Below are 72,089 nucleotides of genomic sequence, written 5' to 3' on the forward strand. Positions count from 1 at the left end.
AACGTGTACTGGTGTGAGATCTTGATGGTCTTCACCCCTCTCTTGTTCTTTTGGACGTACTGTCACAGATGTTCTGCAACCTGGCTCAAAGAACACTACTTCTTCATGTGGACACCTTACTCTCTGAGTATGTGACACATGCACCCATGTAGGTATCCTAGCACATTTGACAACAGTGCTTTTGTGATCAGAATGACTTGGTAGGGGCCTTTCCACTGTGGCTCCAAGCAGGACTATCGCACATGCTTCTTCACCAAAACCCAGTAACCGGGACTAAAGTCAATGCACTGCTCCTGATGCAGGTTGGCAGTGCTAGCTCCAACCTGGTGAGAAACAGAACGCACCACGTCAGCCAGTCCTTTGCAGTATTCAAGTATCATGTCATCTGTGATGTTCACAAGTGCATTTGCAAGCACAGCAGGCAGTCTCATTGCACGGTCCATGAGGATTTCATCAGGTGATAATCCTATTATCATGTCAGGAGTACATTGAAGACTCATCAGAACTAATGGTAAAGCATGTGGACATTTCAGAGAAGTGGAAGCACAAACTTTGGCCAATTGTGACCTCAAGTTCTATTTAATTGTTCCACTATCCCTACAACCTCAGGGCGATAGCTACAATGTAATCTCTGTTCCACTTGATGAGCCACACACAGCATTCTAAGGAACTCATTATTAAAATGAGTCCCTCGGGCTGACTCTAGAGAAACCAAAAATCTGTACCTTGGTATTAGTTCACTCAACGGCAGTTTAGCTACAGTGAGACTTTCATTTCTTCCTGTTGGGTATGCTTTCACCCATTAAACAAATTTTACACTATAACTAGGATGTATCTCAGCCTGTTTCATACAGGCATCACAATAAAGTCCAACTGCATCCTACTAAGTGGTCCACCTGATCTTCCTACATGACTCATGGTTACTTGTGTTCTCCTTCCTACATTCATCTGTAGATATGTTACATATCTGTGGCACAATTCTTCTGCTAGAACTCTGAACTGGGGATTAAATCAATTTTGCCTGAACATCTTAACCATTGCATCCCTTCCAATGTGTGCAGGGCCATGGATATGCCATGTGATGGGAAACAACAAACGGTCTGGCAACATTGGACATCCATCAGCTGAAACCCAAATGTCATTATCATCCCTAACACAACTAGCTCTGACCCAACCTGGTTGTTCTGCTTGTGAAACCACTTCTTGCAATCTTTTAATTTCATCCCAAGTGTCAGTTACTGACAATAACAAAGAAAGCAATGTCCTCTGCATATTCTCAGTTAAATGTATAAGCCACAAGCACACAATACCGGGCAACTTCATCTGCAAATCAATTTCCAATTGTGGCATAATCGTTGTCGGCTGCACATTTAGCCACTCCAATGTTCCTTGGGCAACTTCAAAGCCTCAAACAATTCTTTCACATATTCCCCATTCTTAAAGGGTGATCCTGATGATGTAATGAACCCCATTTGTGACCATATCTGTCTAAAATCATGGACCCCACCATAGCCATATCTGTAAGTATAGTTACTCTCATTCGTGGTGAAAGGCAACATGCTCTTGTAATACATAATCAGGCTCATCAAGAGGCACATGTCTTATGTTTGGTCTCTGCTTCGTTCATAAGTCCGTAACATCTAGATAATTATGGTTGACCTCATCCTATCAATTTCTTTTGCAGGCAATAGCAACATGGTTCTGAATTCATCATGTGACTTCTGCTCAATACCACATTTTCAGTGGTATGTGTCTGTTGTTCATACTTTGGAACTCTGCTGTTCATCAAACAAGCCCAAAGCCCAATCGCCTATGTACAGCTCTCTCCACCTCTTGCCCTTGTCGTAATAGTATTTCTGTTTAACCTGGTCCCTCTCTAGGGGCTCATGGGCCAGAGTTCTCAATTTATGAAGACAGACCTTCACCTGACTGGCATAGTCTAATAAGGACTGTGCTTTGTTAGCTCCGTCCTTTTCACAGCTTTCTTTGGTTATTTTCAGAAGTGTACGGGGTTTTCTCCAAAAGAGGAGCTCAAAAGGAGAAACACCAAGGCTGCTTTGTACTTGGCTTCTAATTACAAACAGTGCCGAATGGAGGAGTTGGTCCCAGTTTTTTCCATCACCTGTTAAAAACTTTTTGAGGGTGAGTTTGAGGTTGCCGTTATAGCGCTCTACTAGGCCATCGGTCTGAGGGTGGTACACAGATGTTTTTATATGATGGATGTTTAGTTGTTTACAGACCTGTTTTATCAGTCTAGAGATGAAGGGGGTCCCCTGATCCTTGAGGATTTCATGGGGAAATCCCATCCTCAAGAAAACCTCGATCAAGTGTTGTACTATTGTGGTGGATGTTGCGGCCTCGTAAGGGAAGGGCTTTTGGATACCTGGTAGAGTAGTCCACCAGGATGAGAATGTACTGGTAACCTCTAGATGACTTGGGTAGAGGACCTATTAGGTCTATTCCCACCCAATCAAAAGGCTTGCCAATGATGGGTAGGAGTTTTAGGGGGACTTTTGGTGGGGTGTATGGGTTCTTTTTCTGGCAAACGACACACTCTTTACAATATTTCATTATCTGTGCATGGACCCCTGGCCAAAAGAAATTCTAAAGAATGGCTTGAGACATTTTCGCGGCCCCACAATGACCAGCAAGGAGATGGGAATGGGCAAAGAAAAGAATCTGATCCCTGAACCCCATTGGGACCAATAATTGAGGTTCCTCCCCCTCCTTGGATACTCGATTCAGAAGGCCATTCTGCTTTACAAAACATGGGTATGTCTTTTGTGGGGAAGTATGTGTTTCTCGGGTGCTCTGCCAGGCATTTGCAAGGATGTTGTCATTTAATTGTGCTGTTTTGAAGTGTGTATCATTGTCCCAGGGCTTTGAAGCCAGGAGGGTTTTTCTTTCCTGAACAATTCTTCAACTTCCCCACCAAGAGACCAGAGAAACAGTGATTATCTATACCTATAATGAGGGGTTCAGGAAGGGAAGGCTAGACCCCGACGTCGACCACTATTTCCACACCTTTCTCTGTTCATAGTCGTACCCTAGCTATCGAATAGTCTTTTGTATCACTATGCACACATCTAATGCTAACAGACCTCTGGGGAACCAGACGGGACTGGGGAACAAGCTCCTGCCTTACTACGGAGTGCCTACAACCTGAGCCTAGGAGGACTATTACCATTTTGATATCCATGCACACACTTACGTAATAGACCGGTCCCATCTCCTGAGCATAAAGAATGGATTGGGGTGCATAATTAACATCCATTGGCTCTTCTTCTGATTTTTCTTTTCCCTTTTTGTGCAGAATTTAGCAATGTGCCCCCACTCGCCGCATTCAAAACATTGGGGACCAGAGGACGGAAAGGCATCCAACCTCCCAAATCCATGTTTAGGGGGCTCAAATGGTGGCCTGTTTAGTTTCCTTTCGATTTTCCCCGGTTGGTGTGTCTTTAGGGGTCTTTCAGGGTCTTTCACCATGGTACGGTTTTGTGCCGTGGTGTAGGATGCAGCCATTTCAAAGGTAAGTTCGAGAGTTAGACCGGCATGCTGCCAAAGCCATCTTTGTGTCCCCTAAGGCAGCATCTCAAGATACTGTTCCAGGTATATTTTGTCCATGATTTCTTCATGGGTGGACTCTAAAGGTTTGAGCCAACGATCAGTGGCGTCCTTCATTTTATAGAATTAAGTCTTAGGGGTGTCTCCTGGTGCACCCCATTCTTGCAGGAATTTAAGGCGATGAGACTCATCGTTGACCCCAAAACGATTCATTATGAATTATTTGATATGTCCATAAGCTGCGGTACCATCCCAGTTAGCTATTTGATAGGCTGCTTGGGCTTCTCCCGTGAGTAGAGGAGCCAGGTATAATGGCCAGCGGACCGTAGGTCACATGCTGGCCCTGGCAGCCCGTTCAAAGTTTAGGAAGAATGAAACAGGAGCATCCCCCGGGATGTACTTTTGCAGGGGAATTACAGTTCCTGGCAAGGCAGGGCCTCTCCCCTGGCCTAAAGCCACCAATAGCTGTGATTGTCCTTCAGCCAGTTTGGTTAGATTCTCTGCTTGCCTTTGTATTGCAAAGGTAAATACAGCACGGTCCATTTCAACCTGGTTGGCATTTTTTCCATGGCCCATTCTAACTTACTTTGTCCTTGCTTCATCTGATATATGACGTTCTCCATCTTGTATCAGACAGTATTATGCCCACATTCTCCACGAAGATTTGTCAGGTGACCCAGGGGTTAGGAGTTCTCTATGGTACCATTAACCCTGAATAGGAGTATGGGACGCTTGTGATTCTTTATTATCTCTTCCCTTCTTTAGTTAGCATAAAAAAAACAAAGACAAAGAGTGTGCAGGGTGAAAGGAGTCGTCTTCTGCTTTTCTCTGGGTTGGGAAAGAAGTAACAGGAAGCCGCAGTTCTCTTTTGTCCTCCGGCACCCGTGGGAAGCAAACACAAAACAAGACAAACTGCCCCAGCCACGCTCTTCCTGGTGAGTGGTGGGGCGAAGTGCTGTTCTGTTGGCCTACCGGCGTTTCTCTCTCCTCTGGAACCTTTGTTGGGATTTCCTGGCTGTCTGTACTCCAACGACTCGTCTGCTCCTCTTGCGTGTTCTCCTCGGTCCCGCGGTTTCCCACTGGCTCTCTGACGCTGCTCCTTCCACGGGCGTCTGTTTCTGCTTTCTTTTCGGCGTCCTCCTCCGATTGGGTGGCAGAGGATGACGTCACTCCGCCGTACTCCTCCTCCAGGACTCACCACGGTGTTTTAAAGTGCCCGTCTGCAGCCTGCACACGGAGCATCAGAACATCAGTTTCAGGGCATATCGGGGAGCACAAAGTCATTGATTAACTTACTGATCCCCCTGGGTCTCCCGACAAGCTCGTTTCAGTTTTGCATGTTCATAAATGGTCTTTGTTAAATGTAGTATATTTTGTTCAAAGCATCTCTGGATGACAATGACACGGAACATCAGAATGCTTTCTTGGAAAATGGTATATAATAGGATTGAGAGGGACCCCTTAATAATCAAGGGAAGTAGGGTACTTAAACCAGAGAAAAGAGAATGTTCCCTTGATTCAACAATTGAGAGAGCATAAAGTATTATGTCAGAAAGGGGGTTCTATATAGAATTTTTTTTCTTTATTTTAAAAAAACGTATTTATCATTGTAGATCATACAAATTCACATAACATTTCATAGTACATCAAAATATTAAAAACCTCATAAAATACATGACAATTCGATTTCAATCACATAAAACAATGTAACACAATTATGACCAGCATAATATGGAGACAGACAAAATTGTAAGATTCAAATACTCTTCTTTACGAGTGCACATCAGGTTGAGTTTCTAAAATACAGCACATTATACATTGATAAATCTGTATATAGGTAATCTGTATTTGTTCTTTGATTGTGCTTATCCACAGCATCGACGCGTTTTGATGGCTTCAAAATGATATTACCATCTTTATCAAGACCACATGATTCTGTCTCCCACCACAGTTAATCTTATTCCTAAAACAGATAAATATAATTACTGATCCAAGTTATACATATGGTTACTATTCATGACAAACTTGGGTTCATATGCCCAAAAAACAAGTCAAGTTTCTCATTTATTCTACTGAAATTGTCCTATGTCATGCTTGTATTTATTGTCTGTGTAAGTACCAGATAATCCATTTTATAACCTATTTTGTAAGATTGATTTAATCTAATGGGCTTCTCTACTAAAAAAATCATGACAGTTTTTACATAGCCATTATCCTACAGCGCCATATTTTTGCGTTCACTGTGTTATGGCGTTAGCCCCATTCTTTCATTCAAACTTTATTTCTATGGCTATTATGTTGTCCTAAATACACGGTTTTTGGTCATAGTTTTTCCTTTTTCCCACAAATTAATGTTTTTTACCCCACATTTTACTTGGGGGATGCTCCAATGTTAACCTTTTCCTTTAATGCTATTGATAAGGGCAACCGGCCTACACCTTAAAATTACGATTCTTGATGTTAGTTAATTAGATCTATCTACATAACCGGTTCATAGGCTCCTCCATAATTCCCTAAGTGAAGGCACATTCTCACCTTTGTATTGGGGGATATCTATCTATGCTCCTTGTTCTTTGAATAGTGAGATGAACTCAAACTCATCTTCTTCCGCCCTCGTAATGAATCGAGTAACGTATTGCACCTTCTCTAAGATCGAGGGGGGGAAGGATAAGAATGTTTATACGAAGGTATTTTTAACCCTTGTAAATTGCTTGATTGTAATAATAAATCCCTCCTCTCTACCATAACTTGCATAGTTACCTTTTCGTGATTAAGGGGGGCTCATTAGTTGTAAAGAACCTCTTTCTATGGTTATATTTCAGAGTTCCCGCACCACGAAATGTGCTAAAATCCTCTTCTTTGACCAGCGAGTCTAAAAGGAGGAAAAGGTAGAGGGGAGAGGTAGGAGAGAGGATGTATTCTACATATATCCAAGGGTCAAAACAAAATATTACCCTCCATCTACCATCTATCGGAATCCCTATTTCCTTACCTGATTTTCGCTGTATTCCCTCCGTCCTATCAGTTTCCGGATCGGAGCAAAATCGCTCATCTGATATCCTACTTCCTATTTATCTATTGTATCCCTCTTGCTCAGTGGTTCACCTCCCTCACGTGGTGCGTGTTCAGGTCCTGTCATAATAAGCCGCGCATGTATTGGTTAACGCGATCACATGGTCGAGTTTACTAGCTCCTTGGTGTTACCTTTTTTTTAAATAACTTTATTGGTACTGCCTTCGTTTCTGTGCAGGGTACCTATCGTGATTTATTTTGTATCGAATCTTATTTATTTATTTTGTATCGAATCTTATCTCGTGTATATACGCATAGTATGTTCTCATGCCATCTAGGTACAGATTGATTAAGCATGATTGCCCTAGTATGCCAACAACTACTGACACTACTAATATTTTTCATTTGGTCTTCCTTTTTTTAAAAATTATTCTGAGGTTGTTGGTGACATCGCATCTGTATGTTCGGTGCTTCCCCATAATGTCAGAGTCATCGAAATGTCACTGGTGACCAAGAATATTCGTTTACAAACTATCCTAACACGATTATATTCATTATCTTCCTATTTTTGTTATCTCCCCATTCATTATTAGTATTAGTATCCTCCACATTATGAGCGATATCTGAGACTTTCCAACAGTAATGTCCCGCACTCATTGTATATATTTTATCTCGCTTGGCATTCATCTGCTTACACTCATAATCCTATTTATTCCGAGTTTCCTACGTATTTTCCCAGGAAACTAATGCTGTATATTCTGATTAGAACGGATGGAGATATGCTCCACTATTTTGGGAACATGAACTTCATCCAATCCTCTCTGGAATTTAAACCTCTTTCTACGGTGTTCAGATAACAAATAAACCATTGTTCCCTTTTTTTTCTCATGAAATCTGGATTTCCTCCTCTTCTATTAATCATAATCTTTTCAAGTATGAACCACTTGAAATCATCACATTCGTGATTCATCTTGACAAAATGGTCCACTAATGGGGCATTCTCCTTTTTTATTCTTATCGCCGACTTGTGTTCCACAAGGCGAGTGCGGAGTTCTCTGCTTGTTTCCCCTACATAGCCTAGCCCACATGGGCAGGTTAGAAGGTAAACAATGTTCTTGCTACGGCAATTGTTTAATGTAGTTGTATTCAGGTTCTTACCGGCAAATGTAATGCTTTTCCCTTCTAGGCATTGTGTACATACCGAGCAGGCTCCGCATTTCTGGTTGCCCTTTGCTCTCTCGCCTCTTAATGTACTTTATTTTTCCAATTCTGTTGGATACATTCTCACTGGTGCATTTCTGATGGTCTTATTACGTCTGAATGAAAAAAGTGGTTTGTTTAACTTGACCTCTGTGCCGTGATTTAAAATCTTCCAATTTCTGTTGACTATATTTTTGATCTGGTTACTTATGCTTGAGAATTGTGTCACAAAAAACACTCTTTCTGCGGATCTATTTTCCTTCTTCTCTTTCTTTGAATCTAATAAGCTGTCTCTGTCATAGAACCTCGCTCTTTTTAACGAATTTTTAACCAACTTTTTCGGGTAGCCTCTGGCCTGTAGTTTTATTTTCATGATCTCCGCATGATGATAAAAGTCTGCAATACTTGTACAGTTTCTACGCAATCTTAAAAACTCCCCAAAGGGTATATTATCCTTCTGTGAATGGGGGTGATTGCTTGTATATTGAAGGAGTGTGTTCTTGTCCGTGGGTTTTGTGTAAAGTCTACCTGCAACTCACTATTGACTTCTTTGATTTTAATGTCCAGAAAGTCTACACTGACATCACTATAGTGAGCCGTGAATTTCAAGTTGGGGTCTCCCAGATTCAGCCACTCCAAAAATTCTGCCAAGTCCGAGCTGGCACCGTTCCATATAAAGATAACATCATCTATGAAACGGTGCCTGCACGTGATGTTTTCAAAAAAAGGGGCGACCTCATTAAAGATATTTTGACGTTCGAATTCTCCAACGTAAAGACAGGCCAGGCTGGGAGCACACGTGGCTCCCATGCTGGTCCCTTTCGTTTGTAAATATAGCTCGTCCTTGAATAGAAACTTATTATTTTTTAATACCATTCTGACACAGGCCATTATGAAGCCTTTGTTGCCTCCATTCAAATCCTCATTCTCTAAAATTGCGGATATGACCTCTATTGTGTCATCCTGGGGTATATTAGTGTATAGGGCTTCAATGTCTAGGGTGACCAAGATTTGGGTCACCCTGTTGAAGCCCTGACCCTCAAAGATGGAAATTGCATGGGCTGTATCTTTCAAGTATGACCTTTGTTTTTGTACTATTGGTCTTAAAAAAACATCTACATATCTACTTAATGGTTCTAAAACCGAACCTATGCTGCTAACTATTAGCCGCATGGGTGGATCTAAAACATTCTTATGGATTTTTGGTAATCCATAAATTGCTGGAATTACTGGATGTGAATTCATTAAAAACCTATATTCGTTGTCACAAATCCAACCTTCGTCTTTTCCTCTCTTGAGGAGAGATTCCACTTCTCTTTTCAAAGTTTCAATTTTCGTGAACTTTATCGGTTGGTAATGTTCTTTTACATTGAGTAATTTCCGCATTTTATCTTCATAATCAGATGAATTAAAAATTACAACTCCCCCCCCCTTATCAGCAGGTTTTATTACAATTTCCTTACAGTTCTGTAAATCTTTAAGGGCTTTTCTTTGATCTATGGGCATATTGTTGTGATATTTATTCTGTGCTGTTCTATTAATGTTTTTAATTTCCATCTCCACTACTTTTTCAAAGATCTCAACATTCTTATCAATCTGAACTAGATTGGGCATGAAGGTCGATTTCGGTTTTAAACCAGATACGTTTGGTGGGGGTACATATACTTTATTCTCAAAGAATTTGTTCAGTCTTATTTTTCGGAAAAAGTTCTTGAGATCACTTTCTAACTCAAACATATCTTGTTTTGTACTAGGTGAAAAACTAAAACCTCTCTGTAATACTTCCTGCTCTTCTTTGCTCAAAGATCTCTGGGACAAATTGATTATGGGAAGCTCCTCTACCTCCAATATTGCTTGTTTCTCGTGGTGAGGTAATCCTGTCCTCCATTCTGAGGTGGATGGTTCCTCTGGGGTTCCTGTCTATTGTATCCCCTGTAGCCCCTTCGACCCTGATTTTGGAGTCTCCCTAAAAAATGTTCGCGTTCAAACTGGGGTACTCCTCTGTTACCTTGTAATCCTACTTCTTCTTCCTCGCTGCTGGAACCTGATGTTTCTGAGAAAGTAATACGTTTGTTACCTCCTCTTGAGTACATTGGTCTCTGCACTTGTGGTCTATCACATTTTGAATCTCTATTGTTGTCAAAATAATCTTTGTTAATGTATGGATATACTCCTTCTATGCTGTACCTCTCTATATCCTTTCTTAATTTCTTAGTTTTCTTATTGGTTAAATATTCCCTATAACTTTGAGTTTCTATTTCCAATTCTTCCATTTTCTTTTTAGCTTCTTCTAGGGCTATACTTTGTTTAAGTTGTGTTTCTAACTCCTCTATTTCACGCTTCTCTATTTCTATCAATTCTTGTGCTGTTTCTATGATTAATATGAGCCAATCCCGACTGCACCGGTTGGCTATATGCGTCCAAGTTTCGATAAATTTGGGATTTTCTATAAAAATGCCAGGTTCATTTCTGACCTGAAGCCCTATCGGTATTACTCCATGTTTTTAGATATTCTATTAGGAATTCCGCATGAAGTTCTGTGCGGATTAATTTCAAAATCTTTACCAATTGTTCATGACTGGTATTGTTATAATTTTTTGAGTTACTGCTTCGGGGATTTTGATTTATTAATTTGTTAAATTGATCCTCCGAAAAACCAAATGTTTTCAATCTATCCATATTTGGTATCAAGTGCTACCTATAGTTTTTAAACCAGTGTAGCAACTGTGAACAGTCTTAGCCAGACGGCCTCTCCAATCAACAGGTTGTGCAAATAGTATATAATAGGATTGAGAGGGACCCCTTAATAATCAATGGAAGTAGGGTACTTGGGACAGTACTTAGATATAATGTAGATGACGTAAACTATTCTGATTTGCCAAATAATTGTTGCATGAGATCATACCATGATGAACCCTTGTCTTTAGAGGATTTTCTCAGCAACAATTGTGTATAAGAACCCCTTGATTCTGGTTGTGAGCCAAATTTTCCTTCCGATTCTTTTAGGGATACTGTCGAACCTATTCTTGATATTGTTGCTCATTTGAGACCTAAGAGGATTTCTGATTTTTGACTACTCTGTATTAAGTTTGCACTTTGGGTCTTCATGGCAATTATTTTATACTGCTAGATTTTTGAGATTGCTGTAATAAAACCTTTTACCTTTTTCTCTGATATAGAACTTTGGGGCATATTTACAATCCCCTTTTGCCGCTGGTGCGTCACTTTTAACATGGGAAGAAGTGGCCTACCGGAGGTGCAAGGGGCTTGTAAATAAACTCCTTAGTTTATTGAGGGGTCCAAGGTACTTATTTTTTATACTCTGCTAAACTAATGTTGGGTCGGTGCCTTGTTATGTGTTTTTTCCAGGGGGGAACCATATGATGTAACATTTTGGGGTTTCTAAATGTTGGGGTAACCTAAAATATTGGGGTATGGTTTTTGCTCCCAAACTACATGCTCTGTGTGCATAAATGTTGTATGGTTTCATTGTGAGTGTGCAGACACAGTGGTAGGGCCTCAGCTCCAAGATTGTAGCAGGACTTGCATGTCTCGAACCATTGTGCAATGGTAGTCACAATATTGTTGTCTAGTGTTTTTTTGTTGAACATCAGGTGAGTGGAGCCTTATTTCTTAACCCAATGCAGAGTCTGTAGGACTGCTCTCTGAGGTCTGTGTGAACATTGGAGAGTTTAATAGGTTGTTGAATGGGTAAACTAGACATGTTGGAGATTGATTGATTGTGTAATTTACAGGCAAGGGAATGGTTGTTCTTTGTTTTGTTGTTTGTAAAAAAATTGAAAGGAGTGCCCCCATTCCATGTACGTCTGAGGTGGTGTTTGGAATGTTGAGAGTAAATAATGTAATACAATGTTGGTTTGAGGTCTGCAGTGGATGCTGGAAGTATGACAGTTGCAGGTAGGCTGAAGCCCTGACAGAATTGACCTGCTTTTGCTGTTACCTTGGGTGTAACAGAAATAAACAATATAGGTCCTACTTGAATGGTTGCAGACTCTTGTATAGAGACCCTGCCCTCCAACTTCAAAACCATTCCTCCGTTGCTACTCGCATAATTCAACTTCCACACTGCACGCAACTTGCTAATCATGAACACCATTTCCTTCACATCACAGCAATCCAGGAAATTATTGAGAGGTATCCTAGAGAGGAAATCGGCAACACGATTCCTCTTCCTGGGTACAGACTCAAGCTTGTAATAAAATTCCTGCAGGTGGAACTGCAATTTGCCTATTGTAGGTGTGCCTTTCCACTGCCCCCCAATAGATTACTATAGACTATGTAATGTCGCAAATTCTCCCTTATTTAGTGAGTCTACAACTGTGTGTCTGGAAGTTTTAATTCAGGAAGATGTTTGGGTCTCACATTTTAGTAACATTTACTCTGATTCTAACTATGTGCATTGTCAGACTCCATCTGTGATATGGCTCATGATCACAATCAATAATGGTTATGATGACTTTCAAATAAGGTGATAAAGGTGATCCACACTGTTTAAGCTGGCTCTCCAACCCAAAATCACTCTTTCAGGTCTACTAGTTTATCGCCCTCCAGGTCTTGGCAACGCCTGGCAGTTACAGCTCACTGAACTCATAGCTTCGGCCTTATCTACATCTAGCAACTTCTTCGTCATTGGCGATCTGAACGTACATTTGGACGATCAAAACGACAACTTGGCCTGCAATCTTATTGCAGACCTTGCTTCCATGAACCTCAGCTGATCCAACAAGGGCTCCACCCATATAGGCGGTCACCTTTTAGACCCAATTTTTTCTAACAGTATCCATGTAAAGTGTTCCGCGGCGTTGCCCATCATCTGGTCTGATCATTTCCTAATTAAATTTACTGTCACAAACTATGTGAACACACCCACTTACAAACCTGATCCCTACTCACAGAAAAGAGAGTGGAAAAAATTCGACCCTGCTGCTTTCAATAAAATTCTATCTGATCTTAAGCCAGAAAATATATTTCCGTCCAATGATATGGATGGGTTAGCCAGTGCTGCTAATGACTGGCTCTCGGAAGCCTTAAATACCTGTCTTCCCACTACCCACAAGAAAGGTATTATTCACAAAGCCCCCGCGCCCTGGTACAATGAGACGCTCCGTCTGCACAAATCAAAGTGCAAGAAATTAGAACGCTTATGGAGGAAAGACTACTCATTTACATCGGGTACCGCTTATAAAACTGAGCTGAAATGCTATCATAAGGCATGTGCTACTACCAGAGCCATCCACGTCAACAAATCCATAAACGAAGCAATAAATAAATCAAAAACCCTATTTAACGTGGTGAAAGAGCTCGCTGGTTCACGGACCACGGCAACACCTCCCAAATTGTCCAACACGCAATGCGATGAGCTTGCCCAGTACTTTATTTCTAAAATTACAAACATACATCAGGACATTCTCGCTCAAAGCAAAACCCAAGTTCCCTCCATTTCCCCTCAGACCAGTAACGTGTCCATGAACTCTTCTGGGTCACCTCCACTGCTACTGTTAGCCTGGCCTGATCTCTGTCCGATAACTCTTTCAGAAACATTGAGCAAAATCAAGTCAGGATCCCCGCTGGACCCTTTGCCCGCCCCGATTTTACACTCTCTAAACTCCTCGCATTTAGCCACTATCTGCAAAATGCTAAACAACTCATTGGATACTGCTATTGTTCCTAGTTGTTGGAAACATCCCATGGTCACCCCGCTTTTGAAGAAGCCACTAGCCGATCCCAAAATATCCGCCAATTACCGTCCCATTTCTTTACTACCGGCATTTTCAAAAATCTTGGAACGTAACATCCATGCCCATCTTTCAAAATTTGTAATTGACAATAACCTGTTACATCCTTCCCAATCGGAATTTCGCCCCGGTTTCTCCACAGAGATGACCCTATTGGGCGTCACGGACAACCTGCGTCTGCTCTTGGATCGAGGAGAAACAGTTGCGCTGATCTTACTCGATCTCAGCGCAGCTTTTGATACTGTGTTACACAGTATCCTTCTCAAATCCCTCGCGGCCATTGGCATTGGAAACAAAGCATTGGACTGGCTCGCATCCTTTCTGTCTGATTGCACTTTTCAAATTTTCTCCAAGTCTTCGTCCTCTAAGAGTTATCCCTCCCCCCATGGGGTACCCCAAGGGTCTATCCTTAGCCCTCTCCTTTTTAATTTATATGTCACACCTTTGGCTTATGTTGCACAAAGTTCTGGATTAAATCTTTATTCTTATGCTGATGACTCACAAATTGTTTTTTCACTGTCTCAAATTCATCCCACAACCCCCTCCCCGTTGCAAACTGGACTCAGCAAAATATCTAGATGGATGAGCAATAACTTACTCAAGTTAAACAGTGGAAAGACGGAGGTCCTGATTTTTGGCAACAAACCTGATCTCTGGAACCTGAGTCACTGGCCCACTACCATGGGTCCTCTTCCAACTCCATCTGAACAAGTGCGCAACCTGGGTGTAATTATCGACAAGGGACTATCCATGAAAGATCAGGTCAACAGAGTCACAGCCACCTGTTTCACCATTCTACGATGGCTGCGTAAAATCCTCTGGATGCTCCCCAAAAACACCCAGAGATCTGTTGTGAATGCCTTGGTGACCTCCAGATTGGATTACGGCAACGTGCTCTATCTGGGGTCCTCAAAGACCGTCACACGGCGCCTTCAGCTGGTACAAAATGCTGCAGCTCGGCTTCTCTGTGGCTGTCATAAACGTGACCACATCACAGAACGCCTGAGAGAGCTGCATTGGCTCCGTGTTGAAAACCGGATAAAATTTAAAACTTTGAGCTTTATGCATAAGATCAAAACCCGATCAGCACCCCTCTACCTTCAGGCCCTTGTCAGCCCCTATCTTCCTACTCAGGCTCTCCGTTCTTCATCCCATCATCTTTTTAAGGTACCTAAGTTCAAACTTACCAGAATAGGCGGTAGTTGCTTTGCGAACTTAGCACCCAGACTGTGGAATTCACTTCCACTGGCACTACGGATGGAAAACTGTCACATGCGATTTCGCCGAGCAGTGAAGACCTGGCTCTTCGATCTCTGAATCTTCTGCCTGATGTTGTCAATCTGTCTTTTAGCGCCGGGAAACCCTCAGGGGTAGCTGTTCGCGCTCAACAAATTGAATTAATAAATAAAAAAATAAATAAATTTGCCTGATGTCTTTGCTAGATTCTACTGTTAACATAGCAGAATGATTTATTATGGAAATGCTTATAATACAGGCAGATAAAAATAATATCAGATCAGGTCAGGACAATGTTTAACTGTCTGTTAACCTGTACCATTTTCCGACAAGTATACCACTGTCAAGAAGGAAGTTGAAAAAGCTGATCCAAAAAGGTCACTGCCTTACATGCGCAGTGTGACACATGATGACAACCATTACATGCTGGCTTACTGGAACAAAGGCTTGATGGGCAAGCGAGTCCCAGGGTTGGGGTATGTACTACCGCATCATGCAAGGGCCATGGTGCATGACCAACAATCTTCCAAAGCCAACAGCGGCAAGCATATGATCACCACCTGTAAGGTGCTGATGCTCTGCCAATCTGATGTTGGCAGAGGTATCTTCTTACCTCCGGGTAGAATCTTGATGCCACTAATGCCACAATGGAGCAGTTTGTGTAAGCAGGTGAAGTTTTCATGAGCATGATAAAAGTACAGCTACCACCAGTACTTCACCAAGTGTAACTTCAGACAATTTTGCATGCCGGCAGTCAAACCGTAACGCTCCTGCAGAACACGCTGGTAAACATAAATGGAGCCAAAAGAAAGACTCCAAACAATGGTATCAAGCTTTAACTTCTTCTAATGTATCTTTAGTTGAAAATATTACATCCATGTGTGAAACTCTGTATCATTTCGTTATAGAAAACTCTGTACTGTTTTAAAATAAAAACTCATTTATAGTTTTATTTGAAGTAACAACCGGATATTCCTTGTAATGTTTTGACAACCATCGTCCTTCTGAGTTCAAAAGTGGATAGTTAATTTTCATGTTTGGATATCATAGACTGGTCTGGGGGTCAGTGTATCCAGTTCTGAATTTGTATGTACTCTCATCAAAAAGAACTGCTATACAAGTTCTGTTTTGGACTTTGGACCTTGACAACTTCTATTCCACCAGGAGTAACACACAAACTTAATCCCCGAAAGGCATGATCTCTGAGATCTCAACTATATAATTTGACAACACAGTCATGATGATGGCCATGGGCCCCGCGAGGCAACACAAGGCCAAAACATGTTGACCGGATCTTTAGATGTTTAGGACCCATTAAGTGTCCAATCAGCATTACTATGTTTTTAGTTTTACCACTATTCCTTCCTTTCCAATAAATAATATTTTTAGGTCTAGAAGGTAATTTTACTTATACCACCCAAATCCAACAATTGTGTTACACCCAGACAATCTCCCTCATGATGAAGGTTTGATTCACTTGGAGAACAGAACACTCAAGTGAGGAGACCCGATGATGGCACTATCCACTACATCACCTCAACGGAGATAACATACACTGTTGTAGGTGGCAATGTGTTTGAGGGTCTTAGAGACAATTCCTTCGAGACTTTGGTCTATAGACTGGTAAGGTTCACTCCCCCCTTGATTTACATTATGGCCATTTAGGTCCTGCCTTAGGGGTGAATATTATGTATAAAAACCAAGGTTAAGGCCTAGCAAAGGTATGTTTTGCAAGGTTGAAATGGCAGTTTTAGAACTGCACACCCAGGCTGCAATAGCAGGCATGGAGACTTGTTTTACAGGGCTATTTTAGTAGGATACACAGGAAGTGAAACAGCCCATTAGTATCATTTATTTACAAGCCCTGGATACATGCAGTACCATATACAAGGCATTTATCCATAAATTAAGCGTGCCATTTAGTTATATGTCAATTAGATCATGTCTAAAAGGGAGTCTACAGGTAGTTTACCACTGGTTATCAGGAGAAAAGAAGGCACACATCTGGAGCAATACCAAGCAAAAGATGATAATTTCCAAAATGTGTCCTCCCAATCAGAAAGCAGGGACAGCTACCCACCCTTATGGGAGTTCTTGTCGCAAAGGCACAAAATCCTTGAAAGACAAGCAGCACTTGCGTGATCAGTCCCAGGACAAAGTTCTATGGCAAAGTCCATTTCTTGTAAGAAGATGGACCACCTACACACTTTTGGAATCTCAATTTGCATTTGCATCAGCTATATCTGAGGGATCTTTGGTTTTCCTGAACCCGGAAGTGAGTCACAAACAAGTACGGCCTCAACTTCTTCATTGCCTAGACAACTGCAAATGCTTCCCTCTCAATTGCACTCCACCTCTGTTCCCTATGAAGTAGCTTCTGCTGATAAAGACTACAGGCTGATCCCAGTTATTACTATTTTTAAAGCTCAAGATTTGGGGACAAAATAGGATCCCTCAGATGCATGGACTGCCATATTGATGTCGCGCAAGATACTGCATCTCTTTGTGGGTTGGAAATATCACCACAAAAGAAGTAAGTGTCCATATTGCGTGTGGGAGTTGAGTACTAGAGAGTGGGCAGCCTGTTTCATCGTCTGCTAGCTAGTGGTTGTTCTTACTTTACAGAGGTCTTTATCAACAAGGACATAGCTATTTATTGAGTTTCCATAGATTCACAGTTTGGGGTTACATGTGGATACTGTAGTCACTCTTCCATCACCACTTGGATGCACCTTATAGACGTTTGCCTGACTTTCACTTGTCACAGTCACGGGATAGGCTTTGTGTGACTCACTATATTTTGATAATGACTTTTCACATGGAGGTAAAGCAGCGGTCTTGGAATGATACTTAGGTTCAATGTCACTTGCTTGTCACTCTTATTTTCCTCCATTACCGCATTAGGTATTTAGCATCTTTTGATATTATGATATTATTTGTTGTTCATGGTATTGGGCATTACTTTTTGCTCCTGCTCTACATTGTCCACCTTGTGCATGCTAATACTAGGCCTGGGTGAAAATTTTGTTCCGTTCGCAGAAATTGCGATAATTTGACAGTTTCGCGTTCCGCGGAAAGCGCAAAAATGTCAAAATTTCCACATTCCGCAGCTTAGCGATAATTTGGTTCTTGCTCGCGCTGTAAAATATTACATTCTCGCGCTCGCGCGATCGCCTTACCTGAATCCCTGAGTTCGCCAACAAGTTTTCTTGATCCGTTCGCGTTCTCCATGAGATGTTGTATTGTTTTTAGCCATTTGCGCTGTCTCGCGACAGTTCGCGCCCGCAGTGACGTCATGCGTCGCGCGATCACGTCTTTCTTCTCGCAATCATGCACCGCGAGACAACTGAAAACAAGATGGCCGCGCCCGCGAGCAACCACATGGATAAGTTGGTGAGCCGCAACCATGCAGAAAATCTCGGGAAAAAAATCTCCGCATCTTCGCGATATTTCCGCGTGTTTGCGATAATTTTTAACATTTTCGCGATAATTTGCAAAAGTGGATTTCGCAAATTCCGCCCACCCCTAGCTAATACATGTCTACTTGGAGTTGTTTTCCACTTCAGACACGGGGTTATTTCAGAATAATATAAATGACACCTTAAAACATTGTAATGTGTTACATTGGCCTATGTTTTGTTTGTGTTTATGCAGCCTTGAGAAAGTCACAGGACTATTTCCCTTTGTAAGCGACGAAACACGTGTTGGCTGTCTGAAGCAAGACCAAAAGAATAAAGAAAGAAAATAAGAATTGAAATAACTTGTGTATAAATTGTGCTTACTTCGTGAACTTAACAAATTGTCCATGCACCTATGACGTGTGCTGAGGATTTCTTTTTCTATTTTGTTGGCTTTGGCCGCTATTTTGGGGATGTTGGTGGTTCTCCTCCCCTTACAGCACCGTCTTCCAAATAAGTGGTTTTATATACAAATACATGTGTTATTCTCCTGAATGGTGCCAATATACCTAAGCATTATACCACTGTTCATTAGTAGTTGCAAGTATACCACGGATCCCTACACTATCTGGCACTTAATGGCCTTGAGAGTCAAGCCTGCCTGTTGCAGGGTCTGAAGAACTTTCTTGAGCGAATGCAGGTTGTCATCCCAGGTGCAGCTGAAAACAACAATGAAATCAAGGTTGGCAGCACTGACGTTTTCCAGCCCAAGTAGGACAGGGTTAACCAATTTCTGGAAGGTGGTAGGGGCATTCTTTAGTCAAAAAGACATGACTCTGAACTTAAAGTGGCCCTCTAAGTTGCAGAATATTGACTGCTCCTTGGCCACCTCAGTCAGGGCAGTATGCCACTCTCCTGAAGTTAAGTCAAAGGTACTGAGGAGCTTGACAGCCCCCAACTGACTAATGAGCTCATCAGTTCTGGGGACAGGGTGAGCAGCCATCTTGTCTTGGTGACTGAATTGAGGCCCCTGTAATCAATGCAACACCTATGCTTTGGGGATGTGTTGGGTGGGGCAGCCTTGGGTGCCAGGTCCACTGGACATGGCCAGGGACCACAGGAGGGCTTAATACCTCTCACATCCAGCATCTTGGATACTTCATCTTTGATGCTTGCTCTAACTTGGTCAGACAACTTGGAGATTGTATTCTTTACAGGCATGCTGCCCCTGGTCAAATGTATGGGTACACTAATCAGTGAGCCCTGGGGTAAGTGAGAAGAGAGAGGGAAAATGACTCAACAAGTGACAACAGTCCCTCTTTTGCCCCAGGATCAGGCTAGGGGAGAGGACAACTCCTTCCCTAACCCATCATGCTCCATAGAAGACACGAGGTCAGAGAGGGGTTCACTCTTCTCCTCACCATCATCTGTCACCAAGAGCATAGTGATTTCAGACCTCACAAAGTAGGGCTTGAGGCAGTTCACATGTAGGACCCTTAAGGAGTCCCTAGGCCCTTGAGGTCCAACATGTAGGTAAGCTCCCCTTATCAATCCTTCACCTCATATGACCCGGTCCACTGGTCCTTCAAGACCCAGGGCTCAACAGGCTCCATCACCCGCATCTTTTGAGCAGGCTTATGCTCGCCCAGCGTGGCCTTCAGGTTGTACTAGTGATTCATGACTTCTTAGCTGGCCTCAAGGTTCTCAGCAGCATCTTTCCAGAAGTGCTTCATTTGAGGACTAACATGTAGCTCACTATATCTTGAGGGTACTTCCCAGGAGCTTTCTTTAATTCCACCTTCACAAGACTGAGGAGTCCAGGCACAGGGTGGACAGACAGAAGTTCAAAGTGACAGAACCTCAGTGCCTTCTGAGGCACTTCCCTTCATGCAAATAGTTTTTATGGCAAGAAGATGTCCCACGTTTTCCTCAAGGTCTCTGATAGGCATATGATCATGGCTTTCAGGATCCTATTGAATTTTTTATTAAAGACCATTGGTCTGGGGGGGTATCACGAAGATGACACATCAGGTAGAGAGGTGAAGGAGGATGATGACGTGGAGAGCTGGTGTGTTCCACACCACCAGACCATCTTCTATGTTTGCAGGCTGCAGCCCCTGAATGCTGGATAAAGGACTCCCTCACCAATCAAAATAGCGAGCCTGTAGAGTACAAGCATTTCCTCTTTAAGAGAAACCAGTTCCTGTCAGGCCTGCCCCTGAGACGACCGGCATTTACCCTACGGAAGAGATTCGGGAAGCCAAGAGAGACGCAAAGGCTCAGACGTGGGAAGCTGCTGCCAACCAGGAGGAAGACGCAAAAGAAAATGGTGAGGAGAAAAGGAAGGCCGCTCTGAGAAGACGGGAAGTTCCGAGACAAGACGAAGGACCTGAAGAGCAGCAAAGAAAGGAAGGAAGCAGAGAATCCCCCCGCCATGCTCATGGATGAGCGTGGCGCAGCTAAGTACGTGCTCAGTTCCTGGAACTGTTCGGGAGGAGGGAGGTGAAGGGCACGACATGGGTAGCCAAACATAAGCCCCGAGAATAGTCGCACCATTTGTCCTCCCTTTTCTTATTGAGGCACATGGTGGTGGGTGACCATCCCTTGGGTAAACCCTCACTTCCCTCCCTTTTTTAGGGATACCGAAAAGAGATCTGTTCTTCCCTGGACAGAGGAAGAGGGACCATTAAACAACAGAAGACTAACTGGACATACATAAATAAATAGAAAGGGGAAATCAAGAGAAGAACCAGTAAGACTTAAAAGACAAGTATTAATCAATAAAGGAATTATCAAACGTGTAATATCTTTCCTGCCTGGTCATTGCAATTAGAAACAGGGTGGTATGGGGTGGAGAACATGTAGGTTAACCGAAATTTATCCCATGACGATTTCATGTATGTGGACATAAAGTTGGTGCATTGGTCAGACACAATCTCCATGGGAAATTCCAAAATTTTAAATATCCCCATTAGTGTGCTGGCCAACACAGTTGAATCCATTGATCTCAGAGGAATGGCCTCAGGGTAAAGGGTGTCATGGTCCACCAAAACCAGGATACGCCTGTTGCCTAAGGCATTCTTGAGGTTTAGAGGCCCAACAATAACAATGTCCACCCTTTCAAATGTTGTTCCTACTACAGGGAATGAAAGCAGGGAGGCCTTCTGATTTACCTCCGGCCTGCCATTGGCTTGGCAGGTTATGCAAGATATTCAGAATGCATCTGATTGCATCCTCATCTGAGGCCAACAAAAGTAGTTGACCAGTCGGGCGTGCCCTGACCCAGATGTCCTGTCCTGCCAGGGGGATGCCATAAGCTAAATCCATTAAGAAGGCTCAGTAGCACTGGGGGACATAACACATGTGTTGACCCAGGCTCAGGAACCTTAGGCTCACTAATAGAGGAGAACAACTTCTTCAGCTCTGCCACAGTGAAGCTTTCAATGTTGCTTAGTTCCCCTCCCATGCTTGCAAATATCACAAATTGTTTTTGATATTGGATTATAACAAGGATTTTTTTGGGTTAATCACAAACTAAGTGGCACTGTATAAGCACACAGACTAAATCCCACAGCTGAAAACCAATACAAGAAAATAGAGTATTAGAACCTCCGATAATAAAAATCATCATCCTTGTCAGGTTGGACTACAAAGTCACTAAATAAACTTGTGCTTAACCCTCTGGTAGCTTGGCACAAAGCAGACAGGATTAACTTAGAAGCAATGTGTTAAGTATTAATGCAGCAGCAAAACAGTAATAAAGTGAAAATACAACATAGAGAAATCCCCAAACCAATTAAAATAAATTCAGTACATTTTATTTTATAAAATGAAAACAAAACAACAAACATCCAATAAGTTTCTAACACATTGGTCTTGCACACCAGAGACAGTAATTGAGTAGCAAATATCAGTTATTAGTGTCCAAAATTCAAGCTCAAACAAAAATGGTTAATCTTCCCAAAGAACAAATCAATGATCGACGCGAGCTGATTGTAGTTAAAGACTCCTTTTATTCTTTTATTTCTTTGAAAAATTTCATAAAAACACTTTACGCTGAAGATGGTCGCATGAGCACAGGGCTCCCCGGACCCTCGCTGCTCCTCGGAATTTATCCTGACTTTATCCTGACTTGGTTGATGGAATCTGGAAGACGAATGCTGGCTGAACACTAAACTCCTTTCGGAAATCAAATCGGACCTGGCAATCCTGAGTTATGGTGGTTTGAACTTTTGAGGCCCAACCGATGGCTGTGCCCGATGCGAGGGTGATCTGTGGAGCCGGGGCGTAGTTGAACAACAACGGCAGCGGGGCTGTGCCAGTGGCCGTCACATCACTTTCGGTTTCACTTTTGGATCTCTGAGGGGCTGGACAGTGGACTTGCTTGGTGCGACGGGGCTTTCACTTTGCCTTCGCTTGATGCCTGTGTCTTCGCCTGCTACCAGTGTGCCCATCGACGGTGGTCCCTTCGCTCCGCCACATTGCGGCTTGGTGTGGCCCGCGTCTGCTTGGCCTGAGCCCCCTCGACGCTTCCCCGGTGGTCCCCCTCGGCGAACGTGGTCCTCATGGGAGGCAAGGGAGACCCCGAGAGGCGTAAGACCAAGACATCCCTACGTGGGGGACCGGTCCAGACGAACAACATGGACCGCTACACTCAGGGTAAAGGATCCCCTGGGACGGCCAGTGTCCCCCCGGATGATGCCAGTGGAGGCCCGTCCGTTTCTCCGGATCTGTCCCTGCAGGACATCATGGGCGCCATTAATGGCATCAGGGAGACCATCGCTACGCAGTACGAGGCCTTGGCCCGTAAAATCGACACGGTGGCCATTGATGTTACGCTAATCCGGGCGGATCTCTCTAAGACCAACGAGAGGGTTCAATCGCTGGATGTGCGGACGTCCTCCCTGGGTACGGACGTGTCAGACCTGCAGACTACTCTCGGCGATCTCAAGTCGGCCAACGATCTGATGGCCCGGCGGCTGGAGGACTTCGAGGGACGGGCTCGACGCAATAACATCCGCGTCATAGGCGTTCCGGAGACCTCCGACAACCGCCCGGTTGATCTCATGGTTGAGGAGCTCATCCTCGAACAGCTTGCCCCCGTTGGCCTGAGTAAGTTCTTCCCCGTGGAGCGGGCCCATCGAGTTCCAGGTGGTCGGCCGCGACCGGGGGCCCCCCGAGACCTATTGTTGCGAAACTTTTTCATTACAGAGACCGAGATGCGATTCTGCAGGCCTCACGGGTCCATGGCCCGGTCCGACATGAGAACTCGTCCATTAACTTTTTCCTGGACTTCACCCAACTTGTCCAGAAACAGCGGATGGGCTTCCAGGGGGTGAAGCGTCGTCTCCGGGACCTCGGTCTCAAGTACTCTATGCTTTTTCCTGCAAGGCTCCGAGTGGAATATGAAGATTGGACTACCTTTTTTGACTCTCCTGCGACTGTGAGTGACTGGCTGGATTCGCTGCCGGACCGGGGTGACCGGACTGGGCCCTCTGCCGGTACCGAGGGTGGCGGGTCTCCTTCGGAGTGACTTTTGGTCCTTGACTTTGCCATTTTGTACTGTTCGGCTGGGTTCTACTTCTTTTGTGCATTTTGTTTCATTATGATCTGTGTGGGGGGCGGGCGGGGACGGGTCCCTTTCCTCCTCCGGGGTCTTTTTGTAGAATGGGGTTTGTAGGGCGACAGGCACACTGCAAGTTGGGGTGGTTTTTTGGACCGCAGGGGTGCAGGGTGGGGGGTGTTGGATTCGGGGGGGGTGGGTGGGTGGGTGGGGTTGTTTGGATTTGTGTTTTTTGTTTTCAAGGCGAAGTATTGGCTATGGTTCAGTTTCGGGTGTTGCGCTATTTGCTAGGGGACCCCTGATCTACTGGAGGGGATGGGGGGGACGGGTTGAGATTGATGTCTTGGAACGTCAATGGATTGGGGGACCGTATCAAACGGGGTGTTGTGCTGCAATATTTGCATCGTCTGACTCCTGATGTGGTGTTCTTACAGGAGACGCATCTGGTTGGTAATGTTTGTCATGCCATGAACAGGGGGGGATACCGACTCGTGGCCCATTCTGGTTTCACCACTGGTTCGAGAGGGGTAGGCATTCTCCTGCGATCTTCACTTCCGTTAGAGATCACCAGGGTAGTCCTAGACGATAGAGGGCGCTATGTGGCTCTGACTGGGAGGTGGGAGGGGCAGTCCCTTTCCTTGATCTCGGTCTATGTTCCCCCGGGCCTCCAGAACTCCACCTTCTCAGACTTGGGTCGTAAGCTGCTTGGGCTTCCTGACAGTCTTCTGCTTATGGGTGGGGACTTTAATTCGGTTGTTTCGGGTGACCTGGATCGCCACCCGCCCAGGGCCCTCCCTGCTGCCCAGGCGTGGCTCGGCGGACTCCTGGAGACCTTCGGTCTGGTGGATTGTTGGAGGCTAATGCATCCGACACAGTGTCAGTACACATTTCACTCTGGGGCCCATGGGAGTCTCTCCAGATTGGATTATTTCCTTATGCCCGCGGCCTAGGCTGCTCGGATTCGAGAGGTTAAACACCTGGCCCGGGGTATCTCTGATCATTCCCCACTGTGGTTGCTTTTCGACACTGGGACGCGGTCCGTTGGGCGGATCGCTCCTATTAACCCTTGGTACCTGCGAGACCCCAAGATCCGTGATAGCCTGATTAAGTCGATTGATCAATATTTTCTTGAGAATGAGGGGTCGGTGTTGTCCTCGGTATCCCTGTGGGAAGCTTTTAAAGCAGTGCTCCGCGGGCACGCCCTGTCCCAGATAGTGGAGGCTAAGAGGGTTAAGAGAGAGGCGGTGGTGACGCTGGAGACTGAAATATCGGGGCTGGAGGCAGCCTTGGAGGCGGGTGTCACTCCGGAGGGGCTGCATGCCCTCAGCCTGAAGCAGTTTGAATATAAGTCTCTTGTTACTGACGCTGCCAAGACCATGTATAGGGAGCAGCAGGGTAGGTTGTATGATGCCGGAGACAAGGCGGGTAAGCTGATTGCCTGGTTAGACAAGAAGGAGAGAGTGAATCGTGTGGTCCCGGAGCTTCGGGCTTCGGATGGAGTGTGTGTGACTGAACCTGGTGAGATTGTGGAGTGTTTCGCTGACCACCTCCGGGCTGTGTACTCCCCGGTGTCTGATAGAGATGAGGACGACTCTCGTCTGCTGCTGCGGGATATTGCCCTGCCCGGCTTATCCGTCGAGGACCGCGAGCTGATGGATGGCCCTTTGTCTGTCGACGAGATTGCTACTGCGATTCGCTCCCTTCGCTCGGGCAAGGCTATGGGCCCCAATGGCCTGCCGATTGAACTGTATAAATTACGCCCGGATAAAATCGCGCCTTTCCTCCGTCATATGTTTCAGGAGTCGCTCGAGAGGGGTTCCCTTCCCGACGACCAGCGTCTGGCTACTATAGTGGTGATTCCCAAGGATGGTAAGCCACGTGACCGCTGTGCCTCATATAGGCCTATTTCCCTACTAAATGCCGAACCCAAAATCCTTGCTAAGGTCCTCGCTAATCGCTTGCTGAGCGTTATATGTGACTTGATACATCCGGATCAATGCGGCTTCATCCCACATCGTAATACCGCTCTCAACTTACGGCGTCTGCACGGCGTCCTCGCTAGGGCGGAGTACTTCTCTGAACCGGCCATATTGGTTTCCTTAGACGCCACGATGGCCTTTGATACCATTGAGTGGCCATTCCTTTGGGCCGTCTTGGCGAAGTTTGGTTTTGGGGAGGGGTTCCTTGGCTGGGTGAAGCTCCTTTATGCTGGACCAATGGCTCAGGTTGTTGTCAATGGGCGGGTTTCTCGGCCTTTCGCTCTCGGGAGAGGAACTAGGCAGGGGTGCCCGTTGTCCCCGCTGCTCTTTGCTCTCGCCTTGGAACCGCTCGCTGCCTGGCTCCGTTGGGAGCCCTCGATTAGGGGGCTCCGGTGGGCCCCGGGCTTCGAGGATCGGGTCTCATTGTACGCGGATGATATTCTCTTGTATCTCACCTCTCCGCGGAAGTCGCTCAATGTTCTCTTTGATGTCCTTACTTCCTTCGGGAAAAATTCGGGTCTGATAATTAATTGGTCCAAATCTTGTGTGTATCCTATCTCTGGTGGCCTTCCTCCCTTGCCGCCTCGGCTTCCGCTCCAAATATCTCAGTCCGGCTTTAAATACCTGGGGGTGTACGTTTCGCTGGATCCGGCGGTCCGCTATGAGCAGAATCTCCTGTCTCCACTCCGGCGTTTGAGGGCGGATACGGCTCGGTGGTGTAAGTTGCCCTTGTCTCCACTTGGTCGCGCGGCTCTGTTTAAAATGATGTCCCTTCCCAGATTTCTTTATGCACTCCAGAACTCCTTCGATGTCATTCCGGCGGCCTACTTTAGGGAAGTAGAGAGTTTGCAGAGGAGACTGGTTTGGGACGGGCGAGCGCGTATCGCTTTGGCAAAGCTGACTCTCCCCTGGTATGACGGGGGCATCGCGCTTCCTGACATTAGACGGTACTATTGGGCCTCCCAGCTGTCTGCCATTAACCATGCTACGTACGCTCCTGGTTTGAACCCGGCATATGAGATGGATAAATTCCTGCTTCCCGGCGGTAACTATAACAGAGCGCTTTACTCTCGATCCGCTGGTAGGACCCTTACGGGCCCTACTAGGATTGCGGTACGTGTGTGGAAGGCGGCAAGCGTAGCGATGGGCTGGAGTGAGCGTTTAACGTGTGCCACTCCTTTATTCGCCTCAGAACGCTTGGGAAGCCTCTGGACAACGAAAGGCTTCGAGCACTGGGACACGATCGGCATCAGCAGAGTGGGGGACCTGTGGGTTAAAGGTGCGGTTAAATCCTTCGCGGTGCTCCAGAGCGAGCACGAGCTTAGTGAAAGAGAGTTCTTCCGTTATGCACAGGTTCGGCACGCCCTGCTCTCGGTCTTTGGGGAGGGGACAACGGTCCCTGCCTCTTCGCCTCTCGAGGACCGCATACTCGATGGTCACGTCCCCGACAGTACTATCTCCTTGATTTACAAAAAACTGATAAACAATCGGGCTGACCTCTTGGTGCGTCTCTGGGAGGCATGGACGGGAGATGGGGTGGAGTTGGACGACGAGGACTGGCAGACTGCACTGTCATCCCCTAAGGAGGTGGCCATCCCGGCCCGTCTCCGTCTGGTCCAGCTTAAGATTCTCCATCGTGTATATGTGACGGGCCCCCGCTTGGTCTCGATGGGGTTCTGTGACGACGGACTCTGTAAGCGTGGCTGCGGGCTCAGTGCCACCTTTCTCCACATTCTATGGGAATGCCGCGAGGTGGCGGAATATTGGCGCCAGGTGCATGATATTATGAGGCGAGTCACCGGGGTCGCTCTGCTGCCGGAGGTGCGTCGCTGTGTTCTGAATGTATGGGAGCCCAATGACTATAATGCGGCTCAGGCTCGGTGGGCGGCCTTGGGGAACATGATCGCAAAGAGAGATATAGCGCAGCTTTGGGGTTCCCAACGGCCTCCCACCGTGTCCGTATGGAAGGAGAACATGGACTGGTGCATGTTCAGGGAGAAAACTGTGTATGTGGCTCGTGGTAAACCGGGGGCTTGGGGTAGAATTTGGGGGCAGTGGAACGTGTATCGCGGGTCTATCTGTGCTCCCCCCCTGGTGGATACGTCTGGGGTTGCCTCGTCCCCCTGATCCTTGAGGGTTCCTTGCTTATCTCGTACTTCGGAGTACAGATTTGGTTCTCCCGTGGCCCCCCCCTCCCTCTCAGGCCTTCTTTTATTGACCGCCCTCGGGTGGTCGGGTGTGGTCTCCCCCGGCTGTGGTTCGACGCCCATTTCAAGTCGTTTCGCCTTGCTTTTTGTTTTTCTTTATTTTTGTTGTTATTTATATTAAAAGTGTGTATCCTGACTTCCCTTATGTGCAATCTGATCTACTGTGACATAGCGGAGCCCCTGTGGGCCAGTCATTGTTTTTTTGATCTGCTTGACCACGTTAACTACTAGCGGCCGGCCCTGGCGGTTGTAGGCCCGTGCTTGTAACCTTTTCTCTGCACAATAAAACTTTTTTTCAAAAAAAAACAAACACTTTACGCTGTAGACAAAACTGCAGACCCGTTTCGTCCACCTTGGGACTTCTTCAGGGTTTAATAGGTTTATAGAACAAATATTCTTATAAAAAGTGAGTAATTCAAGTACATGGGAATTCGCTTTTTAAACCGGACGCGACTTGTAGATCGCAGTTAGATACCGATTCCCATGTACTTGAATTACACCCAATTGGCTCATTAAATTTACTTATAAGCCCACAGTAAAGTAGCACATCAGGTACTCAGGCCCTGTCAATTAAATGCTACTATTAGGCCTGCAGCACTTATTGTGCCACCAACTTAAGTGACCATTTTTAGAACACATCTCTGGCCTGCCATTGCAGCTTGTCATAAACTGTTAAATCGACCTGGCAAAATAAACCTTTTTGCTAGGCCTAATACTTCCTGTCTAATACATATAAGTCACCGCTAGGGTAGGCCCTAAATAGCCCATAGCGAAGGGTGCATTGTATTTAAAAGTTGGACATGTATTTTTAAGTTTTACACATTCTGGTTTCACTACTGTAAGGCCTACTTCTCCCATAGGATAAAATTGGGTTACCTCATTACATTTAATAAGTGCTAACATCTGATTGGGAACAGGTAAATGTTTTATGTTTGGTGTCTGAGAAATTGCAATAAAAAATCCTCTTTAATAGTAAAGTCAGATTTTTTATTAAAATCTTGGAAAATCCAACTTTTCAAGAGTTAACACAACAAGAAGCTGGATAGAGAGCTGAAACTTTTCAAACACTCACTCAAAGTCACAAGATCTAGGTTTAATCTATCATTCTTTTGCCCACTATGCCACTCCAGTTTGGATCCAGCAAATCAGTCTTGACCCTGCTCCTCATGGAAACAGTCCTGGCCGAACTGCCAGGCCAGGTCCTCCCTGGACTGGAGACAACCATCCTGGGACTGGTTTCAGGGTATCACCTCTAATCAGCCAGGCTAGCTTGAATCCAGTTGCACAGTGAGCAAGGGACCCACGTCTGGGCATACCTATGGCCACTTAGGGAAAACAAAGCAAACAAAACAAGATGATGGACGGAGTACTGAAACTTTTCAAACTCTCACCCCAGTCAAGAGATCTGGGTTTAATCCATTATTCTTTTGCACACTATGCCACCCCAGTTTGGAGCCAGCCATAGAAAGTTGGCATTTTTGGTGCCAGCAGCCTGTTCCTGGGTTACATGACTGGGTGTAGTTGGCTTTTAGACTTGGTTTATTCCTTCCAGAAAGTCACCAGACTGCTTTTCTGCACCTACCTGGAAGGACTAGTTTGCTATGTGAAACCTGCCTTGGGCCCTCGGAGACCTGCTGTTGCTTGAGTTCTATTTCATCACTTGAACCCAGAACTACCAGAGTGACTTCAAGGACTAGTTAGCTGGCCTCTTGATCAGAGCCTCAAGGACAGAAAAGGCTCCAGCCATCTTGAACCCCCACCTGAGCCGAACCTGAGTGACGCTTAACCCAATAAGTGTTACCCCTCTTGTCCTGGAGCCTTGGTGGTGGTGATGCTAAAGGTGCCCAGATAGCCAAAATAACTTGGGACTTAAACAATATATGGCTAAAAACTGCCTTAAGTACTAAGAGAAGACCGGGAACTGCCTGCACACCCACCTGCTAAATTCTTCACTGCAGCAGAAAATTCTGTACAGACATCCTTCACCAAAGGAGTATCTGGTCTTGTAGAACTCTTGTCGACTATAGCCTCCAGCCTGGTCCTGCTGGAGATTTTTAACCTCCAAAAAAATAGACTAAGTCAGAACATAGAAATCTTCACAGTGACTTCTTCCAGCGGCTCCCTAATGACGACGCTCCCTCCTCTAACACCGCCAGCAGCCTTGCCCCACTGAACTTTACCTTTTCAGAAAAAGTTTCTCAGAATATCCTATAAGTGCAAAAGTAAGCGCTGATGAGACCCAGTCCACTATTTGTGTCCTTTGGCTCCCTCATGGCAGCCATATTTCTTGACTTTGACTCTGTCTCACGTGACTAGATGTCCGCTGTAGGAAAGTGCCTCTTTTGATATGGTTAGCCTCCACTTTTTACTTGATGTCTAATTTTGAACTGTAAGTGCACTGGATCCCTGCTAACCATTCACTAGTCTAGAAGAGTTAATGGTACTGAACACAATCTACATATTTAAGTAAGCACATCAGTGTCAAAGCATGACTCATTTAATCAACGCATAAGCAAAGACTGGATTCTAATGCTACTAAAACTTCACATGACAGGTTTTAAAAAAGTTATCTGTCAGCAAATACATGATGTCACCAAATGCTTCTCTCACACTGATCCCAAATACACACTAACTCACACTGTTATTCTAGACAAGCACCACTATCCCTATGAGTTTACCTAAACTCATTCACTACAGTGCAAGTGGTAAGGGAACTGCACACAATCTACATATTTCACAACTGCAATTTACTGTCAATGCCTGACTCATATAATGAAAGCATAAACCATAACTGTCTTCTAATGCTACTAAAACTTGACAACATGACATGTTTTACAACACTTATCTGTCAGCAAATACACGATGTTACCAAACACTTCTCTCACAGTGGTTCCCAAATGCACACAGACTCACAGTGTGATTCTAGACACTATCCCTAGGAGTTTACCAAAACTCATTCACTACAGTGGAAGTGGTAAAGGAACTGCACACAATCTAAATATTTCATGACTACACTTTAATGTCTAATGTCTGACTAATTTCATCAACGCATAAGCAAAGACTGGCTTCTAATGCTACTAAAACTTGACAACATGACAGGTTTTAAAACAGTTATCTGTCAGTAAATACACGATGTTACCAAATGCTTCTCTCACAATCCTTACCTAAATGCACACAGACTCACAGTGTGATTTTAGACAATCAACACTATCCTAGGACTTTACCAAAACTCATTCACTACTGTGGAAGGGGTAAGGGGACTGCACACAATCTACATATTTAAGTACAGCCCATCAGTGTCAAAGCATGAGTCATTTAATCAACATATAAGCAAAGACTGGATTCTAATGCTACTAAAACTTCACAACATTACAGATTTTAAAACAGTTATCTGTCAGCAAATACATGATGTTACCAAATGATTCTCTCACACTGATCCCAAATACACACTAACTCACAGTGTGATTCTAGACAAGCACCAGTATCCCTAGGAGTTTACCAAAACTCATTCACAACACTGGAAGTGATAAGGGAACTGCACACAATCTACATATTTCACGACTGCTCTTTAGTGTTAATGCCTGACTCATTTAATCAACACATAAGCAAAGACTGGCTTCTAATGCTACTAAAACTTGACAACACGACAGGTTTTAAAACAGTTTTCTCTCAGCAAATACACGATGTTACCGAACGCTTCTCTCACAGTGGTTCCCAAATGCACAAAGACTCACAGTGTGATTCTAGACAAGCACCAGTATCCCTAGGAGTTTACCAAAACTCATTCACAACACTGGAAATGATAAGGGAACTGCACACAATCTACATATTTCACGACTGCTCTTTAGTGTCAATGCCTGACTCATTTAATCAACACATAATCAACGCATAAGCAATGACTGGCTTCTAATGCTACTAAAACATGACAACATGACAAGTTTTAAAAACAATTCTGTCAGCAAATACACAATGTTACCAAACGCTTCTTTCACAGTGGTTCCCAAATGCACAAAGACTCACAGTGGGATTCTAGACAAGCACCAGTATCCCTAGGAGTTTACCAAAACTCATTCACAACACTGGAAATGATAAGGGAACTGCACACAATCTACATATTTCACGACTGCTCTTTAGTGTCAATGCCTGACTCATTTAATCAACACATAAGCAAAGACTGGCTTCTAATGCTACTAAAACTTGACAACATGACAGGTTTTAAAACAGTTTTATCTCAGCAAATACACGATGTTACCAAACGCTTCTCTCTCAGTGGTTCCCAAATGCACAAAGACTCACAGTGTGATTCTAGACAAGCACCAGTATTCCTAGGAGTTTACCAAAACTCATTCACTACACTGGAAGTGATAAGGGAACTGCACACAATCTACATATTTCACGACTGCACTTTAGTGTCAATGCCTGACTCATTTAATAAACACATAAGCAAAGACTGGCTTCTAATGCTACTAATACTTGACAACCTGACTGGTTTTAAAACACTTATCTGTCAGCAAATACACAATATTACCAAATGCTTCTCTCACAGTGGTTCCCAAATGCACACAGACTCACTGTGTGATTCTAGACAAACAACACTATCCCTTGCACTATATGAAAACACATTTCTTCATCTAGAAGTAGTACTTCATTTTAGTATAGAAACATAACATAACTCATTTCACAAATTCATAAACAATGACTGGTTTCTAATTCTACCAAAATATAAAAACTGCACAGTTATCTCTCTACAAACACATGAAAAACACAAATGCCAATCACAGAATTGTTTCCACATGCACACACATTGTAGAGAAAAAAAGTACTCCCTAAACTTTAGCAGGAAAAATACATTAGTCTGATTAAAATCAAAATAGTCTACATACATCCCCTCACAATTAAATAACTCATCTTTCAAGTTCTTTTGTAGATTAAGAAGTATATCAATCACTCACCATATTTTCTTTTACAGAATCTCTGCACTGTGCACCTCTCAGCAAAAGCAAAGAATGAAAAAGTTTCCCTTTCATTTTCCACACATATACATGTAAACATCAAATCACAATCCTTCGCACGTAAACTCAAAAGCAAACACACATTTCTATTGGTTAAACATTTCAACCCTTTCCAACTGAAATACATTTCAACCCTTCCCCCAATCTGCCTTCTGCCTGTTACCATAGAAACAGGTCATGGAACACTGCACTGAGCTCACAGGTCACAAGTTCAGCACACAATGTTCCTACACAAGACAGGAAGTGTGCTTGACTTTTCAACATATCAGCTTATCATATACAATGTTCCTTACAATCTATTTTTGTTAACCAATAACAATCATACCTTTAAAAAACAAAAATATACACCCTACCTTTCAGTGTAGAAAGTTGTTATACAACCAATGATTTCTTGTCGTTTTTCAAAAAACGTTGCCGTGGATCCGCACACCCACCGCGAGAGAATCCGTGCATCCAACGCGATAGGATGCGCGCACCGTGCGCGCATTTCGCCGCTTTTTTTTTTTTTAAAAGGGGGGCCCCAGGGGGTCCTTCTGGGACCCCCTAAGCACTTCTAGAGGGTCAGAGTATTCCCACTCTGCCCCCTTTATACGTTTTACGCACTTATTCCCCTTGCTTCTTCAGCCTCGCTTCTACCGAGGCAGAAAATGGCCGCCAACAGTTCCTGGTTTCGAATGTAGAGAGACGCTCGACAGCCAATTAGCATTCAGCGCGCGATCGGGAGGGTGCGCGCTCGGTTCGGGGAGGGATCGCGTACGGTGCGGGTAGGGTCCGTGGTTCCTCCGCGGCCATAGATATCACTAACTTTTTTACCCTAATTTTCTCAGAAACTACTGAACAGATTCACACCAAATATGCAAAAGGCACGAGTCTGAACTGAGGACGACCTCTTTGCAAAATTTGGTGTCATTCCGTTCAGCGGTTCGGGCTGTAGCTGCGACAACAGATCCTATGGGAAATTGCATGGGCAAAACGCGTTTTGGGACCCCCCTTTTTTCTCGGCCCCCGCTTGAAGAATCACCACGAAACTTTCAGGGTAGGAGCGGAGAGGAGCTGGACAAAAGATTGAGAGTTTTGCGAAGATTCGTCAATCGGCGCCAAAGAAATTCCCAATAGAATGTTGCGGATTTCCTATGGAAAATAGGTCCTAACTATAACTATCTACTGGCGACCGCCAGTAGATAATATATATATATTGTTGTGCTTGATTTGGACACTCACAAGGCAACCTCCATTAAAAGATTTCAGCGATACCTACCTGTTTGAGGCTCTTCCGTTTTTAGGTAACTTTGTTGATATATATATATATATGAAAAACGAGGTTTGCCTTTTGCGGGAAGCACTCGCCGGAGACTTAGTTCCAATAAGGAGCTGCAGACACCTCAACCATGCGACAGTCACTTGCGACGCGTTTCGGGCCAACACCGCCCTTCTTCCATGGCAAACTGTCGGTTGGTGGGTCAAAACATAGGCCTCCAGTACATCCCCAAATTTAAAGTAAGTCACGCCCATGTGGGCCGGCAGAAAAAAACGCCGTGACAAAGAGGATTATGGGACTGGAAGTTTTATTTCAAAGTTGAATAATCCAAGTGGATCTGTTAAGGCCTTTCCAACAATTAAAAACATGAGTTCTTGTTCAAAGTTCGAGTGCAACACAACTCCCCATTATCAGGCCATCACCAGCTCACGGAAACAGCTGTCCCAGTAAACAGCACCGGACCCGCAGGGGTATTGCGGTGGTGCTCTCCCTCGACCTGGCGGGCCGGAATACATGAAAAACGAGGTTTGCCTTTTGCGGGAAGCACTCGCCGGAGACTTAGTTCCAATAAGGAGCTGCAGACACCTCAACGATGCGACAGTCACTTGCGACGCGTTTCGGGCCAACACCGCCCTTCTTCCATGGCAAACTGTCGGTTGGTGGGTCAAAACATAGGCCTCCAGTACATCCCCAAATTTAAAGTAAGTCACGCCCATGTGGGCCGGCAGAAAAAAACGCCGTGACAAAGAGGATTATGGGACTGGAAGTTTTATTTCAAAGTTGAATAATCCAAGTGGATCTGTTAAGGCCTTTCCAACAATTAAAAACATGAGTTCTTGTTCAAAGTTCGAGTGCAACACAACTCCCCATTATCAGGCCATCACCAGCTCACGGAAACAGCTGTCCCAGTAAACAGCACCGGACCCGCAGGGGTATTGCGGTGGTGCTCTCCCTCGACCTGGCGGGCCGGAATACATGAAAAACGAGGTTTGCCTTTTGCGGGAAGCACTCGCCGGAGACTTAGTTCCAATAAGGAGCTGCAGACACCTCAACCATGCGACAGTCACTTGCGACGCGTTTCGGGCCAACACCGCCCTTCTTCCATGGCAAACTGTCGGTTGGTGGGTCAAAACATAGGCCTCCAGTACATCCCCAAATTTAAAGTAAGTCACGCCCATGTGGGCCGGCAGAAAAAAACGCCGTGACAAAGAGGATTATGGGACTGGAAGTTTTATTTCAAAGTTGAATAATCCAAGTGGATCTGTTAAGGCCTTTCCAACAATTAAAAACATGAGTTCTTGTTCAAAGTTCGAGTGCAACACAACTCCCCATTATCAGGCCCTCACCAGCTCACGGAAACAGCTGTCCCAGTAAACAGCACCGGACCTTTTATATATAATATATCTTTATATTCTAAAGGCCCTCGTGCTGTCGTGCTAAGAAGTAACCGCACTCCAGGATCAAGGAGATTAAAGTCTTATTGAATGCGTGTTTCGACCGGAACGGTCTTTGTCATATATTAGTTATGGTTTGTGACTGGTAAATGTGTGGCCCCAATTTTGCCTCAGTCGAAGGCATATCACTGAAACGCATTGGCCGCTATGTATTTTTTTACTATTTTACACTTTGTAAATAAAGAACTTTTTTGCACTACATACAGATTGTCTTCTATTCCATTGTCTGTGCGAACATTACCTCTGAGGAGGAGAGACTGCTGCAGTGTGATGAGTATATATATATATATATATATATATATATATATATATATATATATATATATATATATATGAAAATGGAAACATCTGAAATGTTATGCAGTGGAAGACGTGGGAATACATCCAAGAGGAGGAGATTGAGAGAAAACTCTCAGGAAAAAAGAGTCAAAACATATCCTGAACTTCAGAACTCTGACCCCATATGGATTAAATCAAGACGAAGAACTCCGTTACCATCTGTGAACTGCTTATAAATTGTAAATATTAAAGATGAGGTCTAAATCATATAAGGACAGTAACATTAATGTCCCGCACTCCAGGTTTAGCACAATACTAATTTATTTTAATTGGTTTAGAAGAGTCACGGGTGATCATGGTGGCAGCGCATTCTGGTATTAAGAATCTTTTTGTTGATAAATCATGTAACTCACAGTATTCAGTGTACCATAATATTGAGCGAATTATCCTAATACCACAGGGAGCGCATTTAGAACAAAGCCCACTGGAGGGCTCCATATATGTCTGAACTTACTGATTGTGCAAGATATATAACCAGTATCTTAGTATCATAGGAGTTTCACCTTACACTAACTAGAATATTGGCCCACTGGAGGACTAGATAAAACGGTTGTTCCGTGATTCCCTCAGTATAATTGATAACTCCTTGGTGAATGATGAGTATGATATTAATTGTTCATCATGGAAAAACCTTGTTCAATGATGGCCCAAATGTAAAAAGAACTACAGAAATGGTAGAGTAATTGCCATGCCCTTTCAAATATATGCTACAGGTATTAAAATGGTTAGCTGCATTTTTGATAGTTATGGAGTTTTATGTTAAATTATCTTACATATTGCACCAATGGCGGATATGAAAAAATATGGTTAGTTAAAAGTGCAATGATACCATTCATGTGTTTGTCAATCAGGACTCAAATTACAAAGTTATCGTTATTTGAACAACAATTTGTGTTAAGTACTACAGTTACCAGAATGCTTAGCTGCACCTTTAAGGAAGTGATGTCATTATAATTTTTTAGATGTGAGTTTAAAACAAACCCAAAACATTTGAGTCACTGCTAGTCTCGTGAACAAGGTCTCCGTAGAGACTGAAACGTGTAGAGTTTTTCGAACTGGCATACTGTGAATAAAGGAATTGAAATACACATTTACTGGCAAAGTGAGTGCGCGAGGAAGCCCCTACGGGGAAAACGAAGGTGAATGGATAACGGCTTGACCCCGCCGTACCTCGAACGCACCGCCACAGAGCGCCCATGACTCCTGAAGTGGGTCGTGTTGTGAAAAAAAAAAAAAAAAAATATATATATATATATATATATATATATATATATACATATATGCATTTGTACACACACATGTGAAAGTCCTAAAAAGTGAAAAAGGTGCCATTCCACCACATCTTACCACTGTCCTTAACTTAGCCATCTCAGGGGGGCAATATCCTCTGGCCTGGAAGGCGGCAGTAGTTAGGCCACTCTTAAAAAAGCCCTCTTTGGACCCGATGGAACTGAAAAATTATCGTCCCATCTTCCTCCTGCCGGTTCCAGCAAAGATTTTAGAATCTCATTTGAATTCCCATCTGAGTGCCTACTTGAGGGACCACCAAATTCTTGACGGTTCTCAACATTGGTTCAGAAGCAGTCATAGCACTGAAACTGCGCTTAACATCCGTACACAGGTGGATGCAGGTCATACCACCTTGCTAATCTTACTCGATCTCATCGCAGCTTTTGATACCCTATCCCCACTGAGACTTGTGGAACGGCTCAGGGAGATAGATGTTGGGAGCTCGGCTCTAGGACTTCTCATCTCTTTCCTTAGTGAGCAGACCCAAACAGTGAAATTGGGCAATTTCTACTCGGATCCAACCCCCCTTTTATGCGGTGTGCCTCAGGGCTCTTCCTTGAGCACCACGTTGTTTAAAAACTATGTTGCCCCGCTAGCAAAGGTGGTAAAATCTTTTGGTCTGGATGTGTTGTCATATGCGGATGACACGCAGATCATGGTGTCAATCACTCATAACATCAGTGACACTGCCTGCAATTTTAAAAACTGTATGCAAGCAGTCTCGTCTTGGATGGTTCAAAACTATTTGAAACTGAATGGTGAGAAGACGGAGGTTCTTATTTTTGGGAACAAGGCGGACATCTGGTCCGGGGAGTGGTGGCCCGACTTTCTGGGCACTTGCCCAAGCCCCGTCTTCCAGGGAAAAAATTTGGGAGTCTTGGTGGACAATTCTCTGTCCCTGAATCTACAGATTAGCAGGAGGGTGGCTACCTGTTTCGGGCTAGTAAGGAAGATCTCGCAATTTCTTTCACTCGCGGCACGCAAACAAGTTTTCATTGCTCTAATACTGTCCAGATTGGATTATTGTAATGCCCTTTATCTGGGCAATAACAAGGGACAGCTGGGGCGCCTGCAGCTGGTGCTTAATGCTGCTGCCAGGCTGGTGATTAACTTGCTCAAACATCATTCAGTCTCGGCCTCTCTTCTTTCTCTGCACTGGCTCCCGATGGATCGCAGGATCATGTTCAAAACCCTCTGCTTCACTCATAGGGCCGTATGTAGGTAAATTTATTTTACCGATTCATAAATACCGAATTTTACCGAATCGGTATTTATGAATCGGTAAGTTATATGTAGGTAATCATTCGGTAATAATTACCGATTCGGTAACAATCGGTATTCAAGAATCGGAATTTACCGATTCGGTAAATACCGAGGTGGTATTTACCGAATCGGTAAATACCGAAGTGGAATTTACTGATTCTGTAAATACCGAATCGGTAGTTACTGAATCGGAAATACAAAAACACATGACTGGATGAATCAGCCAATCCTGTGCAACCAAACCCCACCCAACCAGGAAGTGGCCACACCCAGGCAGGTGCACACAATCATCAGACTCTGGAGAGGCTGGGAATGCAGAGGAGAGGCAGGGAGCCAGTGCCTGATTGTGCAGCTCAAACTCACAATGTAGTCTGGGAAACCCCAACCATGAACTGAATAGCACAGAACAACAAGGCATGGTACACACATTAGCGAAAAGCAGGCAGAGGACAATGTGAGAGTGTAACAGAAATGTATTGTGATGCTTGCAATGCAGGGCTTCAGGTACACTGAGCTGATGTTGCATTTCTGTCCACAGATGATACATTGCGCAGGACTGCACATGCAACAGGAGAGAGGGCACACTGGCAAGACAGTTCAGGGCTGGCCAGCACAAGTTCTGCCCAGAGATCAGTGCCACAGCCAGCATCACCACCACAGCCAGCATCACCACCACAGCCAGAATCACCACTCATGCTTGAGTCACCGGCCACATCACCGCCTGCATTGGTGAGGTCGAGGAGGCGTGCTGCTGCCAGGTTGCGAGTGTTAGAGTCCTCATCTGACGACTGCAGGGGCCCGGGGCCAACCAATGTGCCCCAGGATGGGAGCCATGCCACTGTGCCCTCCACCTCAGAGGGAGCACACACAGGTGCCAGACGGCACCGCAGGTCTCGGGTGCAGAGTCCACCAGCACACGATGAGAGCCATGGGGTGTTCTCGGGGCTCGAGGGCAACATGTTGAAGATACAGCGCCTACAACCAAAGGCAGTGATGTCAGTTCAGCACCAAATGCGGGGACTGAAAGCTACATTTGACAACATGGACAGGGGCATCAGCGCTATGGCGGTGGGGATGAGTGAGATGGCTGCGGGCATGCGGGACATGTCCCAGTCCGTCATGCTGTTGTACAGCAAGTCTGATGCAGACAGAGCTGCACGGCGCCGGGAACGGCAGAGGAGAGATAGTCATACCAGGGCACTCAACCGGCTGGCGACTGCCACTTCACTGCTCTGCATGCGCTCTGTGGCTATGCAGGAGGGCCTGACACACTGCAGCAGCGACGTTTCGAGGGGGATGGTGCAGGTCACCAGTGCACTGGAAGTGCTACTGACAAGCCAGGCGGCCACAAGTGGTGCTGGGGATGCTGCGGAAAGCATCGAAACCAGCAGCAGGAGCAGCATTACCCCCCCGGTCCCAGATACACGCAGGAGCAGCAGGCGGCATGGGGCTGCCACTAGTGAGGATGCACAATCCGTGGCATCCCACACTGTAGTGCGTGGCCGCAAACAGTAATGCTGCACGGCATAGCCTAAGACAATTGGGTGACGTAACCCTGGACTTGCTAGTAGTCATTACACAATGTTGACAGAATGGCTTTTTCTTGGTGTTGTGGCGTAGTGCCGCATTATTAAACTACGTCATGACATCCAACAACTGGCTGTGTCCCCTTACTTACTCAGAAATAGTTGCATGTGATCTCTGCCCGTCTCTCTCTCCCATCTGTTGCTGTTGGCACTCCAGCTGCGTTGGCCTCTGGCTGTCCTGACTCATCCTCATTGTCCTCAAAATCTGTTAGTTCCACCTCTGTACCTCTCTTCGTGGGAAGGTTGTGCAGCATTACACAAGTGGCAATGATCTTGCAACAGAAGATGGGTGTGTACTGGCGTGCGCCTCCGCTTTTGTGGAGGCAGCGGGAACCTGCTTTTCAATAGTCCAAACGTGTGCTCCACCACGTTGCGTGTAGATTTGTGTGCCACGTTATATCGTCTCATACTCTGGGTTGATGGGTGTAGGTAGGGAGTGAGGATGAATGACCGCACGGCATATGTACTGTCGCCTAGGTGAGTATGAGAGAACCATCAGTCACATGCCTCAATACACGATGATTTGCACTTAGTAGAATAGAGCGTCACTGTTACTTACCTAGCAGGTATCCTTCTCCAAATTCTCCCGCAAGCAGTCGTGTGTAGATCCCACTGTTCTGGAAGATGAAGGAGTCGTGGGTGCTCCCAGGAAACTTAGCTACGATATCAGTGATGATGTTCCCTGCATCGCAGATCACCTGCACATTTATGGAGTGGGTGGACTTTCTGTTCCTGTAGATGTGCTCAGTGGCAGCTGGTGGGCAGATTGGAATGTGTGTGCCATCAATACAGCCTATGCGGTACAAAAAGGGGTGGTGATGGACGGAGCATCAGAACCAATCAAACACTCACACCCAGTCAACAGATCTGGGTTTGATCCATCACCGTTCTTTAGCCCACTCTGCCACCCCAGTTCACACATGGCCATATGCAAATCAGTCTGACCCTGTGCCTCATGGGAACAGTCCAGCCCGAACTGCCAAGCCATGCCTTCCCTGGACCGGAAACAAGCTTCCTAGGACCGGTTTCTGGCATTTCAGCCGTCTTCAGCCAGGCTTGCTTGAATCCAGTGGCAAAGTGAGCAAGGGACTCACGTCTGAGCATACCCTGCCAACTTATGGCGAACAAAGAGGTACAAAAGGGGGTGGTGATGGACGGAGCATCAGAACCAATCAAACATTACACCCAGTCAACAGATCTGGGTTTGATCCATCACCGTTCTTTAGCCCACTATGCCACCCCAGTTCAGACATGGCGATATGCAAATCAGTCTGACCCTGTGCCTCATGGGAACAGTCCAGCCCGAACTGCCAAGCCATGCCTTCCCTGGACCGGAAACAAGCTTCCTAGGACCGGTTTCTGGCATTTCAGCCGTCTTCAGCCAGGCTTGCTTGAATCCAGTGGCAAAGTGAGCAAGGGACTCACGTCTGAGCATACCCTGCCAACATATGGCGAACAAAGCAGTACAAAAGGGGGTGGTGATGGACGGAGCATCAGAACCAATCAAACACTCACACCCAGTCAACAGCTGGTGGGCAGATTGGAATGTGTGTGCCATCAATACAGCCTATGACATGGGGGAACTGTGCCATGTGATAAAAGTCTGTTTTGGTTTTCTGCAGTTCAGCCTGTGTGTTTGGGAAGCTGATGTAGTGGTGCATTCTCTGCATCATGGCATCCAGGAACTTCCTGAAGAAACGGGACAGGCAACTCTGGGATACACCGCCCACCGCAGCTATCACCCCCTGGTAACTGCCAGATGCGAGTAGATGTAGGCTGCAGAGCACCTGCACATGTGGTGGTATGGCATGCACCCTTCTTGTTGGCTGGTCCAGGAGTGGGTGCAGGTCCCTTATCAGGTCCATGATGGTTTGTGGGTGTAGCCTGTACCTTTCATGTATCTCAGCCTCAGTCTGTTGAAAGAGTGTGATGCGCTGTCTGTAAATGCGTTCCTCCCGTCTCCAAATCCTCAGACCTGCTGCCTGTAGACGTAGGCGCCTAGCAATGACATACAGAGCGGCCATGTTGTCCATGCTGTTGCATTTTGGGATTGCTTATATGCACTGTTGATGCTTACCACCTGCTTTCAATCAGTGTTAATTACCGACTCTTAATTACCGAATTTCATGGATTTCTTAAATACCGAATTTACCTACATGTCTTTTCTCTTTTTACCACTTCATATTTACCGATTCGGTAAATATGTATTCGGTAAATATGAATCGGTATTTTAGAATTCGGTAATTATGAATCGGTATTTACCGATTCATATTTACAGAAAACTGGTTTTTGGCCTCCTACATCTCACTTGACTAAATACCGGTCGGTAACGGGATATTTACCGAATTTCGGCCGTTACCGACCGGTATTTAGCTACCTACATGAGGCCCAAAATTCTTATCATGGCCTGGGTCCTGATGACATTAAAGCCCTATTTCATCACTATGCCCCTATTAGGAATCTCAGGTCAGCAAGTAAGCATCGTCTTACGGTTCCTAGGTTTAAAAGGATGAGATGGGGCGGGAGATCCTTTTCAATTGCTGCAGCCAAATTGTGGAACTCACTCCCTGAAAAAATTGCTGAACAACGATCACACACTCTTTTTCGAAAGGTGTTAAAGACCTGGCTGTTCCCTTAGATGTTGGTCTGAGTGTGCCTTTTCTGCTTGCATGTTGTTCTGCTGTTAGCGCCTTGACGCCCTTGGGCGAACTTAGTGCTTTATAAATGTTATATTCATTAATTCATTCACATATGGTTGGTGTCTGTTAAATGTTTGGCCCCAATTTTTATAAAGGATTATGCCCTTCACTTTAAAAAAATTGAAATTCCGATTTGGAGAATATATGAACATTCTATCTGAACTCGGATATGAGTAATGCAGGGACATTGCGCATCCAATTATTTCCTCCACGCACATTTCACTAGAAAAAAATGGTGAAATGTGCATATGTAAACTTGTTAGAAAGTGGGAAAACACATGCAGACACCCATCCCTTGCTTATTTCTCATTCATTATAAAACTGTGGTAATATAAAACACCCAGAGTACTGTCTGTTGCAGGATTTGTAATTCCAGCTAGAGTGTTGTCATTTACCTCCAACATGTCATAGTAAAGACCTACAACTGCTGCAATGTAGAGTCTATTTAACGTGAGCATGTAAAACACACCCAAGTCTAGGTGCTCCCAAGCTTACAAGCAGTTTTTAATACTTAAAGAGAAAGCGCTAAATGATTATATTATGACCTAAAATATTGGTTCTTGAATTATTAATAACACAGTGAAGCCCACAAACGTTTAAGGATAATGGAACTTGTACGAGCTCTATCTGTGTTTCTCTAGTTCCATTCGTACTGTGTGTCTCTGATCGCTTATAAGCATGTGGAGTAATGAGGAAAAAAATCTCTGGAAACCATAAAATGTAAATAAAAAGAAGCCAAGCTCTGACCTAAATGAAGTCAGAAAAATAATTGTGAAGTGCCATTTCATTTAAAAGGTTGTCTTGTGAACATACGTATACGTAAAACTCACAAGCCATTCATCTCACAATTAAATGCAAATGTACTCTTTCCTAAAATTAGGTGACTGGAGGGCCCAAAGGTAGACCCAAAGTCATCTTATTGTTATTATCAATCAATAACCTATTTATTTTCCAACATTCCTATTAACCTCTGCTAGCCAATCACAGATTCAATTTTGAAAATCTGCACAGGCTGGTGTGCTGACTGGACAAGTCTGATTGAAATCGTAGCTCTGACATGACCCCAAGGCAGAATCCAATTAAAAGCCTTTTCGCTTGTAGATTACGTTTTTAACATGTTCTACATTCTTTGCTTCATAATGTGCCCATGTAGGTGTTGGCTCATTAAGCATGCCAGGTGTGCAGGTGCTGGATAGATTTTCTAAAGGTATTCCTTGTTTTATTCATTGAGCCACACATGCAATGGTTTCATTTATTGCCTAAGACTTCATATCATCCGGGAATGAGATACAGTTGGTTACATGCTAGGCGTCAAAGCATCTCATGCATTTTCTAATTGCTCAACTGGGCTCACATGTTATTTTTTTATCTTCCAGTTTACAAATGCTACATTAGAAAAATAATCAGTGACAATGACCATTTATTTATTAAAGAACTATTTAAGGATGTATGCTGGTACTGAAGAGATTGTCACCCTTATCTCCCTGCATGAATCAACACTGTAGACCTTCCCCTCATGCACAAACTGCATTTGTAGTACATAAAGTAGTACTGCAGTAGAACTACTCATGTACTACACAACGTTATAAACAAGCCTATGGCCAGAGACCTCTGCATTCACCTTCCCTGTCTTTTCTGAGTGGAGATCCCCACCACAGTAGATTATGGGTGGGTGGTAAACTCCACTCCTCCATCAAAGTTCACGGAGTTTTGCACACTCCACGCTTTGCTTGAAACATGGAGTTTCAGGAAAAGTCCTCTAACCACGGTGTGGCGGAATTTTTTCTTGCATGCAACTCCCTAATGGTAAGTTGGTTAGCGCAAGCAAAAAAATCAAGCGCTTGGAGCTGGTGAAGTACCATACTTAGGCACTTGCACATACTGCAGCACATTGACATAGAAAACAGTAGCAAAAGTGAAATAAAATAACACCCTTTAGGTAATGTTAAATTAATTACATTATTTTGACATTTTCAAAATATTTTAATATTAAAAATTATGAATAATTATGAATTAATTACTTATTATTTTAAAAGTTAATAATACACCTATTTTAAACAATGTTAAACTTTTAGACTTCTTAAAGATGAAGTAAACAATTTAATTTTATGTATTAAATAAAAGAATATTAGTGATGAGGATTTTTAAATGATTCTTTAAAAGATAGTTATGTATTAGATTAATATATTTTAAATGAATATATTATTTAATACACATTTAATGTAATGACTTAATGTTCTGTAATATTTTTGTTTTACTACTTCTAGGTTAAAAATACATATTTTAAATGAATTCACATTTATATTTTACATACAAAGATGTTTTTTTTTTTTAAAGCATAAAGAACTTTAAAAATTGTATTTTTATTTTGTCATAGGGAGAGCTCTGCCGCAATTGTAGAGATCTTCATCTACATATGCAATGTTACTGGCAGTAACTTTACACTCATAACTCATGTTGCAGAAGACTCCACTCCCAGATTTGAGGGTGGAAACATGTAAGTCTACACCTAGGTTTGCTGCGTGCTACTTCAAATACTTACACCAAACTGCAATCTACGAATTATTCATTTTAAGTTCTTACAACAGGCCTATTACGCACCAACACAATTACATAAGTACGGCCTTCGAGATAATGACAGATGCACACATTGCAACACAGGTGGATTTCTTGCATTTAGGGCTGACACTGGGGAAGAGCAAGTATAAATCGAATAACTTGTGAACGTTTGCATTGTGTTGAGAGATGACCAAATTACGTATGCTAAATGTGTAAACTGGGTATAAAGGTATGTAATGATGTATGCGCCTTCTGTCTCTAGAAATGTACAAATGCAATTATAGTACACCCACTGTCTGAGAATAGGTTATGCTATGTTGTTCGAAATTGTTATGTATAATGTACCAAGAAGAGTCCTTATTTTTTCCTTTTTTCTGACATGTAATGGACCAACAAATAAAAAGAAAAGAAAAAAAGAAAAAAAAGAAGTCTACACCTAGGTTAAATATATACTTGGAAATGGTGAATAGCAAAAAAGTGTAGCATTATGCCAAAGTCTAGTAATAAATTCACATGAGTAAATGTACATGTGTATATGTTCATGTGTGAGTAAACCCACTGTTTTCAAACAGATAATTTGTTTAAGGTTCCTGACATTTTTAACATTCCTCCAGTGTTTTTTTTTTTAACACCAACACATCTAAAAGCATGCGTCTCAAATTAGACTTAAGGTACTTCTAGAGTTTTAGGTAACTGGAGGAAACATTAAAAAATGCCATAGTCCCTGAACGATGTAGGTGAGCCGTTGAATGCTGGTAGTAGAAAAAAATTAGACTTTCTTTCTCTTTACCTGTAGTAGCAGTGTCCCAGCAAGACTGTAGTGTGTGGGCCGTTCGAATACATATGACGGTGCAGGTACTTAGGGCCTGATTATGAGTTTCGCGGTGTGGGAGCATGCTGTCACGCCAGCACCCGGCTCCTACACCGCCAAACTCGACCACTACCCACCTGCCAGATTACAAGATTTCTTGTGGTATGGCTGGCAGTGCATTGGCGGCCCCTCAGCAGTGGAGTTTTAAGGCTCATAAGTGAGCCTTTAAACTGCAGCGCAGAGGGCACACCAAAGCAAATTCCTGCATGTCAGTGCAGTCCAAGCTTTTCAGGAATTGGCTCACCATGTGCGCCCCTACATGCACCCCCATGCACAAGGGCACCAGGGGACCCTGTAGGGTCCACTTACTTTCCTGATTGCCATACTTTTCATGTCAGGATTACCGCCATAAAAAGTGTGGAGGTCAGGAAAGTCATAATATGCTTGGCGATGCAGCAGCAACAGCAGCATATTGCTGCCCCAGACCGCCATGCCACCGCTGATTGCGGATCTCCAGCAGTTGCGACAGTCCCATGCTGGTCCGACTGCTGAAGTTGTAATACAGCTGTCGGACCACCGGCCAGGTGGTAGCCACCATGTCACCACAGTTTTGACTTAGACTGGTCATTGAGCTTGTGTAGTCCTAGGCAACTTTACCATTTTTTGGCAACCAGTACTTTAATAGAGCACACTGGATCTCATATTTTTCTTTATTTCAGTAATTGTTCTGGACGAATGGTCTTTAATACAAATGTTTTGTTTTCATGTGACATGCTCATTTGTATGTGAAAAAGTGTGGTCCTTTCACTGTAAATGCAAGCATACCTGGTTTCAAACAAGTTAATCATTAAATACGATGATGCACGTTTCGGCATTGCACATTTATATTCTCTTTGTTAATTGTTGATACTTGTGATGTCCTTTAGAGTGAGGTCTCTTTGCCCTAGAGAGAATTATGCATAGGAGAGAGTGTGATTCCCAACTTTGTCATCACTTCCCTCTGCACAATGTTTCTATAATGCAGAATCTACATAAAATGTAAATGACATTATTCAAGCAATGGCATAGCAAAGTTGCAATCCCATATTGCAAAAAGGGAAAATGACCCTCATGACCAGTTCTTGACTAGTAAACTGAAATACAAATCACGGTTCGTAGGACCCCTCAGGCCTCTAGTCACCGGTACGACTCTACCCTCTCCACCGTTGATAGCGATGCGCTTTTACTTTTTATGTTGAGCCATTTTCAAAGTTGTGTATTTTAGTATAGAAAAATGGCAAAACACTATTGGGGTTGTTTACTAAGGTTTTGCATGGGTGCTCTACAGGCGCTTTCTATAAAGCCAGTGGGGAAAGCGCAAAATTGAGCAACGTCAAGTGAGTGCTCGTGCAACCGTTATAAACTATAGGCCCTTGTGTGGGGCTGTTGGAAATTAGATTGGTCGTGTCAGTGAGTGATAATATATATATAAAATCATAAGTATCCTATTCATGTTTCTTGTTGGGTGACTGAGTCTGGTAAAATTCTGTAAAAATGATCAGAACTCAGAATACTACACCCATGTTCAATGTACTGATTGATATATTGAGTTGTCCCTGAGGCCTTTCTTTCACATAGTGACTGTTGACAACAGATTCATTAATCCCATCTAGAACAAAAATCTGCAAGTGAACTTCTTGATGGCTACCATATTTTCTTTTTCTTTCACCATCTTGCTGAACAGGGATTTATGTTTACTATTAGCGAGCTTACATATGCTTAAAGTCACCTGCTCAAGCAAACATTAATTGTGTAATAGTTTCACAGTGGCCACTGCATTCTTGTCTGCGTTTTTTCTTGTCGGCCAGCATGCCCATTCCTCTGGCAAGTGTGGTTTGTACTGTGAACATAGATGCCTTGAGCTCAGTATATGAGAAATGTTGGGGCATATTTAGTAAATGAACGCTGAAGGCAGTGCAGCAGCTTTCACAGAGCACAGGAACACAAGTGTCCGTACAATGGGGAGTGAGCAACGCAGTCATATTTACTAAATACGGCCTGCCATTGCGCTCACTGGCTAGACACAGAAACTGGCTCCTGCCATGCACATACCTTTGCACCATTCTGCAAACATGCTGGTGTGATTTTTAGCATAGGTTTTGTACTGGAAGGATACCCTTCCAGGAACATTTCCATGTTTAGACACACTTTAAATCATCTTACACATTGGATGTGTGCTGTACAGTGAAACACACATTTAACGTGTGAAGCAATGGAAGAAATAGAAATAATTCTTCAACTTGCACCTATATTAAGGAAGTATTGCTTTTTGTACAGCACTCACTCTAACAATTATAGTACATATGCTTTGCATCAAAAACCTTGAAGGGTTGCACTGGAACCCCTAATTACCACCCATGGACCATCCCCTTAATGCAGATTAGTATAATGCAGCTTTAAGAGCTGTTTGCACTAAAAATGACACTTCCTTGTGTAAAAAACAACAACATTGTATTGGAACACAAAATAATGAGGCCCCCTGCAGAATGTGATGAGGTGCCCCAGAGTCTTCCATATCTCACAGATATTCATTGGCCTTGGGCTGCATGGGACCCCTTTGAAGGGTAGGGGATCACTCTGCACTGCTGGTATGCAGGGGTGTGCATTACATCCTTGTAGTCACACATGCTCCTTATGTTTATGCTGTGTTATTTCTGATGGCAGGAGGGACAGGGCTTAAAGTCAAAGCCTTAAACCTGGTTTCCCCTGTATCAGAACAATGCAATTAAGTGCGATCTGACCAATCAACCCTCAATCTTCTCAAAGACCTGAATTCAATACCACAACACTGTAGCAAAAATACAAAAGATTTTAATGGTATCTTTCTTAAAAATACATTACAATATATATTTTATTTGTCGATCAAATATATGATCATTTACGTCACTGATATCAAAAACACATCATATGAATAAAAACAGTTAAAATTACACTACAGTACATTATTTAAAAAATAATTTGTTTTAAAACGTCCCATAACACAGATAGCAGCATTATAATTTTAAAAATTAACAGATTTTTATCATTACAATATGAGTACAGTCGTTTTCTGAGCAATCATCACAATCACAATGCATATATCAGCAGTTAAAATGCAAAATACAAATCAATTATAATAATGATGTAAAAACCCTCTTGTGGTCTTCACAGTATGATGCAACACACATCAATATGACATGTAGCAAAATATACAGTCATGACAATAGCAAACAACATGGAGAAGAACAAAGCAGACACAATTGTCTATCTTTTAAGAAACTGATCTGTTCAATCTGGGGAATCAAATACTTCATTTGGTGTTCACATCACCATCTACCAAGTCCCCAGTCTTCACAGATTCAATTTTATGAATTACTCCAAAGGGTTTCGGTGGACAGGACTTATAAGTCCCCAACTTCCTCAGGACAAACAAAATGATTACCCCACAAATGTGTGACATAAACAAACTGTGAAGCAAAATTACACACATTTTACCATTTAAAAATTCTTTGGTGTATTTTAAAACACAAAGTTTGCACTGTGCATGTTATATTACCGACCACCAACTGTAGTGTTCACCTGCCATACTGTGGTGGTATCTGAATTCCAACATTACTCATATCTTCACATCTTACATTCTATATCGCTGGCCCAATCACATCCACGCACAAACACATTCTCATCCATTTCCTTTTTCTTCTAATTTCTTCTAATTTTTCCTTCCAGAGACAGACCCACCCAGAAATAAGTAGGACATTCAAACTCACACTCAATATGTCTGTCACTCATACTCCTCTTGTAAATTCCAAAGTTTCATATAAACCATGTGTGTGTCTGCTCACTTTTAGTTTTTTTATAAGCCATTAATATTGAATGCTACACACTCACCTTCAATAAAAACTACTGTCTGAAGGCTTCAACCTGTGCTCCCCTTTTCGGTAGTCCTAAGCCTCTTTATTTCTGACGTTGTCACTTCAGGTGGGCATTCTCATTTATGTTTGTAATTTCAAAGTGTCCCTTGGATCTGGTAGTTGGATCGCAATTTCCTTTCTCCTCTTGTGTTAGAGTTTAGTCATCTTGTTCAGGCCTTAATCACATGCTTTAAACTTTAACGCAATTTTGGCACCTGTGCTCTTTCTACATGTTCACTTGTAGCGTCTGATTGGCGTGCTGCTATAATGAAAAGTGCTTGATTAACCTACCTGCTTCCTATTTACGAAACCTGCAAGGTTAGTGGATAAGGATAGAGGTGCACACACTACATTATACACAATGTTCCAAATGTCAGTATCCAAAGTACTACATTATACACAATATTCCAAATGTCAGTATCCAAAGTACTACAGGGTACGCAAAGTTCTAAATGTCAGTATCCAAAGTACTACAGGGTACGCAAAGTTCCAAATGTCAGTATCCAAAGTACTCTCAAGTGTCCGATGCATAAGGAAAAGGAAGAGCCAACTGATCTCCCCCTGCTGGAAAAGGTTCCATATGAAAAGAAATATTCTCAGTGCTCACCAATAAATCAACATTGATTTTGTGGTATCAACAGTCTTTTCTTTATTTTCACATTAGTTTTTCAACTTTGTCCTCGCCAACACGTTTCGTCTTCGCTGACAGTGTTGCTGCAGACATCTCAGGGTTGGTCCCATCTTAAAATAATGTAGCTTTCTTAGTGCCCTACCTGTTTAGTACTTGCTTCATATTTTATATTTGTTTTCTGTATTCTGTTTCTACTCTCTTATATGGGTTTGCCTATATATGTGAGCCCACAGGCTTGTACCTTCGTATTTCACACCCTTGGAATTATAGTTGGTAAACATAAGGTGGTTGTTTTTTATCTGATTACAAATTAATTATTTTCCCATAATGAGTTAATCACATACTGTGAGTGGCCCACATCTATGAAGTCCTTGAATCTGCAGCATATTCCTACTTTTTGTAATGTCTGGTACCATTTTGTTAAATGTTTTAAATGCTTAGATTAGTTAGTGTCTTAGCTTCATGCTTGTTAAAGCAAAATAGTTTTCTCAAACTGCTTTTCTCCGCTGCTCAAGAAATGCCATTTGTTGTTAATCCTCTTCACTTGATTAGTTACCTCACCATATGTAGCTGCAGGCACTAATAGTTTTTCAATCTGTTTAAGGGTTTTCCAGGAGAACATTCCCTTAGTAGTGTGCATTTAGGTAGTACTATGGACATATTTTTGCTTCAGTGAAAGATGCCTTTTAATATCAGTGTTTTTGATGAGTCCTTACAAGTAGTTCCACACCCTCAAAGTATGTATTTTCTCACACGTTCTCCTAATTAAGAGAAATTGACAGAGCAACAGATTTCCTCATAGGTGCAATGGGTGACAGTTTGCTGTCAGTAAGTGGGTCATCAATTTTGGAGGGGGTGGGTGCAACTTAATCAACACAGTTCTTAGACACTCTCTACTCATCTCCTGTAGCTGTAATTCAAGCAGCATGACCAATCTCCAGAGAAATGTGAGTTAATTAGAAGCTGCACCAACAATTTTAAAGATAAAAAACTTGACATTAAAATTTCAATGCCAATTTAGGATAAACAGAGCAAAGTATAATATGCATAAACACACCAAAATACCAATTTATCGAAACAATCAAAATCTGATGAGAGGAACCAAAGATATGAATTTATAACGTTTTAAGGCAAAAGGCATCTAGAACCACAAAAAAACTAGCACCCCTGCAGTGCTGGGTACTCCAAAAACAATAGAAATACCATACCCAGCATCCCGCAGAATCCCCTGATTACAAGGACTACCTTATCAGAAAACCGATATTTGTTTATTTTATGCCTGTTCATTTAATCTTTACTATTTTAGTAATTTAGCCCCCGGCTTGAACGGAATTTATGCTACAGCGAACATTTTAGTGAAGCTTTATAGAAAACATGTATTAATATTTACTTTTGGAAAGTAAAGCATAATTCTACTAGGCTCGCCCTGTGTCATTCCTTGATATTTTCGCGGAAAGTATATTTGGAAATTGGAATACTGTTCGTCTTGACTGAGTTATTTTGAAATGAAACCAGTATCTCATGCAGTATTAAGCCTCGAGCTGAGTCTAGCTACAAAAGGTCGAGGCATTTGGATCCAAGAGCTTATAGCAGTGCTTAATTTGTAAAATATGAAGTGCAGGTGCTCAAATGTTTGGAGGCCACACCTACTTTCTCCGGCTCCACCCATTTCCCCCCTGGCTCCACCCACTTACTGTATTCGCTCCACCCACATCCTCAACTGGCACTGGTAAAAGTCAGATGTAATACAAGGTACAAACACCTGTTAGTAACAATTCAGGGAAATGGTGGAAACAGTAACATGACTATTGCACCAACGAGAGGGTGAAAAAAATAAACCAGTGTGCACTAAAGGAAGTAGTAATGCCGAGCCATATACATGCATTAGATAGAGGTGCGGGGGCTGATGTAGTAATATAAAATATTACACTAAGAGGCATCAGGTGAAGTGCAACAAACAAGAAATAAGGACATTCTCAAAACTGTGGACCAACAGCACCAATGAAACGTACCGGAACTTTAAGCAGACTGTCTCGAGAGTACAGTAACCATTACTTCCCCGTTCCAAGTTTCACAGCAGACCTGTCCCCTCTCACCCAGACAAATGAGTAGCTTACTAATGCGTTAATGATCAGCAAATTGCTGCTCTCCATGTTCAATGTAGCTTGTGTCTCCCCGCGACCCCCACCGGGCCCCCAGCACACATCCTGTCCTGGGACTGTCATCTGAAAGCAGTTGTACATCACTGTACTCTGCTCCTGAGGGCTGAGTGGACTGGGACACAGTTGCTGCTTGCCACGGTGCTGCATAATGGAATGCAGATGGCCGGGAATGGGGTGCATCGGCAGAGCTATCATTTGGTCTCAAAACGGGAATATTCAGGGCAAGGCACCAGGAAGTCACGGTTAAATTGAATAGGCAGAGCACTGTACATGGAATCTAGCAATGGAATAAACCAATGGCTCTGGGGCATGGTGGACCGTGGAGGTGCATTGGTGGTTCTAAGCTTGGACACTGAAATGACGCGGCAGAGCTGACAAGAAGTCGGGAGCAGAGGAAGGTCTGTGTGTAGTCTCCAGATTAGAAAAGGGTGCCTAGGGGCAAAGATTGGGGTGCAATAGAGCGCAATGTTTGGTTGCCAGTGGCAATTTAATGGTGAAAGGAGTCTTCGAGCACCGTGTGTGCAGCCAGCACTGCGTTAGAGGGGGTAGGGTGGGGAAGAGAGTCGCTGTAATGTGAAAAAAGTACACTATTACCCGAGCTGAGTCAGTGTAGTCTCCAGTGCACTGTGATTTGATTGCTAGAGCTGTGATGGGATACAGTTCTGGAATAAAGACGCTGCAGGATACAAAGAGGTGCACCAGCAGAGCTGTGCATGACCTTTAGGAAAAGAAAAATCAGGTGGGGAAAGGGAGATGTTGGGGTGCACTTATAGAAAGAACTGGGGGTGAGTATCGAGACGAATGGCACGCCAGTCTTTTCTGAAGTGAGGGCGAATTGTTTAACTATTCCATAAATTGTCAAGAGTGGTGGGATATCTGTCTAGAATCCAACATCATGCGTTTGTGGCAGCTTAAAGGCCTCCTGTAAGCGTTTGTTGTAAAACCCCCTTTGGAGCTGCTGTATGCCACGCAACACATGCAGGGACATCTCTGCATCATCATACCCTGCCCACATTAATAATTTGTGTGATTGCATGGAGGTTGGTGCAGCCATGTCCCTGGAGGGAGGGAGGGACACGCACTTCAACGGAAAGCCTGTGGATGCTGAGTTAGCAGGGTATCAAGAGCCCCTCCCTACATTCTGCCACCCCCCCCATTCTGTGACAGGGCTCATCGCCACACTTGCCCTCCACCACCTATGAAACAGGTAACAAGAACCGAGGAGTCTTACCTGGGGAACTTATGCAGACCATTGTTGCAGAAGCGGTGCCCACAGGTGGACACCTGCACGGGCTTGTGCATGGCCTTGGTGCACAGCGGACAGGGAAGCTGCAGTTTCGGTTTCTCTAGGAACTTGCAGTCATACTTCCGGGGCGCCGGGGCTGATTGTCAGGATGTCCGAACCTTGGGTTTATTTTTACTTTTCACTCACTCCTCGGGGCTCAGTCCTCCAGAGGTGGCTTCCAGTCCTTTTGTCCCTGGACTCCCTCTGCCTGGGTCCTTGCCTCTCTCTCAGCCCCTGGGTTGAAGGTCTTTTCCTGCTTCAAGGGTCTCTCGCTCAGTCCCCCCGGGGCTCTCGCGTAGACCTGCAGCTGTTCCCGGTGCACTCCTCTTGTTGCAAGGGCTCTGCCCAGCCTTCTTGTAGAGGTAGAAGAAGGACTCTCCACTGCTCTTACTCAGGTATCCTTCAACCCTCCTTGTCCCGGGGAGACTTGCACGGCCCCAGCCTGCCTGATTCGGGGCTCTCCTGCAACCGTCTTGTTCAGAGGGCTGAGACCTGACCCCTATGGCTGCAGACTGCCTTTAATAACTGATTAGGCCTGGTGCTGCTTGCTACCACAGTACTGGCTGAATGATGCCTGGCTGCCCTGCCCCAAAAGTCGTCCTCGGGTCGGGCTGCCTTGAACGACAATGACCCGTCCGTGGGAAGCTGCGGTGGTTATGCTGGGGCGTGGTAATCTGCAAAAAATCTGCGTGCGTTGCCGCACAGGACCTACCCCCGCATAACCAAAATCCAGCCCAAATCACTGTCTCGCGGCCCGCCCATCGGCAAGTGGCAAAACACTGAATTAACTTAGGGCTGCGGCCACCATCCACATACTATATTTATTAATTTATATGAATCTCCTCTTGGGCTGAGGGCAGGCTGAGTGACTAAGTCTCACAGCCGCAACACTGTTAACCTCCGTGACTCACTCGGGAGAACAACACGCTGCGGCTGCACCGAATCCAGTAGTAAGGTAAATAAAAAAATGCATCACTATCATCAATGTAATATGTGACGGGCACAGCAGATAAGTGTAGACCCGGCCCTGACAAGCAAGTGCCAGTGCTAAGCACCGGAAAGCACCGGCACAAATTAAGCACTGGATTATAGTCACCTATGTGTGTGTGTGTGGTTAGCTTATTTTGAGTGTTTTGGTAGCTTTTTGCAATGTATTGTGTCTGTACCTTCTGTTCCAATTTACTCAGCCAGTTACCGTCGTACTGCTACAGGGCCCAATTCATAAAACATTTACTAGTTTGGAGGATGTACAATGGGAGTATTCTTTTTATACTTATACCTGACTTTGTGAATGTTGGAAAGTGGGTTATTAGGAGTGGTAAATATGCATATATCACCGGCAATAAGGCCACTAACACTGTCTAGGGCTCAGTATAGGTCTCAATAAATTATTATGATACTCCACCCTGGGTAGCTTGGGTGTGTGCAGGCAGGCTTAACTTAGGAGAGAGGTATGTAAAGAATTTAAAATCACCAATTCAGTAAATAATTAAGACACAACACACACTAAAAATCCCAAAACAAGTTATACAAATAGGAAATATTTTTATCTTTAGAAGGACACCAGAATGACAAAATACAATATAGGGAACTGGAGATATTAGCACTTAGAAACCTATAGCGCTACTCTGGGACACATGGTTGCGCTTGACTGGGACAAAGTCAAACTCTCAGGCTGACTGTGATGGAACCCTGTGGATTTTACGTTCGGACTTAGAAACTTTTCTGGAGCTTTTTCTGCTGGGATCCCTCGATGCTCTTCACCAGTCTGGATTCAGTGAGGGATCACCAGATAGACTTTCAGGGAGCTGCTGGTCAAACTCTGGAAGTCGGACCTCTGGTGCGCTTCAGGAGGACAAACTTGGAATCCGGACCTGGTCGCGGTTGAAGGTGGCCAGCTCGGTTGAGTTGGTCACCTTATGAAGCTTTTTTCCAAAGTTAATCCAAACTTCTCCAAACTTCGGGTACTTCTTCCTGAAGTTCTTCTTGGGGGTCTAAAGGGTCCAAAACACAATTTAAATTTCTGGAAGCTCCAAATGGTCCTTGAAAGTTTGGGATTACAATTCCCACAATGGACCTGGACAAAACCCATAAAAGTCCAGTGGACGCTCTCCAGGCAACTTTTGGTGGTGGTAATGCAGGTGAGCTCTGTTAACCAGTAGCTTGCAGGGAGTCCACTTTTTAATCCTTCAGAAGCATGGTAGGAACAGAGGGCTGCAGTTCCAGATAATACAGCAGGCGTGGTCAGTCAAATTGCAGGGCCTGGTGGTGGAAATCAAAATTCCAGCATGATAATCCTTTTTTTCTGACTTCCAAACAACAGATCTGAGAGGCAACGCGTCTCTCACATATTTATTCATTGTTCTCTGGGGTCATGCAGGAGAGCACTCCTGTTAAATGAGGGGCAGGGCAACACCTCAGAGCATGACCTCTTCTTCCAAAGTGTGGCATAATCATCTCTCAAAAAGCACAATTCCTCCAAAATTCAACATGGCTGAAATCTTAGAGGAACATGAAGAGCTAACTAAACCGACACTCAGTACGGCTCATTTCCATAGCTCCCCACTCGCATACATCTGCAGATTCCTTCCTTAAGCCTCCCATCTGCCTGGGTCAGCAGAGATGGGGGTAGATGGAACTGGCATTCCCTGCCTGTCCTATTCCTCCTTTGAAACTTCATTCTTTCCGACCCCTCTCCCCCTGCTCTGGCATTCCTGTTCAGCAAAGGTCTCTCCAGCAGATAGCACCTCCCTGGGTGGGTCACTTATCACTTCATCAAAGCAGCCTGGCTAATCCTGTTAACTCTGACCAATCAGGGAAGACTGCAGAAAGGCTGAATGTTGGCTTACTGACAAGAAAGTCTTATAACATATTTTCTGCACAAGTTAGGATAAATTCAACAATGGCATATTGTTGGATTATTCAATACCATTCTCTTAGGTCTTTGAATTATATTTTGATTCGATTCCTATCAAGAGTTATTCATTCATAAACTATTGCAATATTATCCTATGGGGCTAGGCATTTAGAATGGGGAAACTGAAATGTTCAATTTTGCCATCACCAGAGCATATAAAACATAATTTATAAGGGCCCTGCTTACAGTTACATAACCCCCCCCCCCCCGGGGAAGATCTTGGGAGTCCTGAATATTCAAAAATAGTGTAGATCCTCACTCCACAGTGCTTATAGCACCAAAGTCGATTTTGGGAGGCACATTACTGCAATGGAGGATGTTAAATTGTGCAATTTCTCCATCTCTAGGGCATATAAGATATATTTTATAAGGGCCCTGTTCATGCTTACATGGCTCCCAACACTGAGACACCTAAGGAAGGCCCTGGGAGTACTGAGCGTGCAATATTATTGTAGATTATCATTTTTTAAGTTCCCCTACCACCAAAGTCGAGTTTTTAGTTAATTTACTTTTAAAAACAGTGCTGTAAGGCAGGGCTGCATTTCAAATGACCTCAGTTGCTCACACATGCAAGTGCAAAAAAAGCTGCTGGCCTCTAAACTGCCATTCCCTTTTATATACTAGAAACTTAGCGTAGGTCATGCTAATGGTACTTGTACCCTAATACATAGTGTACCCTTTCACATGTACATGTTTTCACTGTGTTTTCAACATAGCACTGACCCTGAGCCTGGTTAGACAGAGCCCGGAGACAGTCAGTGTCAGTTACCACCACTACCAGTAAGCAAAAAAATGGGGGTGCACAGGGCACATAGGATGACTTTGCAGCAGTGAATCAGCCTAAAAATGCCCAGCTTCATATTATCAAAGGTTTAAAGGAGGTACCATGCTTTCTATTTGTACTAATTGTACATTAATATTTCCTGGATATTCCCATGTTATCATTGTTGAGTTATTTTGGGGCCAACTCATAAAGACATGTAACAGTATGTAAAAGTATGTAAAATTACTACAGCCCTTCTTCTTTAAACACTCCAAAATGCCTTTTTGAATAACCCCCTTGTTAGTAAAAGGTGTGATTACATAAAACTGTGGATCTGCTGTCTGAGCACCAACATTTTAGAGAACCGGCAGAGGATTTGTTTAAGAGTGATCCCTTGAATGATAATGTTTAGGAACGATAATATGTCTAGTGTCAGGGGACTGGACAATTATAGTCAGAGCATTTTAATAGTTTTCTGAACTGGACACCAAAAAGGTTTTGTTTGCTGAACACAGGCATGTCCTACGCATACCATAGATATGCGAAAGAGTACAAAAACAAATGCTTCAGGATTGCTCTGGCATCTCAAATGGCACTGTCAAATGTTTACCAGGTGCTTGGTGTTTAAAAATCATAGGTTACTCACATTTTTAGGATCATGGCAAGGACTCGGTTGCTGCCCTGTTTAGTTCGAATTTCTGATCAGTCTCCTCTTCGAATAACCATACACATCTACTCTCATGTCTTACATGGAAATTACAGCAGGGCCCCTTCAGGTACAAAACCTGTGCTAAAGATCACACAGACACCTTTACACTATGGTACAAAGCTATGTGCATGGTGCTAGACAGCCTGATTGGATGCACACGCTACAGAAGAGAGCTGGAGTGCCATATGAAGCTGTCTCACTCTCTCCCCCTGATGCAACGCTGCGTTGTGTGACAACTTTGTAAATCTACCCCTTATCTGTTACCACAGCCACCCCCTTATGGAGATGGGAGCATTTTCTAGTATAGGAGATACACCATTATTGTGGGATTCATGGGGCAGATTTATGTAGCACTTGCGCCACTTTTGTGCCGCCGTTGCGTCACTTTTGTGACGCAGCAGCGGCGCAAATCCTGCGCCATGGTGCGGGGTATTTACAAACGTGACGCATCTCCCAGATGCGTCACGTTGTAAAGCCCTGCGCCACATGTAGGCGTTCCAGGGCAGGTGGGGGCGTTCCGGCGCAGGAACGCCTCCTAAAAGTGGCTGAGTGAAATCTACAAGATTTCACTCAGTCACTTTTAGGCCCATGCTGCGTCAAAACCCTGCGCCTGCTTGAAGCAGGCATAAGGATTGACGCAGCATTGTACAGATAGGGCCCCCCAGATCATTGCTGGAGCTGCGTCGCGCTTGCGACGCAACTCCAGCAATGCGCCACTTTTCGGCACAGATGCGTCACGCATCTGTGCCGTTTTTGCCCCATGGTGCGCCGCATTATAAATGCGGCGCATCCATGGTGGCGCAGCTGTGGCGCATAATAACTGGCGCATCCCTGCTGATATGCAGGGATGCGCCAGTCGTCATAAATCTGCCCCCATATGTCCAAATGCAGACTGGTGTCAGCTTCCATTCATCTCATGTGTAATTCCATAAGTAAGCCATTTGGTACACTGATGACCACCCTGCCAGTTGCCACGCATCACAGTTTTGACTAATGCATCTTAATGTAATCTTCACCTTCCAGCAGGGTCTGAGGTATGTCATACATATCAGCTGATCTGAGCACATTGTCACTCGCCTACTGCCCAGATGTTGCATTGGCCTCAATGCAAAGAACTCCTCGCCCACCGAGCTGCGCCCACACCCCACCAGAGAACGTCATGTCTGTGTGAGCTGCACCCGCACCCTCACCAGAGCACATCATGTCTTTGTGAGCTGCAGCTCGACGGTGCGTGGAGAATACTGACCCATCCTCATAAGGTCAGTGGATTGCCTCGGTGAGCTCCCACCTGAATGATCTCTGCTGCTCCAGTTCACGGAGCCGCTCGTTCTTGTCTCTGCTCCGGTACAAGGTGCTGTATCTTGAGCTCAGACACCGGCATCTGAGACTTTCTACTGTGGCACCAGAGCCGCTAAGGAAGCTTTCGGCAGTAACAACAGTTGGTGCAAGAGTGGGAGGGCCATCAGCTGTATAAAAGGGACCTGTTACAGGCTGGGACTGGCCTCAGCCCCACACAAGACAGGGACAGGCTTTATAAATGAAATAAGCTATTGGCCATGTAAGCTGTGTGCGGGGCTTCAAACTGCTAAAACGGTGAATGGTGTGGGGCAAGTGGTGTTGAGATTGGACTCCGTCTGCACATACAGATGCTCTTGGGATGCAAGGAAGGTGGGGCAGGCTGAAGGAGTATGCATGCTGGGGCAGGCCAAAGAAGGATGTAAGGTGGGGCAGGCTGAAGGAGGATGCAAGGTGGGGCAGGCTGAAGGAGGATGCAAGGTGGGGCAGGCTGAAGGAGGATGTATGGTGGGACAGGCTAAAGGAGGATGTATGGTGGGACAGGCTGAAGGAGAATGCAAGGTGGGGCAGGCTGAAGGAGGATGCATGGTACGACAGGCTGAAGGAGGATGCAAGGTCGGGCAGGCTGTAGGGGGATGCAAGGTCGGGCAGGCTGTAGGGGGATGAATGGTTGGACAGGCTGAAGGAGGATGTTAATGTTAATGTTAATGTTAATGTTGATGACATTTATAGAGCGCACTGTTACCCGAAGGTGTCCTGGCGCTATGATTGATGTCATACTGCAGGCCCGAGCACGGAGAGGATCCAATTAGTAATTAGGCATTGAACAACCATGTTTTCAATGCCTTCCTAAAGTCCAGTAGCTTTGTCATGGATCTGTGAGACAGAGGAAGGTCATTCCAAGCTTTGGCTGCACCAACCAAAAAGCTTCTGCCACCCCAATTAGCTTTTTTTACGAATGGTACAGAAGCAAATTTTGCTTCCGATGAACGCAAAGATCTTCTGGGTACATACCAGCTGAAGCGCTGAATCAGGTGATAAGGCCAGTTTCCATGAAGTGACTTATGGACCACACACAGGGCCTTGAACAGAACTCGCTTTCTGACAGGTAGCCAGTGGAACCTTTTAATCTCCTCCGAGATTGAAACATATTTTGAAATACTAGAAAGCAGTCTAGCAGCTGGTTCTGTAAGAGTTGGAGCTTTTTCATAAGACCATCCTGAATATTTAGATAGAAGCTGTTGCAATAATCAAGTCTTGACATGGCTAAGGCAGTAATAACTGTTTTTTGGCTGTCTTTAGGAAGGAAAGGCACATATTTTTTGCATGATTTCAGTGTGTATGAAGTGGCCGAGACCACTGCATTAACTTGATCCTTAATGAAAAGTTTGTTATCTATTAAACTCCTAGGTTTTTTACCTTTCTATTAGGAGTTGGAAGAGAACCAAGTGAGTCCGCCCACCGTGCGGGGGTCCAGAAATTAGGATCTTTGCAAAAAAGTATCACCTCTGTTTTATAAGAATTTAGCTTGAGGCAATTTTGGGCCATCCAGCTGCCCACCACTGTCATTCAGTTATGAAAGCTGGGTGCTAACTCCTGAGTTCCATCAGGAAGCAGTGACACTACAATCTGAGTATCATCTGCATAGGAGGTCAGATTAAACCCGAAGGATTCAATGAGGGGGGAAAGCTGCAAGACATATATATTAAAAAGAATAGGACTCATGGACGACCCCTGAGGAACTCCTCAAGGGAGGGAAAAGGATTTTGCAGAAAAATCTCCAAGTGTGACTGTCTGAACTCTGTTGGCTAGGAACGATTTAATCAATTTCCAAGCCACTCCATTAACCCCAACCTCCTGCAGCCGGTCCATCAGTAAAACATGATGGACCGTATCAAATGCCGCAGAGAGATCCAACATAATCATGGCAGCATTTCCTCCCTGATCCAGAGTCGTCCTGATTTCTTCAGTGGATTTGAGGAGAGCGGACTCCATACTGTGTCCCCCCTGGAATCCATACTGGGAAGGGTCAAGCACCTGTCCCTCCTCCAAAAACCGACTGAGTTGGGTGTTCATTATTTTTTCCGAGATTTTAGCCGGGAGTGGGAGCCTAGAGATAGGTCTAAAATTATTGGAGGTGCAAGGTGGGGCAGGCTGAAGGACGATTCATGGTGGGACATGCTGAAGGAGGATTCATGGTCGGACAGGCTGAAGGAGGATGCAAGGCGGGGCAGGCTGAAGAAGAATGCATGGTGGGACAGGCTGAAGGAGGATGCAAGGTGAGGCAGGATATAGGAGGATGCATGGTGGGACAGGCTGAAGGAGGATGCAAGGTGAGGCAGGCTGAAGGAGGATTCATGGTGGGACAGGCTAAAGGAGGATTCATGGTGGGATAGGCTAAAGGAGGATGCAAGGTCGGGCAGGCTGAAAGAGGATGCATGGTGGGACAGGCTGAAGGAGGATGCAAGGCGGGGCAGGCTGAAGGAGGATTCATGGTGGCACAGGCTAAAGGAGGATGCAAGGTTGGGCAGGCTGAAGGAGGATTCAGGGTGGGACAGGCTAAAGGAGGATGCAAGGTTGGGCAGGCTGAAAGAGGATGCAAGGTGGACAGGCTGTAGGAGGATGCAAGGCGGGGCAGGCTGAAGGAGGATGTAAGGTGGAGAGGCTGAAGGAGGATGCAAGGTGGGGCAGGCTGAAGGAGGACCGGTCTTTTGTGTTAGGCGGGTGCAGGTTGAGACTGCTCAGACATTGGATGGTGCGGTGCTGGTGCAATGCTGGACACAGCTCTCGTTGGGTGCAGACTGGTACACGATTGCTTAACTATAGAGGTACTTGTGCTTGTGAGTTGGAAGCAAGGCTTCAAGCTGCACATGCTGTGGATTCTGGGGGGCTGGCGCACTCAGTCTGCACACTCATCTCGTGTTCAGGTGCATGACTGGGAGAGGGATTACTTACTCCGCATAAACTCCTGATGGTAAGGGCTGCTTAGAGGGCAGGCGGTGCACATGCTTTCAGGGGCTGACCCCTGATGCCAGCAGCTTGGTTGCTTGGCATTCAGCATCCGTCGTGTCACGTTTGCATAAACCCTGCTTTGAACAGCTTGACTTCCTGGACAGGATATCTACAGGCACGGCCAGCATTTAAAGGGGCACAGGTCGAATCCCTCACTCTCATACAAACACGTCTTGGATTTCAAGCGTGAATAATTCAGTTCTAAGAATTCTCACGAATGTATGTCCTTCATATCATGCACATGCCTTCATTGGATCATTAATAGCAGTGTTACTTATTCTTTGTGTATTATTAATAATGATGTTGGCGTCTTGAGTTTGCTTCTCTGTATCAGGCTGATCTCCACAGGACTGAGGGACACAAATGTATAAACCTTCGCCCACAAGAGTGAATGGGGAGCACAATGTAGAGTGCAAATAGCTGTATTTTTCTTATCTTGTTGAAGCCCGTCTCTTGCTGCCAATGACAATATGAGAGACAGCTTAATAAAAGCTGAGAGTACATATGACTCAAGGAGAGACCGCTCCCCAGAACGGGCTCAGAGACCGCATGCGCTATAGTGAAATCACAAGGGGGGCCTGTCTCGGAAATAGCACAATATAGAGAGACATTACACCCCAAGACAATACGGCTCTCCAAGAGAGGCACCTTGGCATTGCCTGAGATTATGTACAACTCAAGGAAAGATGGCGGGTTTCCCACAGTTGGTTCAGAACCTACAGCAGGTAGCGTGATATCACATGGAGAGACTAGACTCCAGGACACGTGAAAAGCGTGTCCTAAAGTTCAGTTTAAGAAACAGCGACTGCTTCCCAGGACAAGCCCAAAGACCTCACAGTAAACACTGAGATCACAACATAAGGAGAGACTGCTTCCAAGGATAGGCTGAGGCATGGTGTGAAACAGAGTGAGACCACAACTGAAGAAGCGACTGTTCCCAAAGACTGTGTCAGTGATGGCACAATATAGAGTGAAGTCACAGCACAGAGGTATGTATTGCTTACAACGTAGGCATCACCACACATTGGGGCAGATTTACAAGCCCCTTGCGCTGCCAGTAGGTCACTTTTTGTGACGCACTGGCAGCGCAATACACTGCCCCATATTTACAAGGACAGGACAGGAAAAGCCACCCTGTGTGGCTTTTCCTGTCCTTGTAAATATGGCCCCTTAACACGCAGCACTTTGCGTGAAAGGGGCGTTCCATGGTTGTTGCTGTGGGTTATCCCATGCAACACCCATGGAACAAGACACATTTCCAGATTTACGAGTAATCGTAAATATGGAAAAGTGTGTGAATGCTACGCCTCCCCAGGGGAGGCGTAGGGAGGCGCAATGAGGAGAAATGTATTCATTTCTCCTCATTTTTGTTTCCTGTTTCTATGCGTGCTGCAGCACACATTGAAAAAAAGGAAATCACCTCTAATGATTGTTTTTGTTCAGGAATGGTTCCCCTTCCTGCACATAAACAATCATTGAAAGAATGCTGTTTTTCAACTTCTGTGTGTGCTAATGCAGTACACATATGAGTTGAAAAACGGCATTTAAGATTGTTTTTGTGCAGGAAGGGAACCCTTCCTGAACAAAAACAATCTCCCCACGATGCAAGCATCCTTGCACCATGATGCAAGGGTGCCTGCGTCAGTGCATGGCAGCAGTTTGTGTGCCAACACAGGGGGAAGCACAGAGATATGACATCATGTTGTAAATATGTCGCATCCCTGTAGTTTCCAAACTAACGCAGCACAGCACAGCAAAGTGACTTGCTGCAACGTGCTGCGTTAGTTTAATGTAAATCTGCCCCATTGTATTTACAATACGGGTGTTACCACGCAAGTAATATAACGCAAGCCCATTTCTGGCACTTTACAATACGGGCTATACCACACAGGTAAGTTTAATTGCATTAAATAAGCGAATTATGGGGAAGTAAGGGGTGACCTTGTTTTAATGGTTCAGGAATGGGTAAGGGTATGGGGTTGTAAGGTTTTTAGGGTTCAGGGATGAGTAAGAGTGGGGAAGTAGAAGATTCTAAAAGGTTTTAGAGTTCAATGCTCTGTAAGGGTACATGGTTGTAAGACGTTTTAGGGTTCAGGGATAGGTAAGGGGGTAGGAAGGCGTTTTAGAGTTCAGTGATGTCTAATGGTATGGGGAACAAAGAGGAACAAAGAGTTTTTTAAAGGTCAAGGATAGGTAAGGGTAGGGGTTAGTGCATCACACAGATGTATAACAAGCATTGGCATAACCAATAGGTCTTGCCTTTGGGACCTTATAAGTGTTTAGCCATGCAACAGTTGATGTTGTTCTACCAATGATATTGTGTTGCATAACTAAATATTTATAAGGTCCCAAAGGCGAGAACTATTGGCTCTGACAATGCTTGTTTATGCGGGAATGTGTGCTTAGAGTCAGCGCTCGGAATGAACCGTTTTCAGCTCAAAGCGGTTGCTCACAACTCATATTCAAGTATTGTGTTTTTGGTTCTTCTAGTTTATTTATCTAAGTTCGTGTGGCTTTGTGGAATGTGCTCTTGCCTGAATGTACACACGTGTTCGTAAATATACCTCAGGTGTAGGTGTGGCACTTTACAAACGGCACAGTTGTTCATAGCTGGAGAATGTAATGTGAAGACATACCTCGACGAAGTGTAACTAATAGTGTGATTGCCAAGAGTGAATGCGAACTGAAGCATTGATCCCCCAAGCAGTGCAGCGAGCTGTATCGGATCCATTTTTCCGATCACTCCATTTATAGGAGACGGCGGAAGTGCCCCCTGCCTCTGCTCCCTGACAGGAGAAGTTGGAGCTCAGTTTTTAGCCCCGTCATTGGTAATAAGTTGCACCAGAGTGTGATTTCGGATGCTAACAGTAAGCAGCAGGTCCTGGCTGCCGGGGAATGCGGGATCGAGACAAGGAGAGAGGGAGATGGGTGGAAGTAGGAAACAAGAGCAGTTTATTGTCGGATGCACCGTGGCGCACATGCGTTGTGATGGAAAGTAAGCGCTGGAAAAGTGGTGTCTGCGCACTGAATGCAAACATTCCTAATTGGGAGCTAAACCGCATTTAACAAGCATTGGCTGCGCGGCCGTGAAAGCGAAAGTAATCGCGATCGCGAGGACAGGACGTGCTGTGTGGCAAGCACGCAAGTGGTGCGCGCGCAGCAGTGATTGGCAGCTGCGCACCTGCACGCTCGCGTGAACGCAAGCGCTAGGCCACCGAGGTCTGGTAGGTAGGACTTTGGAAACCCGTATACTAAATGTCGAGCAACAGCGCATGCGCTGTTCTAGGCTCGACCTAAAAAGGAGAGGTTTGGGTGTACCCTATTTTTGCCATGAAGAATGTGTACTACAGACCCACAATGTAATGCAACACGTTGTAAAGGTCAATGCGTTATATTACAGGTGTGTTGCAGACATGGGTGGTAAATGCAAGCATGGTAACAATTGATATTCTAACACATAAACTGATCCCGAGAGAGACTAAGAGGCATGTTCAGTGGAGAGTGACATAAGAGACATTGCTGCACGGGCACTCAAAGAGGCTGTAGAATATCGGTCACAGCACGCTTTTGCCCATCTTTTGGCCTGTCGGGCAAGAGGATTTTTTGCCCTTGGCTGTTTTATGACTCTTTCTAGACCATACCATTGCCACACAAGGGCTAGAGTCTGATATTTATCTTACTACTCGGAAATAATTGTTTTTATTGTATATAGGATAAAGTGTCACTGATAATGTCATACACGAGGCATTAAAATGTCACACATATGCAGAATGGAAACATGGACATTTCACACTTAAGGTCACTGAAAGCTTGGCAGCTATTTAAAAGGTAAAGCATTTTGTGGATAATGTTAGAGTAGACATCTCCTGAGCAGGAGTGCATAGAGCTCTCTCCTGAACTAGAAAAGGTCTACAGCAGACAGCCACATTATCTGGAATAGAGTTGCATGTTTTCAGATGACTTGAAGAAAATATTGTTGAAGTGAATGTATTCCTATCCACTACAGGGGTTTACATAACCGCAGATTTACGACTTCTTCAACTCTCACCTCTAAAGTATTGTTTAAATTCACCCCCAAAAATTAAAAGAGGTACATTATCACCCAAAACTATCGTAAATAACCTTTCGGTTGCGAAATTAACAGTTTCAACAAATAACATTAATAAAGGATACCACACGGTGGCACTGCTGCATAAGACATACAAATCTACTTACTACCCATTCTGTAAATCTTTGAGCTGAATTCATTGGATCAAAATAGCAGCAGAAAAAGAAGCTTAATGAAGTTTGGGTGGAATTTAATTTGTCCTGTAATCAGTTATACCAATATTTTCCTATCAGTCAGGGATTACCCTTTGTTGGATAGCTGAGATTGCCTGCTCTTCCCGAAGCTGACTGTTTTATTAAATGCTTCCAGAGTGATATCTCAATTATGTTGTGTGCATGCATAGGGCGATGCTAATCTGACTTCTATCACTGCTTTCACTGCTTTCCTTGCCTGCAGACCGGAGGGAGGGGACAAAGAGCCGCACGAGGTGATCCATTCAGCAAGCAACGACGGGAAAGGTTAAGAGACAACAGGGAATCTTTAAAAGCTGACAAATTATGATACTACGAGGTATTACATTAATGAAAATAACAGAGAAAAACATTCAAAATAGAAACACATATAAGGCATTCATTAGAACTGAAGCAGCTAGAAGATAAATGTAGTCACACGCCTGGAATTTGGATAGCGCTCTGTGTAGGAAGGTGCGGATCTGCCACAGCGCTATATCTGCACAAGGTGGGTGTTGTTTGAACAGCATATTTTGATGCTCTTCTTTCAGCTTATGCATTGTATTAAAGAGGAGGCCGTGCAAGTTCTTCTAGGCTATTGTGCCTTTTGTTTTTGTGTCTTCTCCCCCAGGGCCAATACTTAATTTAAGCCGGTGGTTGCAGGTGGGGTGCACCAGCAGTAATTGTTTGGTATCGTGACAAATTATGGGGCATATTTACAAGGCTTAACATCACAGGAAGTCACTTTATGTGACGTTCCTTTGGCGTTAAGTCCTTTGCCTTATTTACAAAGCGGTGTTAAGTGGCTTAATGCCGCCTTGTAAATAAGATCCCCTGTCACGCTACACTTAGCACGAAAGGGGTGGCCAATGGGTGTTGTGGTGGGTGTTCCGCTGCAACACCCATTGATTTTGATGCTGCCCCCTATGTAAAAAGTTAGCGTGAATATGGGCAGCTCCAAAATTAAGAATAGAGAAAACCTGATCTTAACATGGCGAAACGAGGAGAAATGTTTAATTTCTCCTCATTAATGCTGTTTCCAAGTGTGCTGCATTGTGCAGCACACCTAGAAACAGCACATCGCCAAGAATGATTGTTTATGTGCAGGATGGTGTCCCTTCCTGCACATAAACAATGATTGAAAATATTGCGATTTGCAACTTCTATCTGTGCTGCACAATGCAGCGCACATAGAAATTACAAATCCCCATTAGTGATTGTTTATGTGCAGAAAGGGACACCTTCCTGCACATAAAAAATCATTCCCTCAATGCAGGCACCTTTGCTCTATGGTGCAAGGGGGCCTGCATTGGCGCTAGGCAGCTCTGTGCTAGAGAAAAAGCAGGGATGTGCCATACCAGTGTAAATACAGTGCATCCCTGCATTGTCAGAATGGCGGAGCCTGCCATAGCAATTTTTGCTTAACGCCACTCTTTGCCATTCACTTGTAAATATGCCCCATTGTCCCAGAGCAGAAGAGAGATTGAAAAGAGGAAAAGAAGGTGGAGTATAAAGACGAAAAACAATGACAAAGTTAGAAAATAAGGACTGAAATAAAACAGCATTAGTGCGATAAGGGACAGGTTTGGTGCTAGATGAAAGTGGGCACAGTACACACTGTAGATATGTGGCCACCCCAACATTCGACAGTGCTGGCGGAGGGCTTCTGAAAAATACTTGGAGCCATAAAAATGAATTATTAGTCAGGGCGAACAGTTATGACTTCTGTTATCCACTTCCCTGTGCAGTGAGGAGCTAAACATGTATTTTTGCACTGTATCATAAATGTCTCTACTGATAGCAAGGACTTGAAAGTCATTACAAGAACATAAGGGCACCTCCATCATTGCCCATCTGTCCATAAATGCCCAAACGCAGTCTTGAGGTTCAAGGATTAAAAGGATAGAATTAGACCCTACCCCAACTTCAATGGTTCGAGCTCAGCACACAATGACGGCCTTATTTTCATCCCTTCCCAGCTTTGTCTCTCTGTGGAGTATGTAATATACTCAGGGGGGGGCCTGTATCTCCATGAGATTAGGGATGCAGGGGTGGAGTGGGCGTGGTACATTTTATAACACATATGCATTCTCATATGGGGATCACTATACTATATCATTTATAAGTGAGCTAGTCCTCACAGTGACTGAACATGTCTTAGCACCTAAGGGTTACCCTCTGTTCGTTGAACCCACTCAGAAGGAATTTCGTAAGAGAATGTACTAACTGGTGAATTCCTTATTGCTTGAATCACCACGTTTATATACAAAACTTAAATCAATCTAAAAAATTTAACATATTAAGGTCATGGGCCATATATGCATTAACAATGCACAAAGAGGTCAAAGTTATTTGTCTGGCCAGCCAGACTCCTACTAGCAGGACCTGCTACACATCCGAGCCTCGTCTTCATCTCTTGAGCTCCGCAAGAAGCTGAAGACCTAAATATTTGAGTAGTCCCTGGCACCCTGGGCCTGGCGCAAGTCCTAAAAAAAGAAGTGGCAGGTGTAACCTATTTAGGCAGTATGAAAGTGACATCACGGCGTGCGACATCATGGCGCACGACATTACAGCGCACAACATCACAGTGTATGGCATCACGCATGGCATCACAGGAATTGACATCATAGAAAGTGGCTTCAAAAGCCACGACTTTACAGGAAGTGGTATCCCAAGAAGTGACATCAGATCTAAAGCTCTCACATATATGTTTAGCAGGTCTATCATGTGTACGATTGAGTGCATTGCGAGGATAATTGCACAGTGAGCTATGGAAGATGATATGTGACTTCTACACCGTGCAATCCCCCAGTTTTATGTAACACATCCTGTACATTCATTTATATACTTATATAACTGCATTGGGATGAGTAGGGCTATACAAGAAAAATTAGTAGTACTTAAATTATTTCAACGCCTCCTCAGGTGTAGTAAGCTCTATGTAAATGCAATTTGCTGTGTGTAAATACTGGGAAAGACCAACACATCTGATACTCTTAAATTGCACGTATACCTCCTAAACAGGGACTGAACAAAGTGAAAACAAAGTGAAAAGCTGCCTTTCTTAAGTATGTGCGAAGTGCTAACCTTTGTTTCCCTCTGCTTCATTTGCATCAGGTGTGAGGCTCCTGACTGCTCCCAGCCAAGAAACTCACCAAAGGAGGCCTGATGACCCCGCAAATTCGGCCTTTGTTGTGGGCCCAGCAGGAGTCTTAAATAAGAAAGCCCCGTCCCTGCAAGCAAACAACATGCAGGCCCTGCTGAAAGTGTCCTGGTGTTTGGAAATTACCCCGGGACGAGATCAGCACATTATTCAGTGGGGCCCAAATTCTTGGCAGGGTGGACGGCGTTCACCCTGTGAAAAAAACAGTGGGTAGACACCGTCCACCCGTGTGTACCCCCAACTCGTGCCCTGTCCCTAGGCAAGATCAAACTCACACCTGCTCAGCACCTTGACACCCTCCCATGTCATAGCGTGCTAAACAAATCACATAACATAATATAACGTAATATAACCAATGTGCCCTAATTGCTATCTGGAGAAAAAGCCAGTCATCTCCTGAAGCCGCCAATCAAGGTTCACTTTTCAGTCCTCATAGCAATTGAGTCATGTCCTTTTTTTTTTTTTTCAAATTTTACATAGCACAAACTCGACGTGAAGGTATTGGAGTGCTTTACATGAGCACCGGTTACTTACACATTCAGGCACGGGGAGATAAAGGGGCATGTTATCAAGCACGGCCTTAAAATTATCGCCGCTTTAGCGGCAGAAAACTGCCGCTAAAGCGGCGATAATGGGCTTGATAATATGCCGCAGAGAAATCCAATAGAAGCCCATGTTGACACCAGAACATGGTCTTCTATGGGAATTCTCAAGGGCATATTATCAAGCCCATTATCGCTGCTTTAGCGGCAGTTTTCTGCTGCTAAAGTGGCGATAATTTTAACCCCGTTTCTTGATAATATGCCCCTAAGTGATTTGCCCAGAATCACAGGATGTGGACGCGACACCGAGGGTTCCAGCATCAAAGTTGGCAGTCTAGCCGACGGACCACTTCAGGATGTTACGACGTTTTTGCCCCTACACATTTCCTGGGCCGCCTCAGTGTGGTTTCCAGAACTTTTGAAAGTGTCTTGAGTGGTCGATTCGGGATGTGATAACATCCTGTTAGGTGCATTATAACAACACACCTTGCACGAGTGTGGTGTGAGTTTTGTACTCACATAAACATATGTATCTACGGAAAAATCTCATGTGAGGGACATGCGTGCCATTATTGTGGGGTTAAACTGTGGGTTTGATTGCTGACAGTGTTTCCTGCTCCGTGCTTCACACAGGGCCCTTTGGCTAGGTATTCAATGCTCGCACGACAGATTCCGCTTGGACTTTTTTTCATAGTTATATAAAGAACAAAGGGGCATATCAACAAGCAGGCGATAAAAAATTATCGCCGCTTTTGCAGCCGTTTTCGGCCGAAAAGCGGCGATAATTATATCGCCTAATCAGCAAGGCCGCGCTAACGCGTGAAACCTTGCTTTAGCGTCAGGATTCCTAACGCCCAGCTTTGCATCTCTAATGAGATGCAAAGTGGGCGTTCCTGACCTGGCATGACAGGAGAAATGTCGCTAAGCGACATTTCTCCTATCAGCAAGCCTAAAGCTATGAAGCATAGCGTCAGGAAAAGTAGCGATAACACCTGTTATCGCTACTTTCCTAACACCTGCTTCAGGACTGACTTAGCCATGATATCCTATGGAAGGTGGATATCATGGCTAAGTTTGTGAGTCCCTATCAACAAGCTAATGTGAGATTATCGCTGGGTTTCCAGCGACAATCTCACGTTAGCCAGTTAGCGCTAGGATTTTCTATCGCTGATGAGATAAGCGTTGCTAATAGCACGCTATCTCAGCGATAAAAATC

Source organism: Triturus cristatus, chromosome 11, assembly GCF_964204655.1.
Source record: "Triturus cristatus chromosome 11, aTriCri1.1, whole genome shotgun sequence".
Taxonomy (NCBI): domain Eukaryota; kingdom Metazoa; phylum Chordata; class Amphibia; order Caudata; family Salamandridae; genus Triturus; species Triturus cristatus.